This window comes from Manacus vitellinus, unplaced genomic scaffold (genome assembly GCF_001715985.3).
Source record: "Manacus vitellinus isolate BGI_N305 unplaced genomic scaffold, ASM171598v3 scaffold_4_pilon, whole genome shotgun sequence".
Taxonomy (NCBI): domain Eukaryota; kingdom Metazoa; phylum Chordata; class Aves; order Passeriformes; family Pipridae; genus Manacus; species Manacus vitellinus.
The window spans coordinates 33,357,227-33,429,315 of NW_021940604.1; the positions used below are offsets into that span (position 1 = coordinate 33,357,227).

At 37.5% G+C, this 72,089-nt stretch overlaps 2 protein-coding genes across 9 annotated transcripts in view; one reads left to right on the forward strand and one right to left on the reverse strand.

The window, feature by feature from the left end:
- The first annotated feature begins 9,920 nt into the window (after positions 1–9,920).
- Positions 9,921–54,767, forward strand: CEP162 (centrosomal protein 162). Of its 3 annotated transcripts, none has more exons than XM_018078276.3 (28): positions 9,921–10,034; positions 10,641–10,726; positions 11,594–11,697; positions 15,248–15,386; positions 23,577–23,729; positions 23,993–24,179; positions 25,157–25,209; positions 26,857–26,969; positions 27,888–27,918; positions 28,308–28,427; positions 29,121–29,312; positions 29,474–29,555; positions 30,322–30,586; positions 31,701–31,959; positions 33,705–33,838; positions 34,644–34,871; positions 35,517–35,654; positions 36,561–36,673; positions 37,443–37,548; positions 39,096–39,222; positions 40,096–40,259; positions 41,612–41,716; positions 42,770–42,982; positions 44,128–44,798; positions 46,620–46,761; positions 47,355–47,453; positions 50,274–50,408; positions 52,566–54,767. In XM_018078276.3, exons 3-28 carry the CDS (start codon positions 11,638–11,640, stop codon positions 52,782–52,784), a joined length of 4,248 nt encoding a protein of 1,415 aa, XP_017933765.3. In that variant the 5' UTR covers positions 9,921–10,034; positions 10,641–10,726; positions 11,594–11,637; the 3' UTR covers positions 52,785–54,767. The 3 variants fall into 3 exon arrangements, with proteins under 3 accessions (XP_017933765.3, XP_029818662.1, XP_017933766.3); XM_029962802.1 differs by having other exon boundaries at positions 15,248–15,383; XM_018078277.3 differs by lacking the exons at positions 9,921–10,034; positions 10,641–10,726; positions 11,594–11,697; positions 15,248–15,386 and having other exon boundaries at positions 23,682–23,765.
- A 4,556-nt stretch (positions 54,768–59,323) lies between these two features.
- The window catches only part of MRAP2 (melanocortin 2 receptor accessory protein 2), a 22,193-nt gene continuing 9,427 nt past the window's right edge, over positions 59,324–72,089 (reverse strand). The window contains exons 5-8 of one of the 6 annotated variants that reach the window (XM_018078389.2): positions 71,706–71,855; positions 65,682–65,781; positions 60,236–60,543; positions 59,324–59,886 (exon numbers count right to left, since the gene is read on the reverse strand). In XM_018078389.2, the coding sequence (XP_017933878.1) occupies positions 59,864–59,886; positions 60,236–60,543; positions 65,682–65,781; positions 71,706–71,832 (558 nt within the window). In that variant the 5' untranslated portion in view covers positions 71,833–71,855 and the 3' untranslated portion in view covers positions 59,324–59,863. Of the gene's footprint in view, positions 60,544–65,681; positions 65,782–66,063; positions 66,100–66,610; positions 66,682–67,106; positions 67,203–71,705; positions 71,856–72,089 lie in introns of those variants that run through there. The other 5 variants (XM_008920319.3, XM_018078388.2, XM_025895734.2 and 2 more) reach the window with 5 other exon arrangements.

Consider the following 72,089-nt stretch of genomic DNA (forward strand, 5'->3'; position numbering starts at 1 on the left):
TTTTTGGCACCTATATTTCCTGCGGAATAGCTAATACAAATAGGCATCTCTTTAGAAATGCTTCTTAGCTTCTTTTTCTTAGGTGGTTTGCAGCTTTACACAGAGACTATAGATACTGACATTAAACATCTATCCATGTTCAGAATTACAGAAACATCTATCTTTTTTCCTCAAACGCATTCAAGACCTATACTGCATACTTTGTTTCTTCTAGACTGTGTCCATGCTATTGAGGTACAAGTCCATGCTCACCTCTCCCACTTCATTCTCCATGATCCAGGCAGCCATTCACTCCCCGAGATGGGGTGCACTTATACACAGGAGCATGTGTGTGCACACGTGTCCACACGCACGCACTCACATTTTAAATACATGCACAAGTCTGCCTGCCTCTCTCCAGAAGTGAGATGGGAAATACTGATACTATATAAAAACTTGGGGAGCAGAGGCAGAGAAAGGGGGGGTGATAGACACATGTGTGCATATATTTCCTCAAAGGAGAAGAGGAATGGTTAGTGTAATATATACAGGTTTTTAAATGGGAAGTGAGAGGGAAAAGCAAAGGAATGGCAAAGCTTATTTGTTAAAGGCAGAGGACACAGACAAATTACATTTGTGAACACAGGACTAGGGACAGCTTCTGCTGTTCACGTGCAAGTGTTTATACATGTTGGAGTGAGGGAGAATCAAACTGGGAATAGAGGAAAACTTCTCCTTATCCTCTCTGGACACATCCCATGTGGACCTAACAATAGCTGGATGAAGCAACTAACAGAAGGTGAGGTCAAACAAGTTACAGCCTTGGTTCAGTCTTGGTTCAGTGAACACTTCCCAAAGACAGGAATCCAGTGTTAGAAGAGGTGCATTACAGTCCTTCAGAAGTCTAGTAAACAATCTGTCAGAGCCCCTAAACATCACTACTAGAGACTTTCTGAAGCCTCATTCAACATTTCACTAACAAAAGTGTGTGAGATTGCCTCTTCTCCCCTTGTATGCTTCCCCATGCTTCTTCATATGCACCAGCAACATGAGCTTATCAGAAATAGCACAGATTTATGTATATATGGTCAATACCTTTTTCTTGTTTGTCTTTTTCTTGCAACATCTCTTTCTCACCACTTCATTCTTTAATATGTATCTTTTTTGGATTATTAACATTTGCCGCCAGGACAGTTACTTCTTGGCACATCAGTAAGAATGGGTATGTTGAACTGATTAGACTAAAAGTCCCCTAAATAGGCAAAACAGCATCTGTTGAGATTATCAGAAGTTTCTAGGCAATGCAATATCTCATGAAATTAGGCTTTACTCTCCTGGGTGTGGACTGTGGCTTTGTATACGTTTCTGAAATCAGGGGCAGGTGGCTAGGAATGCTACTGCAAAGAAAATATGCAGGGGGTTCTAATTCGTATCACTTTTCTAAATTTGCACCTCTTTCCACATCCAGCTATTGGGTGGGTTTTATCACTCATTATGTTTTGAACTCGACACTATGAAGATCAAATAAGCAGCCAGTCATCAATTAACTTTCCAGAGCAAATACTTCAATATTCACAACACATATGCATTGCAGGCATAAAGGGGGGTGGAAGGGGTAGCGCTGGGGGAGCAGTGAGGCGTGTGTGCACATGTAGAAAGAACCAGGGGAATGGGCTGCTCAGTTAACACATAGTTTCCCAAATACATGGATTATACACGCTTCTTGTACCGCTTTTCCTCACATCTCTTTCACTCCAAAAGTGGGCAGATACATGTACACACACACATGCTCACCTTTGATATAAAATTAGGCCTGGCTCTTGCTGTGAATGCAAATTTCTTCTGCTCAGTGGCTCTTTTAACACTCTTCTGTAAGTGGTCTGATGGGGGCCACCAGGTAAGGAGAATTTTGGCCCACCATGTTTTAAATCTCATCATACATTACAGCCAGAAGCAGCAATAGCTTCTCATTGTAAATTGTGTCTGTTATTGTAATTTATCAGGATCAAACAGTTGCTGGCAGTCCTTTCCATAAGATCCGGTTGCAGTGTCTATAACAGCATTGAATAAAATCAAACATGGCTTGTGAACAGAGATTTAGCAAAATATAAATCACTCAAGGAGCTTTAGAGAAACAAGTCCTCACACACACCAATGTTATGGTATTTGTCTTTATTTCTCTTCCAGCTTTCCTTTCTTTTCTTTTTTTTTTTTTTAATTTGATTCACAGTGTTCAGATGACATGTGTTTTGCCTTATTCAGCCATTTGGAGTACAGGTGCATGACTGTGTTTTTGATGGAGTGTTGCTATTCTGGAGTGCTCCATCCAAAACACAATCCCACACATGTAATCCAAACTGCAGAAGATGAGTCAACCATCTTCCCTTTTCCATGATAATTAGACATTTTTTTTATTCAGAGTTGCATAGTTATTAGTTGCAGATGCCATGCTTGAATAATATTGCTGAATCTTAGAAGGCTTTCACACTGGGTTATTTTATCCCTCAGAGTAGAGGAAATGAACAAAAAGCCCAAGCTTATCCAAACTTTAATAAAATCAAATATTATTGGACTGCAAGAAAACCGTGACACCTAAATACACTTAGTAGACATGTAAAAATCATATCTTAATATTCTATTAAATAAATATAGCAGCTTGCCAAGAAAGGTTTGTCATAATTAAGGGATTCACGGAACAGCAGCTTCCAGTCTTACTAATCCAGGCAGGCCACACATCTAAGTGTCTTTTCTGTGAAAACATTTCAGTTTCTTATCACATTAAGAAAATGACCACTTCCCAGAAGCCTGAAACAACAAAGAACGTCAATAGGTTTTAAATCCTTAAGCTAGGTATTATTTTCCAGACAAATGCTTGCAAAAGGCTGTTTTCACAGGTCTCAATATACGCTGTCTGAACCCTGGGACTGCTGGTGTTTATTTCTGGCACCTTAAGAGCTAATAGGTGATTAGTGGGGTAGATATGGAGAGAAAGAGAAGACATGGGAATGCAGGTGTCATAGTCCTTTGAGGCTAAGCTTTAAGGACTATTTTAGTCCTTCGACAGGTCAATCTCTTGGTGGCATTTTCGGTACTAGGTGGGTGGTAGACAGACACCAAAGGTTCCACTGCTGGAACACTCTAAGTAATGACAGGTGATATCCCTACCTAAAGCACTGTTTATAGAAAAAAAAAAAAAAATCTGCCTGTCCACATTCGAATTCCAGAGTAGTGAGGTTTTCTGTTCCACAGTACCTATCTGCTGGCTTTTGTTCCCTGTACACAGAACACTCGTTTCGATTATCTTTATTCCCAGATATGGAAAAATTAAACCAAAAAGCAGGCCATGTGCTGACTCCAGAAATATTGCTTCACCTGGTGCAGAATGAGATCTCCTTGTCAAGCGCTGCCAGCACAAGGCAACAAAGGCAGCATGCTAGAAATGTGCTGTAGGTGAGGGATCTGCCTCTAATGGAAACATCCCCAAGTAGGTTGCAGAGAAGGAGACCTCAGATTTCCCTGACTTCCCCATCCCCCATCTCTATACTAACAGCATCTGTACAAACAGCGTGGGACTGGGCCCTCTGTCTCCATGAGCAAAAGTATAACAAGTGAGACAGCTACAATAAATTGACAAAATATGTAAACTTGCTTCTCACAGAGAACAGACTTGCAATACTCATCCTGTCTCCCCCATCAGTATTGGGTTTTTGTTATTACACGTGAACCTGGTTCTAAGGGGGTTATTCCTGCACTGGCCAAAGACAAAAAAGGGTATCCATGTGCACTTATCTACCCTCTTCTATTCAGCAGGGAAAAAAGGCTTCCTTTGTGTTCACCTGGGCAGTCCATGGATCAGCCAGTGGAGCAGAACTTGTATAGGCAACAATTCCTGACAAGGATCTGGTTTTGCCCCCTCAGGTTTAAGATCTGATGCTCAGTTCCCTGTATAGAAATGTAAGACTGAACCTCACAGAGAGATTTCAAAGAAAATAAAAAATGTGGAGCAGATTATTTTTTATGAAATTACAGTGAGAAAAAACTTGAGGAAAAAGATAATAGAGATAAATTTAACACTCCAGCTCTCCTGCCTAAATGTACACCGTAAATACCTCTGCCATGCTGAAAATGCCATGGAAATACCACTTATATGTGCTATTTCATAGGCATATGTTTATAGCAGAGATGAAGTCAGGAAAACTGTGGATTACAAAATTGGTTAAAAAGTTGAATAAAATTTTTGGCAAATAAATAAGTGGTCATTCCAAATTTTCTTTCTAAAACTGTAGGCTAGTATATGGCAAAGCAAGCAATCATCAAATAAAGAAATGACGTTTCAAGCCACTAGAAAATCTTGTCCAGTAATTGACTGCTTAATGAAATAAGTATTACCTTAGCAGCATAACTGCAACAAACCTTTTGCCAGAAGATGCAAAAACTCATCCATCAAGCTTGAATTCCAGTGCTTACAGTTCCACTGCTCCATTTCAGTGCAAGGAGCCACGCAAGTGGCTGAACACCCTCAGCCTGGCAGCGGGGGCTGAACCACTGGAGGGATGCAAACTGGTATCCGATTAGCATTAATTACCCTACCTGTATGGACCTACCATTACACACCCAGCCTGTCCCAGGGAAGACAGAGTTACCAGGGAAATGCTGGCAGCTACAGGCAGGGAAAGAGCAGGTTGGAGAGACTGTTCTCATACACCTCTAATAGAAAGAACAAGCAGCATGTTTCTTGGTGGGACACAGTGGTGGGCTTCAAACAGGTAATGCTCCCAGCCTCTAACACAAAGTTCAACATCCTGGATGCACAGCAACTTCAAAAACATTTTGACTGATTTTCCTGAGAAAATGCACAAATCTTTCTTTCAATCTCTTCCAACATAAAATAAGCATCCTACACCGAAAATAGGGAAACATAATCCTTAGCCGAGTGGGTGTTCCAGGGTTCCACCACTCCAATAACATATAATTTTTAAATCAACCCCCCAAAAAACTGAAGACTTCCCAGTTGCACTGAACACAACAGTTTGATCCTTTTTTGGACAGTAGGATGCAATGCAGTGTTATGACTAGCTTTATTTTAGGGAGAAATCTCCTAATGTGGCAACTCTTAAGCTAATTTACTTTCTGAGGAAAATGTTGAAAACTGCAAATCTATCCCTTTAAATCTTATACTGTTTCTGTACTGACAAATGTAATTGCAGTTGCCACACTGTGCTTTTTTGGTTACTTATCCGTAGAGAAATGATGTTCCTCTAAACCAGCTTTTTAATATAAACACACATGCATGTGCTGTTTATTGTACTTTAAAAATGCAAAAAAAAAAAAAAAGTGGAGGCAGAGAAAGTTCTTCAAACTGCATTCGTAGAGTGACCTAAGATGTGGGAAAGTTGTCTATTGCTTATGTTATTTTTTCACCCACTTTTGAGTGCTTTGAGGCTACATTTCCCCTGAGTTATGACAGATATTGCCACCCACCTTAGTTCTTCCTGCCTCTGCCCTAACAGAACCTCTTTGTTGTTTTATCTAATCAGATTCAGAGGCCCTGCTAGAGTTGGCTCTTTCAGACTGTTCAAAGCGGTTATATTTCTTATTTCCCAGGCTTCAGAAGAACTAAAAATAACCAAGTGAAAATCTGAAATGCACAGCTAATATTCCTGCCAGTGTTAAGCAGATATGTTGTCAGGACCAATGAAAGATGTTATGGATCTGCAAAATTTGAATAAATCAAAACACTTAATTTTTCTTTGCAGAATTTTCTGAGTTTAATCTTTCCTAAGCCACCAAGAAATTTTTATAAAAATATTTACCTTAATTTTTTCTAAACCAAACATATGCAGCATGTCTTCACACAAAGAGAAAAATTTATTACAAAACTTTCTATATACAAAGGAGAATATTCATGGCAGAGGGTTTGCAGTTCAAATGACTCTGAGGTGGAAGCAACCCAAGTTGTTTCTCCAGTCCTGTTGAGTGGGATTTGTGATCATGTTGCCTGATGTCAAGAACCAAGAATATTCACTGGCAAAGAAGGACCTGCAGTAGGCATAGGACAACATTAGTCTAGTTCAAAAATGTTACAGTTGGTCAAACCAGCTATGTTTGTATCTTTGTGCAACATTTTCCCAGGATTTGTCAAAAGGGAAAGGCTGCAAACAGGAGGGATCTTGCTCCACTAGCTGGATTACACAGTAGAGCAATGTTTTCGAACGAGTTTATGGAGAATCAGGAAATGAAAGAAAGACTAGTGTTAAACGTTGGCAAATGCAGTTCTTTTAATCTGAGTAAGTGAGAAGCAGCTTTAATTATTGACTGCAAACATTTACCCTCTTGAAGGCACTTTTAAATGCTTACTGTTGATGATAGGAAAGTTTCCTTTATGATGGTGAAGGTTTTATTCCTGCAGCCAGTAATTACAGCAACTTTGCACTCTTCCCGAGGAACTGAAAATTTGGCAGGACAGGGCACAACATTAGGGCAATTAAACATTTACACAAATAAGACATAGGGAAGATCCACTTTCAAAAAGTATGAGAAACAGTGCATGTCTGTTAACTTGCCGAAAACAGGAAATGGCCAGAAATGTGACAGCCCAGCTTCCAAACTCCAGACTTTGCAGCTCCCTTCAAGGGACACAAGCGGAAACAAGATTCGCGACCAATCTGGGTCTCTGGGATAATTTGAAACACAGCACAGAATTCAGTTCTCAGCCCGTGGAGAAACTGCACGATGGAAAAAACCCGTAGGGTGAGAAGCTAAGTTCGGTCTAGCTACTGTAACACAGTCAACCATAAATCCAACCCTTGGGATCCAAGGACTATGGTGATCAGTGGCAGAACAAAATAAGACCTGCAGTGAACCAAAAGTGAAAATATTAAAAACGTGCTTCCAAACTGAAATTATAGTGGGGTGAACTATTTTATAACTAATCCTAATTTAACTACCATTTTCTCTCACACAAAATACATTCCACGTGATTTTCCAATTTTCTGTGCAACTTGTAGTTAGGGAATCCTTTTTCTGATGCGTATACTGGAAAGGGTTTTTATTGCATTGTCATTTAAGGAAGTATTAATCACAGTGGGTATACACAGAGAATGCAGTTTTAACTTCTTAGTTCACCACTGTTTGTTTGCTTTTCATTCAGTAGAAAACTGTTAACCCTTAGAAAAACATAACCAAGAATATGGTTAAATATTTATTATCATAATCTCATATTTCACATATCTGCAAGTTCAGTACTGAAATACTATCTGATGCAAAGCTTCAGCCAAACTGAATGTGGCAGACATTTTTGTTTCTTTTTTATTTGATGTCTTTTTCCCCATTGACATTTATAGATGATACAAAACTGAAATTAGACAACGAAACAAAAGTGTGGATATATTATTCCTTTTAATTTTGCTGTTAATATTTTGAAATTACTATACTAACACATGAAGCCTTATATTTTTGCTGTTTTGGCAAGAAAAACATATGTGCTAAGTGCACACATGCCACACATTTAAATGAGAAGCTAATGACTACAGCAGTGAAATCTGGTTTCATAGAAGTCAACAAAGGCTTCCCACACATGCCAGCAGAGCCACAATGTTACCTTATAATTTGGGGCTCTGTCCAGCAGGATCTATTTCAGAATTCGTGTCCATCCTTCTGCTTTACTAGCATTGCTGCCCAAATTGCCATGTTCCTGGTTGAACTTTGTGGTGAGCCCTGCTCTCCCCTTTTTCAAGCTCCACTGTTAAGAGCTCTTGAGAAAACTGCTCCAACTGGTTGGCATTAGAAGGAAATGAAAATCTTTTTAAGTGGCTATTGTGCATGTTATTTGAATGCACTGGATGACATTTCAACACCAGGCTATGCCTCCTCTCCACCACAGTCATCAAGAGTGGTTTGAATTTTTTTTTCTTTCCCATATGGGCACTGAGGTTTCCAACAGCATTGATTCCTCTGCACATTTTTCTATACTTTGTACAAGGCTCTTTGAACATATTTCTGCAAATAGAAAAGCTTCAATGTGCAACAGTTTTTTAGCAGCTTGAAGGACCAAGCCCTTGATGTGATTATTTGATCATACATGAAGTAACTCTCATGATCAATGAATGATGTCACAGCTATCACTTTGAAGTTAACAGTAAAATTTGCATTGGCTTAAATCTGAGCAAGGATCAAGGCATGCAGCATCAGACTGACATTCTTTTAATTAATTTCCATATTTCTCTTTAAATGCTCATGCCTCACTCCATGCTTTTTCATGCGACAAAAGAGTAAATGTTGGAAACTGATGTTTTCACCATCAGTAGGCTGTCACGTGTAACAAATTGTTCTAGTATATTAGTTCATGTGGGCGTCCTGTCCTTGATCAAATCCCACATTTTCTGTAGAGAGGAGCAGAAGTTGCCCACAAAGATGAAAAATAATACTTTGCAAATAGAAATACAATACTCCATCTGCAGACAATAGGCTTGATTGAAAGAAGTGCTGCAGCACCTTTAGCAAAGTAATTCCTGTAGACTTGTGTGGAAAATACAGAGCCCATATTTCTTTGCTTCTTTGAATTTAAACTATAATTTATACTAGCATAAAAAAATCTGGGATACATAAAGACCATATTGGAAGCACTGTCTTTATCTCTCAAGCTAACAGGAAATGAGACAGTAATAGGACTTTAACTAGTTTCTCACTTGCGATGAGTATCCAACACTTACCAAAGAAAACTTCCTTTCAAAATCTTTTTGTTCCAAGTCTGCTGAAGAGAGAATCAAAATGTGTGTGTGTGTGTGTGTGAACAATGTTCATTTGTATTCTTAAGCGAACTTGTTTTATTTTGCCATTTACTAAATATTGGCATAAAAATTCTTAAAGCAACGTGACTCTCACAACAAACACAACTGACAGTCCCTCACTGGAGAGCACATGCAAGCACAGACTGCAATTGTTCTGTGGTTATTTGAGAGACAGTGGTCAGGGAAACAGGGGTCATTAATTTCTCTGCCTATTTTAAACATTTCCAGAGATGTGCTAAAACGTATTAAAAGCACAAGGGCCGACAACCAAGGCTGAAACATTAGGAAAGCTTTAGGAGGGGATTTCTGTGTAAAAGCGAAAAGGTTTGCTTTGAGTTTGACCTTTGCATTAGGGAAAGCAACACACTTCTAACTTTTTCCTTCTTGCTTTCCCAAAGGATCACTTGAACGACTTCTGGAGAAGCCTGTGCGGTCGAGCCGGAAGAAAACCTTGTCTGACTGCGTGAGTGCGGGGTGTTGTTGCTGTGGAGAGGCTTCGGTCCCAGCTCAGGTGGTGAGAGTGCGACCACCAGAGTGGCTCCTGGATGCTTGGACAGGGAAGTTTACCCAACAAAATCCCGCCGTGGCCGCCCCCGGACCCGCCGGCGCTGCTAGCCCGCCGCCCGCCAGGGGCGCCGCTCCGCACGCCCGGCCACTTCGCGACTCCCTCCGCCAGGCTCTCCCGCGGCGGGAATGGCCAGCAAAGCCCGTCCCCTCCCGCCAGGGCTCTCCCGCGGTGGGAATGGCCAGCGGAGCCCGTCCCCTCCCGCCAGGGCTCTCCCGCGGCGGGAATGGCCAGTGGAGCCGTCCCCTCCCGTCAGGGCTCTCCCGCGCGGGAATGGCCAGTTGGAGCCGTCCCCTCCCGTCAGGCTCTCCCGCGGCGGAATGGCCGCCAGAGCCCGTTCGCTCCTGTCACGTGCGTCCGCGGCGGGCAGAGCCGAGCCGGCAGATTTGGCGGGATCACGTGGCGCGGGTCCCTGCTGGCGGCGGACGGTGGCCGGGAGGGTTCCCAGGCAACCGCGCCGCCGGGAGCGAGGCAGCCGTCGCCGACTGGGCCCGACGCGGTCCAGGTGCGCTGCCGGGCAGCGTCCCGCTCTGAACCGCGTCTCCCCCGTCCTCGCCGCTCCCCGGAGCGGCCCCTCGGGCCGCCGAGCCGAGCCGAGCCTTGCCCGCCCGTGTCCGAGCCCCTGCCCTGCCGTGTGCCAGCCTGCGTGTGCTCCAGGGAAAGCCGCCGGAGGATCAGGTCACGGCTGCAATGATTAAAAGGTTACATGAAATGAGTTGGGCTGTTTTAAGCTTTCCCTCATCCCTGTGGTTTAGCCATGCCTCCTCAAAACTACTACTTCCTGCGCTGCTGTGTTGTAGCATATATCCCAGCAAGTGCCGCCTTTGTTTTGTGCACAAAGCCATTTGTGAGCCTCCAAGTCTAAAGGCATGACTGAAAAATGTATTTGTTAAGGGCAGTGTTTCTGATCTTCTGTTACGGAAATTTTCTGACGTATTTGTTGTCCTTTTGAAAAAGCTTTATAATGTTAGTTTTTATAAAAGCTGTAGTTATAAGGTAGGCAGAAGTACAGATAAATGTCAGAAGAATCACTTTGTTTTTCTGGCAAGGCTAGGATGAAGTATTTCCCACTTGCTGAATTAGTTGGCACAGCTAGTAAACTGCTAAAGCATCTTACATTTAGCGTCAAGTGTTCTTTGATGCAAAAGTATAAAAGGGTACTGGATTATGTGTGTCCTGAGAGGGAGCATTCTTAATCTCCTTACCATGTTTTCAGAGATATTGTCCAAATGCTTACATAAGGATATCTTATTCAATTCAAAGTCTGGGCAGTCTGCTATATAACTTTTTTTTTTTAACTGCCAAAGCCAAAGTGTCGGGTGGTCTATGGATGCTTAAGGAGTGAAAGCAGGAAGCAGTTGTCACAACTCGCCTGTCAAAATCAATTTACTAGGTAGGTAACAGTCCTGTGCACTGAGTGGGCTCCATATTGGGAGAAGTTTTTATTAATGGTAAAAGCATTTCTGCAAATGTTTAGCCCTTTTATGTTTACATAGCACTTCTCAGCCTGGAAGATGCTAGGGTAGTTTAATGCTGCGATACATGTGCAGTTTTGAAGGCAGCCATATGTGTTGAGCAGTGTGATACACAAAAGCTTTGTAGCCTTTTGAGCGTGGGGCTTATTTTGTACCTGAAAAATCAATGCAGACTCTTGGGAATGGGAGGGAGGCACGAGCCACTGGCTTTCTGTGTCACGGTAGATCAAAACAAATCTCATTCTCTAATCTTAAAAGATTTTCATATATTTATTGATAACCAAGTCCTAAGTACAGCAGAGATGATGAAACAAAACCTACAGTGCCAGATGTGTCCAGTCTTGGAGAAAAAAAGAAAGGAATTAAAAGCCCCTAAAATGGATGGGAAATATTACTGCAGAATATTACAAATATTCTTTTTTGATTATTGACAAAATAATCAACTGTGGGTAGCCAAGAGTGCTGTTTTTTGAAGAAAAATGTAAAGTTGCTGAAGAGAATCATATTTTATTTGTCCCTCAAAGTTTAATTGCTGAAGCTGTTGTTTTGGAAATGAGTACTTTGTTTATAAGAAATTTTGGTAATTTAGGTATATCTGCAGTGATTGTCTCATTCAGTAAAAGTTTAATATGTCTCATTCAGTTTAGATTAAGGATGGGAGGAATGATGTTTTATCCCTCAGGATTTTTTTTTTTTTGCTTATAGCTCTCTATTCAAGCAAATCACCAGGTTACATCTAATTTCAGAATGCATTCAATTAAGTTTGTTTTTATTTTAAATTTTAGTTTTTAAACTCAGTTGTGTGGAAGGTAACATCCAGTTGAAGATTATGGCTCATCGATTTTCAAAAGAAGATTTAGATGAGCAGTTTGAAGAGTTTCTGAAAGAGGTATGTTTGAGGGCAAGGTCACATCCCTTTTCTCTGTTAAAATACTGAGAAAATTTGAATCTGGAAGAATATGAAATTGGAGATTCAATGTGCTTTTATCACATAACTTACATAGCGGTCTTATGTGTGGATCTTTGCAAGGTTTTAATTGCTAAACTTAATTCATGCTATTTTGCTGTATTGAAGTCAAGAGAACAGTTTTGTGATTAAATAAATATTTTGTAATTGCTAGGTTGTATCTTCAGAAAGATCCTTTGCTTCTTGATTTTTGCTTTGATTTTATTGCATGTGTTACTTAGTAATAGAAGCTTCAAATTGATATATAATTAAAAATGAGGTTTAAAACTCTTCCTGTGTATAGACACAAGCTATGTTTTAAAAATTTCCTTATTTTTCTATGCAGTACTTACTTTCACTGAAGTCTAGTTGAAAATTCTTGTATAAAATGAAGCACGTTGTAGTGATTAGAAAATTTGAATTAGATTAATTTCCTTCCTCATGGCACTTGATGATTTTGAGTACAGGCAAAATCATGCAAGTCTGTGAGTTATGACTTAAGCTAAGACATGACTGAAATGCCCTGACTAGGGATGTTTTTTCACTGCAACTAGACCTGTAATTTCAGAACTAGCCCTCCAGTCTATCAGACAAACAGTGTTGTAACTCTAAAATATATATACCACGTACATAAGGCCTTTACTAGATTTTGTACCTTATATAAGCATAGCTAGTGATGGCAGAGAATATTCTTGGAGTCTGTTATATATAATGTATGCCTGAAGTTTTTCTGATGTAGAGGCTGAGCTACAATTTAATGACTACTAAAAGTTATTTAATTTGATGATGTAGCTGAGTTAACACTCCTGAATTCACTGAAAATTATTAATATTAGTAGAATTTAAAAATTAGCCTGTGCAGTTCCTTCAAAAGTTCTTTACTTACTGTTGTTATGAAGGGAGTTGCTCTGGGGAAGAGAAAAAAGGTTTATTCTTTTATTTGTTTTGAGCATCTGTCAAAAATCTGCATATGATTGCTTCTTGTATTTGTTCCTCATTTGACATGCTCTTCTTGCTCCTCAGCTATTGCCCACATTGAGAATGCTTAAGTTAGAAAAAAAAATCACAATAGCTGTATTAACTTAGTCTAAGTGGTATTTGGCACATTCCAGATAATGTAACTATTAACAACTCGTATCTTCATTTCAAACTAAAACTATTTTAAACCTACGAAACGAGTCATTAAAAATGTGCATTGTTCTGTGTTTTGCCAGCTGGATACAGACTCACATAACAACCATAGTGTCTACTCTCTGTTACTTTTACACATGCATCCTCTTTTATGTTCCTGTCTTTGCTTTTTTTTTTTTTTAATAAAAAGTGTGTGGCCTTTTAATGTGAGAAAGATGAGAAGCTGATGTGTTCCATTGTTTGAAATCTCTCTGTAGGTGATGTTTGTGTTTAGGGGATAATGGTGGGGAGAGTAATAAAAACTGTTTCTCAGTAGTTTGGGGAAGACTTAATATTGTTTAAGCAAATCTCTCAAAAGTTGATTTATTTTTATTTATTTACTTTTTTTCCGAAGGAAGGGGAAAAATCTGGAAGTTTCACTATCAAGATAACTGACATGTTGAGAAAAATGCGCCAATATTTTTGTGTCAGCATTTCTTTCCCAACTGTCTGCAGTTGACAAGATGGGTGGACACAGAAAGTTTCCAGAACTTAAGACCAACCTGTGGGGGTTTCAGGTTCTTCAGTTACAATACACTAAGGCGTATGAGCATCACTGAAGTTCTGCTTGCAGAGCAGAGGATACTGTTAGTTGTAAAAGAAAGAGCGAGTGATAACAGAGCTTGCTGCAAGCACCTGTCAGTGCTTCTAGTGCAGGAGGCATTCTGACCTTCAGAGACACTGGCATTAGTACTTGTGGGGTGACTAGTATAAGGAAGTTGTTATTTATAGGATATACGTCAGGAATGTAAAGCTGTTTTGTTCTATGTCACTGAGCCAACTTAAAGAAATTGCAATATATCCGGTTGTCTAGCAGTTTCATAATTTATTAAAATTGTGTTTTATTAAAATGCAAGGCTCAGAGCACTTTTTTCTTTCTTAGTCTGTATGACAAGCATTTATTTTTCTCAAATGAAACCATAAGCTCTAAAGATGTTCTTGGTCAGAGATATTAATAAGAATAGAATGTACCACCTAAGGAGTTCTTCTGCTGTGCCTTTTGCAATCAGACGTGTCTATCTCGTATTGGCCTTAATAGTCACCAGCGTGCCTGTAACAAATGTGGATAGAGCCTTTCCCAAATCTTCGTTCGTGAAGCCTAGCAGTGATGATGATGATGATGATGATATTATAATTTTTCTTAAATCATTGTTTTATGTAATTGTCATTTGATTTATGGATGTTCTTGTTAGGCACATATAGGTTGAAGCATTAATCATATAGTAAAGGTAGGCTTTTATGGTAGTGCTTTTATGTAATAGGAATCAGGCAGTGGACTGCAGAGGCTTGTTTTAATAAAATATACCCTTATGTTTTACATATTAAGTACCCACAATCCTATTGCCTCTAACATTCTGTTTATACTGTCACATTTTCTTATTTGTGACTGTTACAAAAGTGAAGCTTTTGAAACTTTGCCATATGATACATTTAATTTGTGAATTTGTTGTTTCTTACTGTTTACGGCTTATGCTAACTATTCACTGTGTTCTTTCAGACACTATAGGACAATTGGTTTCAGCAGTTATAGCTAAAAATTTAGATAAAAAATATTCCACTCTCCTTAACCCCAGTTTACTGCTCAAGCTTAATGAGTGTATTTCCTTGTTCAGTGTCTGGACATATAATTGTGATGCTGAACCTGCTGTAGGCCACAAAGTGCCTTTATTAAATAAAGGAAAAGAGCAGAGGTTAGTTGTGTTTTCCTTCCTGTTACTCTTCAGTAACTTAAATTCATAGGATGTTCATACTCATAGACCTTCTCTGCGTTGATTTAAGCCATCAGTCAAAATCAGTGTGGATGACTAACACATAGAAAGCTTAATACACAGTTGGGTAGGAATGGCTCTGGCATTTCTATTATATTCCATGAATACAAAGTATAAAATTAATTTCTGAAATATGATTTGCTGGGAGCTAGAATGTTTATTTTTCGAATATTAATAATGTTCATGTACAAAACAAGGCAAAACTGTTTCTGATTTACTTTATTATCTTCAGGGATGTAGTCAGGATTTTGGGGTTTATGTGTTGTAACTAATTGAAAAAGAGCTGATTATGCTATTCATTTGAACATATACTCTCTATTAGCTTTTAACATATTCAGACTCTGGCAGTGGGGTTATTATAATACTCAGTATTTATGCCACATGAATATAGTTATTCTTTCTTAATCAGCTTTGTCATGCATATACAGCAAAGGCAGACAGTGGGGAGTAAAGAAAGGCATCTGGACTCAAAAGTCCAGAATCGAGTGGCTGAAAAACAGTTAAACAATGTGAAAATATAAAAGCTCTCTTTAACCTTGTATGCAATTGATTCAGTCTCTTTCAGATGATTCACTTGGAAATTCAAAGAAAAAGTCCAGCATCCTTGAGACACTGGGACAACCCAGGAAAAAAGGAAGGAAGAAAAAGAATTCAATGCCATGGTGGATATCTGAGGAAGATTTGGATGATGGTGGTAATACATAGTTTTGTGATATTTTGGCCACAGGGGGTCAGGCTAGTTCTTTCTCATACTGCATATTAGGCCTGGTTTCAGATCAAGCTGATGCCAGTCAAGTGTTTTAGAACATTACAATGCAAGTTTGTAAAGTATACAACTCAAATAGAATTGTATTTTTTAAAAGAGTTCATATTCAAGCTGTGAGCTGCTGTTTTTTTCTGTAGCTTTTGAGTTACTGAAACTTTTAAAGAATAAGCACATTATAATAGTAAAATAATTAGAAAACGTTACTTATGAATTCTGCTAAAATATTGGTAGATATGTTTTGTAGCCAACCTGTTCTTTATACTGCCTTTTTATATATTTCTGTTTTCAAAACTATAGAGGAAAAAGACCAATTTGTATAGACTTATGCTGACTGCAACATTTGTAATAGGTTGGAAAACCATAGAAAAACTTTTCAACATCAGCTTGATGTATATGTCAGTATCCTCAACATTTGCCTTGCCAAGAGCCATGGCTTAAGGTGAAATGGGCTGTGGTGGCGTGATTGTTCAGTACTGACATGGTCATATAGTTCTGGAAGAAAATATATTATTGTTTGCAAGGTCTCTGCCTCTATTTTTTCATTTCTCCATTGTTTTCTTCTTGGATAGTAAAGTGCACGAGTAGTGAGTTTCCACAGGGTGATTGCCTCTTGTTCTTGTAGTAACTGGGGGCTTAATTTTCATGACTTGTATTTCTTATAACAGAAAGTTACAAAAATCAGTTTTTCATATGACAGAGTTAAAATACTGTAGGTAGTCTCTAATTTTTAGCATAGCTCTGTCCTGTCGGTGTTGTCCTAGTTAGGAATCAAATCCTAGTCAACGCTTGTGCCATTTAGGCATAACCCTAATAGGTGGTGCCTGGACTTCTTATCTGTCTCTGGCCTTTTAAGATGTTGCTGTAAAACTCAGATGGATATGAGCAAGTTCTTATCAGGTAGTTATGAGCTTTTCAAAAAATGGAAGGACAGAGTGTTCTTGCTGGGCAGTGTGAGAATTAAGAGGTTAGCATGACCTCGTCTGGTGATGTTAGAATTTCAGCATGTTTCCATGGTTTTTCTGAGATGCTTGAGGCAACCCGACTTTGATGCTTCTCATGGTACAAAACACACTGGAATGGGTTCTTAAAAGGCAGGGTGATTACAAGTTTTAGAGAACAGTGCTTGTGTGGCTTAAGAAAAATTAAAAGCAGAATCAGAAGCAGCAAAGTGATTATATCAAGTTGTTCCATGCAAATTTCACCACTTTCATTTTTTAAATTAAGAGTATCTTATCAGCTATGTAGTTTACCTAGAGGTAAAGCCATTAGAACTGAAACAAGTTTGATCTGCAGTTTATTGATGTATGGAAATATCTGGTAAGCTTTTTAAGGTCTCTCTTAAGAAAACCTCCTTTAACAGAAAAACATTCAAATGGTGAGCCTACCCAGTTTTGCCAGTATGGAATCAATTTACATGCAAAAGAAGCTAGCCTGTTCATATTCACAGTCTTGGTGAGGGGCTGGATTTTTTGGGAGGAAGTTGAAAGTAATCTGTGTAATGCTTTTTGAATCAAAGGTCCAACACGTCTTGGCAGTTGGACATAATAAAAGTGAGAATATAGGAACGTACACCAAATATGCTAGATCTGTGCATTGAGTTCTTATCCAAGCACCACTTTTGCCAGCCAGATTATTAGTTTTATTTCATTTACCCCTCTGTCACCACTCAGCATAGAATTCCACGCTCGTGGGGCATATGCAGTAAACCATGTCCGAGCTAGGACTTTAATATTGCCAGGCAGAGAGGCCTTTAATTCCTACTGGAAGGCTTTCCATTTTCTATCTTGGCAAGACGAGGATAGTCTGTGGCATGAAGCGGATGTCCTGGCTGTATCATCCCAAGAGGAAAGGGCTGTATTTGTCATACTGGACACTTGCAAATGGTAACAATTGCGTAATGTGTACTATGATGAATGCCATTCTGCTAACCAGGGACTTAGTTGGAGGGCAGTTAGCTTAGAGTAAAAAGAGAGACGTTTGCAGACACGAACTTGGCCACCTTTGGGATAAACTGAGTTTTCCTTGGCAGTTTCATCTGGCTATAACTGAAAATTATGAATCCCATACATAGAGGAGGATTTAGACGTCTGTACGCACCACAAACTGTGCTATGATTTTAGTTATAAATGTAGATACATTTATGGGTGTTTTAAATTGACAGGTCAGGTGACAATAAGAAATTCAGCGTGGATAGGCTTATAGAGCTGCTGCTATTTTGCTCTGTGTGTCTCTCTGTTTGTCTTTAATGCTTCCAAGTACTTTATCAAATACAGTTTTGCCAGATCTGATATTCCTCAGCAGGTGTCTGTTGTGTAGTGTGTTGCTCAGATGTATTAATAGTGGATGAAGTGCATGGGATGACTGAGATGACAATTTAGATTTGTAGTTCTTCATAAGGTTATTAAATGTCCCCTAAATAGCAAAACAATTGTCCTGTGGGAAAAAATAAAAATACTGATGTGATGGTAACAAATATGAAAATAAGCTGAATTTAATTTCTGAAAAGTGTAATGTTGGCATACTTTGAAATTTTGTGGAGATCCGTCTGTATTCTCCTAGGCTTGAACCTCCGTGTTGGTTGCAGATAGGACATTATCAAAAATTAGTATAGAATTAGTATTTTTAAAGAGTTTTAGAATTAGTATTTTCGAAGAGTTTTATCATGGTGAATCAAACTTATGTAAATGTATAAATCCCAGCTCCACCCACAGTGTGGCACTGCATTACAAATACATGCTCCATATCTATCAGTTGGTGTGTTTGGGTGTCACTGTATAGAGATATATTGTTATCCTAACAAAGTCTGTCTAATTAGCTTGTGCAGTACACCAAGCTGATAGGTTGTTTCCAGTTTGAGGTTTTAATTTTGAGTTGCTTTGGTATGTATATCATGCTTTCTTGAAAGGCAAAGAGAATAAGACTAAGTATGTGCTGTACATTTATTTTTGTCTTTTTTTTCCCCAACGCATCTTGTGCCAGGTTTTGTAGATTAATGGTAACAGTGTAGGTTACTTCTATTCATTTGGCTGAGAACTATAAAGTTCTTTTAAAACAATTCCATTTTAAAATAATTCCACTAGTTATTCTAGGCACATTTAAACTCTGTTCTTCAGCTTTAAACTGAAATGTGCAAATTATGATTCAAGACACTGTCTTCCATATTGGGCACATTAAAGACCTACCTCTAACTAATGTCCTTTCTACTTGCTTTTGTTGTTTAAATGATAAAAAAGAAATTGGATAATAAGAATTCCTGTCCTGTCTTGCTTGCCTGTCTGTTCCTGCTGTTTGTCTTTTCAAGATTTTCAAACAAAATTTGTTAAAGTGAGAAAAGAGAAGAAACTGACAGAAAACCATGCTGAAATAGTGGAAAATAGTGGACAAAAGAGTCCCCATTCAGATTCCCAGTCTGGTATTTGATTAAATATGTTTTGATATATTTATTTAGTATTAACCTTGTATTACTACTGTGTTTCCTATAGAAAACCCTTAGCAAATTGTCCATTTGACCATTGTGTTCTCACTGAAAACAAGCTGCCACTTACTTCATTTGTCATTTCCAGAAGAAACTAATAACTGCGTGAACTTTTGCTCAATTGTTGTAACATCCTATATCACTACCTATACTGATGCAGTAGGACAGTCAGTGTTGAATGTAAGCCTGGGGAAGAGAGGGGGGTAACTTTGAAAGTCTAAACAAAAATCTCTCACCTCTAGTAAATACCTGCTTACTAAACTTTCTGTATTATATACTCAAGAAATATTAATATTCATTGTTTTACTTGTTTAATTTCAAAGACCACAGTCAGATAAGCATTTTACTCATTTTCTATTGATGTGGTTCTTTTTGCTCTGCTGACCAGTGTGCTGCTCTGTGCATGCTGCCCCTGCAATGGAAACAGTGATTGGTGTAATAATGACAAACTTGAATTGTTTAATCTGTAGGATTATTTTAGTCAGTGTAACTTCAGATTCTGCCTTTCATATGAAGTCACTTCTTATGCTGTCCAAAGAGAAACTCCAAAAAATAATTAAAAATTATAAGCATTGATCCATTAAATACTTTTCTCTAAAAGACACAATCAATTAACTTGTACTAGTTTAAACGTGGCGTTGGTGTTAAATTCAAGCAGATCAATAATGCTTTGGAGAGCCATGGCAATGAAATATTTGGCACTTGGTCTCTAGATCATGTTGGTGAGCTAGTATATAGCCTGTAAAATATTTCCCTGTGTTAGCTTTCTAGAATGTATGTGCTGCCCTGTTTTCATAAGCCTCACTTTCATAGAATAGCTATAAAGCATCTCGGTCTGGGAGATAAACACTAAAAATTAATTTATTTCTCAAATTAGGATTAATATTTGAAATATGAGCGATGGTAAGACTTTGGTAGTTATTTTAAATTACTTTTAAATTTCAAATTACTTTTAAAAGGTATCAGATGTTTGCATTATGTACAACCGAAGGCATGCTGTCAACACTTTGTTTCCCAGTAAATGTTTAGTCATCTTCGATGTTGGAGTTGTGTTAGTTTCTGGTCACATATCCCCATGCTCCTGTTTCTAGGTGGCAGAGGTATGTAGCCTAATCTCCTAGACTACTCTGTCTCTTGTGCCAAGGTAAATTCAAAAGACCTGTAACTATGAGTTTTCTCTGAATTAGTCAGTTTAGAAGCCTCTTCCACCCTGACAATTTAAACAAGGAAAAAATACTTCATACGAATCATCTGGCTAGCCTAAGGTATATAAAGGAGGTAGTGAGACTATCATCTGAGTTTCGTGAGAGCACAGTTTTCAGCATAGGTACTGTTATCTAAAACTTAATTCTGCTAATGTGAATGGAAGGAGCTTGATTGTATTTGCTGCTCAGCAAGTCCCCACAAGGATTTGAGCAAACAGCATGCAGTTCTATACCTGACAATGATAATTTACACTTATGTACCTATGTTTTTCCACTTTCCTTTGAGCTGATCTAGATGCTTGCTTCAAAACATGTTGAAGTAGTTTTACTGATTTCTTTTTCCTTCAGGTAAAATATTGAGCTCCTCGAACAGTATATTTGAATGCAAAGTATACATGGAGCAAGAAGGAATTTCTCTCTTTTTAAAAATTAAAGAGAGAGAAAAGAATTTATATTCTCAGAAGTTATAAGTATTAACTTTAATTTTTAGTTATAGATAGAAAAATTAGACACAATTCAATCTACAAGAAACTAAACTGTATTACTTTTTCAGAAGTGTTAATTTGAAGTCTCACATCTTATTTTCTCTTTATTCCCTGTCCATTGTGCATAAAAATGTTTAAATGTACACTTAGAAGTAGTTCCCTCTAAACCTTCTTCTAGTGCATCTCGCAGCAAGGCTTTGTCTAAATTCAAAATGTTGGAAAAATTTCATAAGGACAAGAAGGATCCATACTTAAACAAAGAAGAAGGAACCCTTGCTTCTGACAGTCCAGACAATTCTGAGGGTAACAAATCTACTGCATTCTATATGATATTAAAAAAATAAAATGATTTAGTTCTGACAGTCTTGGTCAAATTGGGAAAAAAGTTACTTTTTAAGTAGATATTTGTCATTGTCTGTTTGAGTCCTTTTTATTTGTTTTTCAACTTTTCAAATGTGGTGGTTAGAAATACTTTTCTATGTGAAACTCAGGTTCTTATTTTAATTAATTACAAGTGGCAGGACTTTAAAAAAAGAATACTGTATATCACTAGCCTTACAAAATGTTGCATTTGAAGTAACAGGTAGGAATCTTTAGAGTTCAAGAAAACTGCTGCTCTAAGAAGTCTTTACAAAAAATAACAAATACCCTTCTCCTCCAAAAAAAAAAATCACTCTTGCTAGCCCCCCAGAAACAAGTAGAACTGTTCAAACAGCCAAAACACAGTGAAATTACTTCAAAATCCATACAAGTTGATATTTTTTTCCAAGTTTGATAGGTTTCTCAAAGTTCAGATTGTGTAGGGTGAAGGAAAACAAACAGTCTTACCTTTATTAGCAACAGTAGGTCCCCTGTACTCTGGGGTGTGTGTCTGGGTGTTGAGAGTGGCTAAATTGCAAAGTTTAATGGCTACAAAAACAGTATTTGTTTTTCAGATTATTATGGGAGGTGCTTTTTTAAAAAAAACTGCTTTGACTCAAACACTGTCTGGAAAAATACTTAAAAATTTTTAGATAGCTTACATAAATCCAAGGAATCCTTCAAGATCAATGTACATCTGTTCAGAAATGTCATTGAATTTGAGATTATTTAAATAAAACAACACGGGAAAATGTGGGGGGGTTTAATATTTTATTCTATTAAACATTCTAATTGGGTTTTTACTGACTTATATTCACTTCTCCTTTCTTGCAAATCTCTACGTAGGACGTCAGTCACAGTTTATCATTTGATTCTGCTAACATATTCTCATTCAAAAATCAGGTGTTTGGGGTCTGGTGAGATTATGGCTAATCTAAAGCTCTGCAAAAAACTTGTGACCCCGCTGCAAACAGACTCCTATTTGCTGCCTTGATAACTAGAATAGAGTTCCATCTGGGTAAATCGCTTTGAATTACTGCATTTGGCTACCTGAGAAATGGGCTATTTGCAGTTTTTTGCCTCTGTTCAGCACTTTGAGCTTTCCATTTTATACTTTTCAGTGTAGTAGCAATATGTATTTATTTAGGCATTAACTTGTATGCGTGTGGAGCATCAGATAATGTCTCTGACATTTATTTGTTGCTTGCAAGGGAAATCAGTCAGAGCTCTGTAGTGAGGACAGAGCTGAAGTTACATAAAGTAATGTGGATTTCTAAGATGTAGAATCTTAGACTCCCAATAAAATATGCAAGGGGACTTTGTCATTGAAATAAAGGAAATAAACCTATTCTACTTCTTAGAATAAACATGCTGAGGGCTGCCCAGTAGAGATGAAAAAGGTGTTGAGACTCTTGCTTTCCCCACATTTTCAGTACCAAAGGGAAAGGGCTCTCTCCATTGTCATGATATAGGCAAGTATGGCATTTTTTAAAAGGGACTTGTATGAACCTTTATAGAGGACAGAGGAAGAGCCCAGAGCCAAAGCACTTGGTCAGCACGTGGAAGACTGGTTTAGTGTTATTGATGCACGTGTCTCCTCCAGTCTCCTGCAGCAGGAAATGAGCTGTTGTCAATCTCTTTACCATTCCTGGTATTTTCAGTACAAGGACACAGTCTGAACATCATGTGGCCAGGCAGAACAACAAATTCTGAGTCTTTTACCAACTGAAGATTCATATTGGAAAAGACTGACTTAGATTCTGTTCCCTTCTGTGAGAACTGTTAAATAATTTCATATGTTATTCGATAAAATGCATAAGTAGCTTTTCTCCTACCTGTCCTCCAACAGGAACTTATACAGAATCTAAGTATAAACATGTGTGTTTTACGGGTAAGCAGAAGGGAGTTTTTGAATTAGTAATATCCTGCAATATCTGGCTTTTAATCTTCCTTAAGGAAGTAAATAAGGCAGTGTTGTGCCTGAGACCCAGCATAAAGTTGGTAAAGTGATGTTGAACGCTCACAAGAATGAAATTACAATAAGGAGAGCAACTGCAAGTTGTAGTTGCATAAACATGGAAGAACTGGGTGTTCATCAGTGACCTTTAAGTAAATGTGAGTACTATTTTTTTCCTTAAAGCATTCAAGCAACAAATGAAATGTAGCTGCTAAGGCAATGGCTACCATTTTAAAAAACCTGTGGGGATCTGAGGTAGTAGATCAAATAAAATTAACAGGCTTTTAACAAAGAAATGTAATTTTTGTATAGGGACCTGTGTGTGTGATTGTCTTCAATGAGTAATGTGACAGTAAGTCAGTTTTTACAGTTTCTACATTTGCTTCATGCTGAGCTTTAGGTTTGTGTGCAGATGTGAAGGATAGGAAGACAATATATATAATAGCTTAATTAATTAAACAAGATTTACATATAGAATTATAGCAGTGGAAATAAGGTGAATGTGATTTGTGAGCCTGCATATCTTTGCAGTTGCAACATGACATTTAAACTGGTTCTGGAAGGTGACGGAAAGACCGAAGTGTCGTACAAATAGCTTTTGGATGGTAGTCTAGAATATTGCAACTTTTTTCCTAGGAATTCTTGGAGCCAATGGAAACTTTGCCAAGATACAGAACACTTCGCAGCCTATGGGAGAAAGCTATGAGAATATGCATGTGGAAAAGATGCAGCTTCAGAAAAGTAATGGGGTTGCTGTCTCCTTGAGTAGCGACAGCCTGGAAAAAAATGGTGAGAACTGAATGCCCAACCATTTCATGAAGTTAGGTATATCTAAATAAATTACTCTTAAAAGCAGTTTACCATAATTCATTGCAAGATGGGATTCTTCACTTCCCTCAGCTGCATCTCGTGAAGTCTCCTAGTACTAGTTTGTGATTATTTGATACTGTTAATATTTTATAAAAGTCTGTCTGTAATTGTTGCTAACTGTTATGGCTATTCTATGTGGACATTGAGCATAGACAGAGTTTATTCTTTGTTTTGAAATTTAGATTCAGTTTTAGCTTCTGGGCCTAATCAAAGTATTATGGGAGTTGGATTGGATACCTTGGAAGAAAAAGAAGAAAAAGAGATCTTCTTTGCCAAACTTGAACAGGAAGCTTCCTCTACTATTGATTATTCAAGATTAAATAAAGAGCTGGATTCTAATGATTCTTTCATGCTAGCACCATTTGTACGGTAATGTCAAGGGACTAAAAGTTGTGGGCTGTATTAGTGGGCATGTGTGACTTGGGTATGGCCACTGAACTTTTGTGGGGACAACATCCTGTACGATTTCCATCATTTTTTTGTTTGTTTATGGAGGTTTGGCATCTTTTTTTTTTTTAAGACAGGGGCAGAAATGAGCTTAATAAATAGAAGAAAGGAGTAAGGTGGAAGCACAACTTGGTGATGAGTCAACATAGCTGCACAGTTTGTGCCTAATTTGATAGTAACAAGTCAGTTTAACATTCTTAATTGTAAGGTGTAACTAAATGAAGAGGAAACAACTGATAGCAACAAGGAAATAGATCAGGAAAGATTCTATGTCCCTTCAGACATAATATTACAAATGAATCTAGAGGAAGGATATAAATTCACAGACTGGGTCACTCCATTTATAATCAGTTATGTGAAAATAATGTCCAAACATCTGTGAGAGAAATGGATGAAAGGGAAGTTCAGGCTGCTGTTGCTGAAAATGCTGAGCTCAAAGGCAACTTCTGATATGAAAACAGTTGAGGGGCAGAATTCTGGAGAGTTTTAGGTAAGGGAAAAACTTTAATTTTATGGGAAAAGGGGAAAGAAAGGAGAGGGTTTATTTTTTATTTATTTTGTTAACACAGAATAAGAAGGTCAGAACAGGAGGCAAACCAGATGGTAAAATATTTTTTGAGAAGCTGATGTAGATTGTTGAAGAGAATGCAGAAAGAGAGTGATTTTAAGAGATAGATTGAGAACTTTAACTATGGGTAGTTTTAAAATCTGAAATACTATATTTTAATAATTGCTGACATTTTTCCACCTTTCTTACGTATGATTTGCCATGTTGGACAAATTCAGTTTTTTTTATTTTATTAATAATTGTAAAAAGTATCAGAGTGTAGAGTTCCAAGAAAAAAAGTATATTTATTTGCTGTTCAAAATGAGAGTAGAATTTTCATTTTGTTTCTCAGAAATGAAAAAACTGAAAAAGGAGAAGAAGAACCTGCATATGAAGAGAAATCTGGTAATACAATCATTTTTCTTATCAGTAGTTTTTTTTACATCAGCCTCTTAGGCTACCTTTACATCATGACTGTGCAGCTGTTAATCAGACACAGGGGCTTGGGTGTTAACTTCTGCTTTTGTCCTTTTTTTTTTAAGTGGATTTTTAATCTGTTGTAACCCAAAACACAAACAAAAAAGAAAAGGAAAAAAAAATTGTAAAAAACCTCTATCAATCATAAATGAAAAAAAATACTCTGAATGTTTTAATGTTTACTCCAGTGTCTTAACAGTCATCTGTATTTTTGTGCCATCTTCTCATGCCTGAGTTTAATCTCTGTCATCTGCAATATTACTCTTATTTTTTTCCTCAAAATTTCCAGGCTAGAGTCCTTCCATCTTGCTTATTTGCCTTTCCCTTGTCATCTCCCTTTGTTTCATGCTTCATTGGTAGCATATCATAGAATGTATTTCTGTAATTTAACAGATTGTATTTTCAAATTCATACATTTAGCTGAACTTTTGAGATGTCCTGTTGTCAGGCTTGTATTTCCCAAACATATTTGTAAACCGTAATCACAGGAAGTCTCCTCTTCTTGAAAACTTGATTACTCTGTCGACTGCAAGAAATCATGATAGTTGTAGCCTTCTTCCTAACAAAACAGTTGAAATTACTTGATTGTTAAGGTTACTTTTGTGAAATTGACACTTCTGATTTTTAGGAAAAAGTTGCCATGGAATACCTGGAATTACCAGTCTGTGTGCTGTGCATGGTTTGGTTTAGTCTTTGTCAAACTGGTATTTCATGAAATAGCAAGCAAAATAGTGGGTAATAGATGTGCAGGAATAGTATAAGCACTGTGTTTGCCTTAAGTCAGTATGAGAGCTGTTTTCAGCTGATCAGACTTATTGTGGTCCAAAACCAAAGAGAATGCTGAAATAGTGATTCTTCATAGAGCAGTTTTTGCATACAAATTAAACTGTGTGTCAGTTGTATTGGTGACAAAACACAGAAAGGACACGTTATGAACCAGTTTTTTTGCAATGCTTCTAGATTTAAGTGTTACAGATAATGCAGACACTGAAGCCTGTGATCACAGGAGCTGAGTGGGAGAGATACAGTAAAAGGGAACTGAAACTTGTGGAAGGATCTAGATAACTGAAGGAAAAGCCTTTGGCTTGCTTCTAAAGTTCATTCCCTGACACACTTGCCTTTTTAAATAATGGTCACCCTTGAGGGTGGCTGTTTGCCCACCACAGCAGGTCAGAAGAAGCCAAATTACAGATTCTGAGCCTAAAAACTGCTGGAGTTGTCAAAGTGGATGTACAGAGTACTTCATCTACCGGGTAGGAATTGCATCATTTTACCCCTAGGTGAGAGAAAGTGATTGAGTAAAAGGGGTCAATTCAAGTACACCTTGAAGAGACAGAGGTAAACCATATCTGATTGTAAAACAAACTTCATTTGAATTTAGAGAGATTATGTGTGACTTCCACTGTAGTTTTAGTATCACACCCAGTTCTGGAACCTTTCTGTTGCCCTTGTAAAAGGATTAATATTAACAGTAGCTGTTCTTAGATGGGGTATTGAGGAAAAGGAAACAGCTTGCTCTTACTGCTTTATCTTCAGTGAATATTCATTCTCTTTGATGTTTATTTTACTCTTCAGGTAGCTACAGTGAAGATTTTGAAGAAACAGATGATAATCCTGCCCTTAAAGCTGAGGGAAATGAAGTGAATCAAAACATCACGTCAGAAGTTGATTTAAGTCCTCAAGAACAGGTATATCTTACCAAATGTTTCTATTACTTGCATGAATTTTAAAAGCTCTGCAATGTATAACTGTAAATATAGTAAACCTTTATATAATATGTACTGTCTGAAAGAGTATCATTCTATTAAGGATATACTTTTTCTTGTGAGATATCACTGAAAGAGTTAAGTTCTTCATGGGGTTTCCTGCTTACTCCTTTGAATTAAGAAATGTGGATGGGATGGCGTAAATGATGAGCTCAGGTTGGAGACTCAGCCTCAGAATGGGTAGTGAATTATCTCTCTGAGCTGTTAAGGTGGTGTCTATACCAGTGGTAGACAGATGAAAGTAGTTCTGTACAGAGAAGCACTTTGGGCAGAGGACCCAAAAATCCACCCTGTATGAGATTGCTGTCCACTGGCTTAGTCAGGTCTTTTGATGTATAGCACATGGGCTGAAGCACATAGATGGATCCCTCAAGCACACATTCAGATTTGGGTTTTTTACAAGAGAAGTCTATAGAGTACCATGTATTCCTCTTCACTAGGTAAACTTTTTTTTTCTTTTTTTTTAGTTCTTTTTAAGTAAATTTATTAGAGTGCTATTTCTAATAAATGTTTGAAAAGAAAAAGTAGAATGGATGTGTAATGTACTTACTGCTACTTTCTTTTCTCAAACTATGATAAAAGAAAACCAGGAAGGTGCAAAAATGTTCAATTTATGCAGAGTAGCATTTAATTCTTATTCACTTGTGAGAGGGTTTACAGAGTACAGGAACCTTTTGGCATCCCAAGAAGGGTTTTAGAGAAGTTCATATTCTTGGAGCATGAAGAACTGCTTAGTTCTGAGATCTAAAAACTGGTTTTAGGTTTTGAAACAACTTCTAAAGTTTGTCCATTTTTTTCCCCTGATATTCAAAAAGAGGTTTTTTTCTTTATTTTTGTTAGGAAGAAGCAAACACTGGCATGCTGGCTAAAGGTAAAATATAAACTTTGATCAGTGGGAGAAGACTAAATGCAACTTTTGAAAGTTGCTTATCTGATTTTTACTATTTGATATTTTTCACCTGATTTTATTGTGTTCTGTGTACTGGAAATCCGTTGGATTGAAGTAATTAAAAAATAATCTACATGTTGACACTTCAGAGTGATCATCAATGTATTTTTATGCTTATTATATCTAGTCAGAACTCAGATTTGCAATCAGAGTTCATCAGTTTACCATTAATGGCATTGGAATAATCTGTATAGAATTTTTTTGTATGTTTAGGACATCAAGATAAGTTTTGGTATACTTCTAATTCCAGTACAGAGAGAGTATAAATAGGAGAATTGTGCTTTCTTTAACATTTATCTTCTTGCTCTTAGTTGTGTTACTTGATTCACAAGATTCAACAGAACTTCAGAAGGCCATTGAAACATCAGATGTAGCTCCAGGCGAACATGATCACCCTGAAGAAGTCAGTGGAATTGAAATGAATGATGCAGGTAAGGGGTGCTTAAAAAAAAAAGGAAAAACAAGAAAAAAATCCACCACACAACAAAACTCAAACCTAAAACCTTACTTTATTAGAACAGGTAACTGATGTCTTCATTTGTTCTTAAGTTATTGGGGAACATGAAACCCTTTTAGCAACAAATCTTGAAAGCAGGAGGACATATCTCAGGAAAAAGTCATGTTTCTGCTAAAAAGATACCTTTTTACACTTCATTATTGCAAAGTAGTTTTTGACATTGCAGTTTTGTATTTAAATAGCATCTCCTCTGGTTGTTCATCATAGCTAAAATTCTTCTTTGACTGCATTGAACACAATTATTAAATACATTCTCTTATCAAAATTTGCACAACAGTGTAGGCCACTTACATCCAGAGTATGGCTCTGATGGCAGCTGTTAAAATAGTTATATGACATACACTGTTAGCTTTAGCACTGATAAAATATTGATGTGAGGGAGGATGGTGGAGAGGCATGCAAACTGTAGATGGGACTATTCAGTAGGTACTGATTAACTTGGCAACTGTTTATAGTAACATTGAGATTTTCAGGGGATTTTTTAAGTAACTGAAATCACTGTTTTCACTATGATAGACCAAGCCAGTTACTGAAACACAGGTTCCAGTGGGATGTTCCCCAAAACAGCAAATCCAGTAGTGTCTCTTATGAGCCTGCATTTTTACAGGTACTTCCTATGGACAAACCACCAGTGACATCGAAGCATTACACCAAGCATATCAGCATGTTGATCAGTCCTTGGGAGACACTGATGAGCAGAAGTTGCACAATTCTGCACTGCCAGTCTCAGAAGGCTTAGGGCAAAGCATTTCACAAAACAATGACATCTACTCAAAAAATATGTCAACTATTGATTCAGGTAAATAGCTGAAAGGAAGGCATGTATTGTACAAGCATGTAGAATGAGTGAGCTAGTAATATCTTTAACACTACATTTATGAAACATTTTTAAGTGTTGTCCTTTTAACAAGTATTTTTCCTAAGTTTCTTTGTATTTATTTTATATTTATCACTAATTAGATTTACCTACTGTGGAAGAATTGATGAAAACAATTAAAGGACATTCATGTAATATCAGAAGTTTTGATGTGGAGCCTGAAAGGTATTTATTTCAAGAAGCATTTTAAGAATTGTAGTAACTTAAATCCACTGTTTGTGGAAAACAGCTTACTATATAACTCATCTGTCTTTTTTCCTAATTAAGTACTGAAATTTTGTTATGTCTTGCACTGTCATTATGGCATTTGTAGGGAACTGTAAAATGAATATACAGTGTTAGACCAGGGATTCCCAAACTTACTTGAGTGATAAGTGGCGATGTTTGCCAGATCATTTGGAGGAGTGTTCCTTACTCTCACAGCTAGGATCTCTGCTTTCCCAGTCTTCTACTCTTTACCCTTCTCCATACATGTATTTCAGTCCACATCCTACCCTAGCTCTCCAACCTTCATAATCTTAAGATCAAATCCTCTTATTTTGCCTACTTTTGTGATTCTTACTGACCTATACTCCATACCTCCTCCTTGTTTGTTGCAACTGTTGTGTCTAGAGCAGAAAGCACAGGCCTTGGATCTGTTGAAATACAGGTTATACTTAGCAAATAAATTTTGGGAACTTGTCGTGGAGCTGCACCCAGCAGAAACACAGTCACTGCTGGGAAATGGCTCTTTTTCCACAGTGTGGGAGCAAATCTGTATGACTGAATCTGCAGGACTGTTCTTAAAAGAAGCCTAGTAGCTCCTTGAAGTTCAGGCAGTCTTTACAGCTGATACCTAAAAAAAAAAAAAAAGCCCTGTTTTTTCCAGAGTAATAGAAAAACAAACGGCAAAAGTCTTATTATATATGACTTTTATTCCTTTCTCTTATAGTCCTGTGAAACTGATAGGCAGCACAGAAAATGACCTTGTCAGCCACTCACCCTTTGAAGACCCCCAGAGTGATACAGTTTGGGAGACAAACTTAGTTGAGAAGTTCAACAGAGAAAAAAGCATCTTTCTACAGACAAGTGTGAATGATGATAACTTTCAGAGGGTGACTGAGAAAGAAACTCAGACCAGTAAAGTACAGCCTGGCATGCCAAGAGAAAAGGTAGTACAAGACTCTCTGCTTTCACAAGGCAGCAAAACTAAACAAGTAAGTATTATCAGCCAGATTTTTGTTTTGTGGAAGTCAATTTTAAATGTATAGATTTTTAGACTTTGTGTCATTTGATTATGCTCTGATGTTTAGAAATGAGACACTGTTACTCTTTTTCTTGAAACTCTTATGTTGCCATTGCTCTTGTTAGAGATAGCCAAATCCAGTGGACTTCAGGACCAGTGGGATCCTTCCTGTCCCAGCCTAACATGTGCAAGGCTGCTGCAGTGCCATGTTCCCAACTTAAGCTAATAATGGGTCTGATCATGTGAACATTGGAGGGGCATGTATAAACACACAACAGGCTCAGAATAGGGAGCATATGTACATAAATAAAGTTCAATAAGAATATAGGAGAGACTGCAATGATCAGTGTTGAGCTCAGTCAGAAAAGTGTACTGACCAACACCTCGGTCATGTCATCAGCTTTTTTTGTCAGATTTTTCCTTTTATTTCCCAAACTTGCTTCTTTACCTATTTTTTGTTCTTTCCCTAAACTTTCTGCAAGTTTTGCACATTCTTACAATCCTCTCAGACATTCCATAACAAGATTTACACAATCTCAGATCTTCTTCCTGCACCCACAAATTCTTTTCTCTTTGCATCCCCTAAACTAGCTTCACACTTCTTTAGACAATCACCTTTTCTGTCTGCAAGGCATTGCAGGGAGAGAGGTTTGGCTGATTTATCCTGATGGATTTCCCACCAGGGCAAACAGGCTTGGGAGCTGTGTGCTCTGTTTTTGATGATCAAGTTTAGCAGGGTTCCTCTGCCTGCCACTGTTTCTCTCTTCATTGCCAGGTTTCTGTGTTCACTGTCTTTATTCATGACCTACCTGCTTTTTTAAGCAAAAGATCCTGTAATGTAATACAATTTCCCAAAACAATTAAACTGTCAGCACAAAATACTTGCCCTATGTGTACTTTTGAAGTAATGCAATTCTGCAAATTTACATACTGCTAATTTGGTTAAAAATAATGCTTCCCATCATCCTGAGTCTTACAGCTGTGTAGTTTTGGTAAATGGTTCTATGGGTTTTTTATTAGTGAAGGCTACCTTGAGATTACAGTAGAACCTAAAGCTTGTTTTAAACAAATGTGTTCTATCACAGGCTCTTCGGTCTTGTTCCTTGAAGAATGAAAGATCAGAATCAACTAAACCAATGTCATACAATATCAGAACTCCAGCACCCTTACATAGAAAGAAACCTTCATATGGTCCTCATGGGCTGGTTAGAAGTTCTGCCTATGGGAAACCCAGTTCTCTCTCAAAACAGTCTTTTCCAGTCAGTGAGAAGAAAACACCAAAAGAAACTTTCAGAAAGACGTGTATGAAAGCCAAAAGTCCTGCAGATAGAGCAAAGTCTAAAGGTAATTCTATGGTAAGAAGTCTTGAGTTTTAAGAGACAGAGATCTTTGCTGGTCATGCTTCACATTAAAAAAAAAAAAAAAAAAGGAAAAAATCCAAATTCCAAATGTTGTAGAAGAAATCTAAACCCTGATGCAGGTAAGTACTGATTTTTTTTTTTCTTGTCTTAGTGTGAAGTTGCTGGGAGAGAGATTTTCAAATAAATCTTTGCATTGTAGTCTTGTTTCATTTCCACTTACATATACCACCACTATGTTTGAAACTTCTCTACTATTCACTAGTAGGACCAAAACAATAGAAAAAACTGATGTTTAAAAATTAATACCTACAAGTGGCATTTTTCATTACAGTAAAGATTTGCTGACACACTAACTTCTGCGTTTGAAGCCAAATTTCTGTTCTCAGCTTCTTTTGATCTTTGCTATTCTAGAGCACAAAGAAAATACTAAAAAGGAAGTCCTATTTTTTGTTCATGTCTCTTGTAACACTATGGAAGGGAGAATACCAATACAGTCCTGTGAAAACTGAGTTGCAAGTCTGAACCTTTTTATTTTGGGATAAAGTTTGAAGAGTTTCAAGATGAGATAATTCATCTTAGCGTCTTTGCAGACGCTGCTTGCTATCTCTGAGGAATGGGAAAGTAACTCTACAGATACTCAGGTTTTAGTGCATTTTGAACATGCAATGCTTTTAAAAACCCTGAAAATAGTGTTGGGAAAAGCAGTTTAGGATTATGTTACCTGTCTTAGGGAGATGCCTCGGTGGCAGCAGTCAAACTGAGGTCCTCAGTGTATTGTTGTGTCATTCCCTGGGGACAGAAGGTTGTACATCCTGGTGAAATTGGTGAAGTGAATGATGAGTACCAAGAAAATCACAGAATCATAGAATGAGGCCACTAGCCTCATTCAAACATGCTCTTCCCTCTCTAGCTGTAACCATTCACCATAGCAATTTCAGGTGATTTCAGAAGTTAATCTCACTTGGCTGCATTCTGCAGGGGCCTCTGTAGCTAAGAAGAGAATGGCATTGAATCAAACAATCCTCATTATCAGCACTAAGGGAGCACCTTTGGGAGGGGATAGTGTGAGAGATGTAAAAAGTATTAAATTTGAAAAGGGATCGTTGTCTGGTTTTTTTCAGGTATAGCATTCCTAAGCAGGAGCTCTTTGCTTAAATTAATAGGCAGAAATGAAATGGTAGTTGTAGTTACTATCTGTATTTCAGAGAACTGAGAAGTAAATATTTCATTTATGTTAGTTACTCTAGGGTGAACTTTCCTGATTTTTAACTCCATTCAAGTTGCTATTTGATGCAGAAAGTAAATGTTGCATTTCTTTGTATGCTGTCTGCACTCCAAAGTCCATTTTGAAAATTGCTGTGCCTTATCTTCACCATAGCTTGAAATATGTTGTGTTTATGTATACTTAGAGAATTGGCCACTTCTCAAGCAGAGAAGTTAACCTTGTTTCATGAAGTATTTATTATCCAGATACTTTTTTCAGTTGTTCCATTTGGTTTTATTTTATCTTGTCATCAGTACAAGTCATTCCTTACTTAAAAAAAAAAAACACTCCAGTTTTTCCATAGTATCTCATTGCTCTCAAGTTTTTATATTTAATTAAAAATTGAGGTTGTAGAATACTTAATTTATATACCTACAGGGTGGATCACATGAACAGATTTTTTCTTAAAGGACATTAAATTCTGTATTTAATTTTGTTCTATTTTACTTTCTGCCTAAATGAAGAAGCCTTATTTGCTACTAGGACAATCAGATCTGCAACGAATGAACCAACTTTGGAGAGAAGTATTAACAGAGTTTTGTCTGGCCAGTCAGTTGTTAGTAGTCTTGGACACCAGGCTGTGGATTATAAGAGGCATGTAAGTAAAAACCAGCGATGCTCCTAATTATAGTACGTACAGATTCATTTGCAAGCTATTTTGACAAGACTTTTACCAATTATCAAAAGATTGACTAAAGGGAAGTCTTTATTCAGTATTTCAGTATTTGCCAAACACCAGTTTTTGCCTTTAAAATATGCAAGTATAATCATACTGCTTTTCAATTGCTTGCATAATTCTGTTGCTTGGGTGGTTCTGTATAATTAAAGTTGCTTATTAAATTCTAAAAATTACTATTTTGGGGTAAAATAAGGTTAAATAAAACTCCTACTTAAAATACTCTGTTATGAGTGTCAAACAGTACTACTGTTTGGGGTTTTTTCCTATTTGCATTGCATTAAATATTTAATACTATCTTCTGACTTCTCCAAGATGACTGAATTTTTGGCACCGTGATGGAGTTTCATTCTCCCTTATCAAATGTGTAAAAAAAAAATTATTCATTGAATACCTAAAGCATTAGTGCTTTTCAAAAAGTAAGATGCATAATAAAGTAATTCTGGTAGCAATGTAGTGGCCCTCATATGCAAGGTATTTTTCTTGTTGGTTTTTTGATTTGTTTTCCTCATATATAATTTGGAAATGAGAAAGTAGCTCAGTAAAGTAAATGCAGGATGTTTTGCTATTAGAATGTTGGGGAGTTTGTGTTTTGTTTTCTGGGGTTTTTTTTCGAGTGCTTTATGTAGGTGCTGAGAGCCAGACAAACAAGTTAAGTGAACTTGATGAGCGGAGTTCTGGTAAACAGTCAGCTGAGTGTAACATTTCCCTGAATTCTCTTCACTAGGAGTTATCATTTTCTCCTATCAAAAGTTGTGATAGAGAACTGTATTTGTTAAAACGATTACAAGCTGCAGAGGAGGACCTGAACACAGCTCGTGATTTGATTCAACAACTGTCCAGCAAGGTTTCACAAAAAGAGAAGGAAATGGAGACAAAGATAGTAGAATTGAAAACACAGCATGAAAAAGAACTTTCTCATCTGGGTCAGGAAAATTATGTTCTTCAGAGTAAGGTACTTTATCAGCTTGTATCCTGTCCCTATAGAAGAGGAGGAACATTGCTTCTGAAAATTAAATTATTGTTACTTTACATGAGTCGTTCATGAGCAGAAAATCGAGATTTGCACAGACACTGCTACTTTATAAATGCATACCTGCAGTTATATTTATTGCCTTGTTTTTTTTTCTTCAGAGATAAACTAGGTTATCCTCAGTTCCTTTACTTTGCTATTTTCAGAGTTCTACAGCAAGGTTTTTTGCAAATATTTATCTCTCTCTCACAGAGATTACCAGATACAACTTGTTATAGATAAGTACAATATAATTTGAGATACTGTTTTTAGCTTTCAATACATTTTTCAGTGTTGTCTTTTGTCTGTATGAAATATTCCCAGAGTTATTCCACTATACCCTCCTGTCTAGATACATGAGAACAAAAGAGGGAATGTAACACTTTAACTTTTCCAAACATTTTACACCTTGTTTCTGTTTCGTAATGCATCTGTAAAACTCCAGTAATAAGAGTGGCTCATGGGTCTGCTGTCATACCTTAATGAAGAGATTGAACTATTAATATTATAAAAGTGTAGTCTTGTAGAGAATTCCATATCACTAACAAAAATTTTTTATTGCTTGTGTGTTCCTTTTCTTTCTGAAAGTTAAGAAGCATGGAAGAGATGGCTCAAGAAAAGAGATGGTCCCACCATACAGCAGCAATTCCTGTAACTCAAGAAAAACTAACACAAATACAAAAAGAAATTGAAGACCAAGAGGTCATTATTCAAGGTTATCAACAGGTATACCACACTGCATGTTGAGCTGTGTTCTAGCCAGTGTCAGAAACAAATTGTTTAATGGTTATTACTTTCACATGAAAACAGTTGTCTTGCTGCCTAAAAAGTAGATGAAATTTGGGTGTGATGGGCAAACATATTGCATGTTTAAAAAGTATTTTACATGTGTCTAGTTTGGGCTCAGTTTTTCCACAGTTCTATGTAAAAATCCATTGTAAAAATCACTGACTTGTCAGTTGAGAACTGGGAAAATACTTTATGGCCAATAAATAGCCACAAGCTCTTTTCCCCAAATGTAGAGGAAAAGTAGTATTTTTAAGCAATATTAGAAATCCAGAGAGTTCTGTTTTTAAGATGTTTTTCTCAAAATCTGAGCAGCTGATTTCAAGGTAACTTTATTAAGGTGTCTGATTCTTATTACTTAGTCAAGTGGAGAATAGACGACGCACGCTTAATAATCCTTTCGAATGCTTGCAAATCCAGTAGGTAGTTTAACCACCTTCCAGCTGGTGCTCAACGGAGTTTCTTGGTGTAGAAACAAAGTCTTATCAGTATGGCTGTGAGCATCCCAAATTGGTGATGGTTTGTGTCCACGGGATTGGAGAATGGGCAGGCTGAGCTCTGATCTATCAGCACCCACTCATGAACGTGGGTTTTAGAATATAGTTTAGAATATAGTTGGCATAGCTTTGGAGAGGAACTGGCTTAGATCCTCCAGAGTGAGCACATGTTTGGACGAAACTGTAGATAATGAAAGTAGGTATCCATTTTAGAAGGTTAGTAACAAAATATTTAGTGTTTGCTTCCAGTGTTTCAGTAGGCAAACTATGCAAGTCATAGACAATTGTTTTAGAACTGGAGAAAACGGTAATTTATTACCATTCTTTACCTTTGTCTGTTTCAACTTAGGAAAATGAGAGGTTATACAAACAAATGAAAGATCTACAAATCCAAAACAAAAAAAATGAGGAACGAATGTTTAAGGAGAATCAGTGTTTAATGTCTGAATTAAGAGACCTAAGGTAGGCTCTTTTACACATCTGACCTAAAATCTCTGGAGTTTTCAGCTATTTATTATTTTATATATGAAGAACCATTGCTGAGTCTGTCAAGTGCATATTTTCAAGTTTTTCTTGGGTTTGTGGCTTGTTTCTTCTTTTGAGAAATTATTTATGTTGATTATTGGCTCTTAATTCTTAGTTTTCTTGATGATGTTGCAAACCTGTGGGAAGACTAGAGTCTCCCACCTGGGGAATATTTAAATTCATACTCATATCAGAATGTGTGACACATACACTACATTTGTTCTGGTATTATGACTCTGCTGATGTGTCAAAATGTTTTGATACTGCTGTAAGATACACAGTAGATTAGGAGACACAAGTGATCCTGGTAGTGGAGGAACCATTCAATTCACTGCACTGTAGGTCCTGTAAGATTTTCATCCTGTGAGGAAAATGAGGAAAAATGACCTAGCAATCGTGTACTCCTAATCTACAAATCTTTGCTCTGGAGAGGCCCACAGATGAGTTCCACTGATGCAGGGTAGATTTTTATTTCCCTCCCTTGTGTTGTCCCAACAAACAAGTTTGTGTGAGGTGAGAAGATTTCACCTTATAGGTGAATTTTTTTGTATAAAAATGTTGTGCACCTTTGCTTCTTTCTTTCTTTTGAAGCTGTACGGACTGACTTTGTGGTACCATTTGGGGGGATTGTGTTTGTTTTTCAGTATGCCAGTGTTAGTATGCCGAGTCACCACACTGCATAACTGTTTTTGCTGTTGCTGTTTAGAGAAAAGATAGAGAAGACTAATAACCAGTCACGAATTGTACAGGATTCTGAACCAGCCAGCAATCGGAGTTTCACAGAATTGATTTCAGAGCTTCGAGCAGCACAGGTAGTTACATACCAAGCCTTATTTTCATTAAAAAAACCTGCATGACCATCCATAATGTAGACTAATAGTGTAAATTAAGTAGTGGAGCATGCTACTCTTCTACAGCGTTAATTATTTTCCACACATCACAAATATCAAACAAACTTTCAGAAGTAATGCTCTAAGACACAGATTCACTGAAAGAAGTTCAGTGTTTCCATGTTTACTGGCATTTCTGAAAGACCTTGTGAGAGCTTGCAGAAACTAGTGATATACCTCTATAGCTTTCCTGCATAAGACAAAGCCAGAAGATTGCTTATCCTTGCTGTGTACTAAGTATGTTCTAGAAAAGAACATTGGAGTAAAAAGAATCTTTTGTTATTCTCTCATGTAACTTTTTTTGTAGTCCTACAGATGCTTCTGGTTATGAAGGGAGTATGTTACATAAGCTTCATGCTAAAATTAAAGGTTTTCTGGAATTTCTATTGCTCTGCTTACTGCAAGTGAGGGGACTGTTCTGGTACACACTTCCTTTGATAGTTAGACCAGAAAATTAAAATCTGCTTCTTCCATTTTTTGTTGTTGTTTGTTGTTGTTATAAACAATAATTGGTTAAGCAAGTGAAAAGATGTTCTGGATCCTGTGAGTTGCAGGACCAGTGGAGACATTCCTGCTCTGGCAAAGCTGGCTTTGAGCTCTTAAGGCACGAGGGGCTACTCTAGTCATGACCTCAGAGGTGATGCTGTTACACTTCCCTGTTCCTTAGGTCCAGCCTGTAATGAGACTGAACAAAAGATCCAAAGATGGAGAGAGACACACGGACAACACTAACGTGGTCAGGCACACAGATAACAGAGTAGTGCCTTTGCTTGCACCACAGAAATACAAATAATACTGTTGGAAACATGAGGAGCTCATGCAGCCTGATATTGTTCAGCAGATCAGGATGGGAGTTCAGTAGCAGTATCACACATTACATGCACATGCTGGTCCTAGATATTGCTCTGTTTACTGGCTGGCCCCAAAATCTCAGCCCCCCAGTTGCTGGTTGCTGTACCTGTGGATCCCTTGGACCAAGGGGCTCCATCTCCAGATGTGACACTGGCACTGAGACCTTTCATCCCATTTTGTCCTGAAGTTTGCTAGTGATCATGTGTAGACAAACAGAAGAGAGAGTGTGTGCAGAAAATGGCAAGAAATAGAATGTAATGAGGTGAACCATTGGACAATACCTCTGTCCATTTAACCAACAGTCTTAAGTCTTAGAAATAAGTTAAGCCATTTTCTTTATTGACCCACTCAAAAGGCAGAGGTTTTCTACTTCTACAACAGTTATGTAAGACTTAAAAAATCTGTTTGGGGGGTTTTTTAATGTTTAGCTTAAGTTTTCCCATGCTCTGCTATAGCAAGGCTGAGAATAATACCAAAATTAGAAGACCTTATGGTTACTGTGGTCTGACACAACTGTTGTGATTTAATCATTTTATGCTGAAGAGGCATGTTCAGGTTTCTTTGTGTGATATTGTGTGTTTAGTTTTTCTTGTTTTACTGTTTTCTCTAAAATCCAGAAAGAAGAAACTAAATTACAAGAAGAGATAAGACATCTCAAACAAGATAAGCAAGCTCTTGAGGTAGACTTGGTACAAGCAAAGAAGGAGAGAGACTTAGCAAAAATCCAGATTACATCTGCATCAAGTAAAGCACCTTGATTTTGCTGAATAATTTTATCTACTTTGCATATATAAAAAAACTTGTTTCTTATTAAAATATTTCTTAGTGAAAGGCATCTAGACCATTTCCAAATATTGTCTAAACTTCTAATAAAAGCATACAGTGAAGGACATGTTACAATACTTTTGAAACTCTATTAGAAAGTGTTTTCCTGTATGGAACCAAACTCTTTGTTGTTGCCTATTAAGTTTGATTTCTTGCCCATCTTTCACTGGACATGGAAAACAGAAGATTCCAGTTGTATGACAGCTCTGTTCAAAAGAAAATATTCATTATGTTGCATCTTAGTCTCCCGTTTAGGTCTTGCCCATTTTTTTACCTATAGTTTATGTCTTGGGACTTTTTTCAGCATTCTTATCAGAGCTTTTTCCAGTTTGAAATAATGAGAAAGGGCCAGAAACTTGACTCTCTCATTTCCAATATCAGGCATCACTAATGCTAAGAGTAGATATTTACCTCGATGCCTCTTCTCAAAGTATGATCTGCTAAATGGGAGGAGTATGATCAATACACATCTAAGAATATATTCTATGTTGTCATTCATCTTGTGGCTGAAAATTTGTTTACTGGAGTCTGATCAAGAATATCCCTGAGATTCTGTTTTAAATACTTTCCATGGCGAACTGTAAGCCATTGACTACTATGTATGAGAGAAGAAAAGGGTTTTTTTCTAATATAGTTGCTTTTAAAATTCTAATTAGGATCTGGTTTAAAAATTTTACTGCACTAACAGGATTGTTAAAATAGGAAATGTGCTGAGGAGGATAGTGTTGACTAATTACTCCTTCAATACATAATTACTAATAAAACAATTCTAAGGATTTTTTATTCTTGTAGGTGATAAATCTTACGAATTTAAAGTTATGGAAGAATCATACAAACAGGAAATTACTCATTTAAAAAAAAGACTTCAGTGGTATGCAGAAAATCAAGATCTTCTGGATAAAGATGCAGCCCGTCTTAAAGATGCAAGACAAGAAATTGAGAAACTAAGACTAGAGGTGATAATATTTGGTTTTATCTAAGAAGTTGGAACCTGAAATTGTGTCTTTTACTAGTGATGAGTATAATGTAATTCTGTCCTTCATAATAATCCCTTTTTTTCATGCATTAATTTTGTTTTATTGGACATCTTGATGATGCTTCTGGAAACAAAAGTAATGTGGTTCCCTAAAACCTGCAAATTTCTTGACCTAAGGAAAAGAAGTATATTATTACATTAAGAACTAGGGACATTCTCTTTTTCTCTCTTTTTGCTCCATGGTAGCATAGGCAACACTTATTTTTTTCTCTCAAGTACTAGTTCTAAATTCTTTCTTAGAAAAAATCTCTGGTTCCTATAGTAGGAAGGAAAAAGCCAAAACATTCAAAATATAAACAAAACTAATACATGAATCTTGAATACTGCTGAGATTTGCATTGCTGACCTGTCAGTACATTGGATTTAGGATTCACAGAAATGAAGAATTTTACCAGTGATAAAATATATAACTGATCTTGGAATTTTTTCATGATGTTTTATTAGAGAGATCACAGATGAAAGGAGGTGCTTCTGAAGGAGCAACCAGGAAAGGAGATCCCTTAAACACCACTGTACCAAACTTTGATCAGCATATCACTGCTGTGAAAAAAATATTTTTATTTGCATTTTCTCCAGGATGGACCAGTGCCTAAAAACAGTGAAGAGCTTTGACTTCATAGACACAATCAAATTAGTTAAACTATGCTGGCATAAAAGCATTACTTATGCTAATATTGCCAGTGTGGGAGAGAAATCAAGATAGGAATACTTCCAAATATTCAGGATGTAATATTGCTGTACAGAGATCATAGTGGCTGCTAAGGGTAGGAAATTCAGTTATAGGTTATAGCTTTGAGACTTCATGGCCAGACTTCATGGGAGTGCAGGAGCATTAAAGTTCCTTCCCCTGATTCTGGGAGTCGGCATTTATTTAGGCACAGCATAATGTTGCCTTTTGGCTGTTTCTGTATCTCATCACAGAGCATAGCCTTGGAAATCATGAACTATCTCATAAGCTCCCCCTGAATTCATGAAATGCACTGTAGTACTTTATATTATAGCTTATTAACCAAGCCAGCATACTGAAAGTATGAGAGAAAGAAACAGTTCTACTGGTATGAAGACAGGAATGTCCCAGAGCTGATTTCCATAGCTAGTTTCAGCTGTCACTTAGGTTAAGAACCTGAAGAATGAGTTAGTACAGAAATTACTGTTACCAGTTTTTAAGTGGCAGAATACTTCCATTATATTGTGCATGTTTGAAATGCTTTTGTACTATAAAACAATGTCTCTGAATATATATTGCAATTTATCTTCTCATAAATTGAATAGGTTGAGAAGCTGAGAGCTGAAGCAGGAGATCAGTGTGTGCAACAGAAGAAACGTTTGCAAGACAGAGCAGCAGATGCTAAAAGAATTCAGGATCTTGAGCGACAGGTATGCAGTAATATAACTGTGTTTCATTTAACCTTTATTTTAGATAAGGTCTCTTAAAACACCAGTGCTTTCACAGGATAAAACATTGCATGAAGTCCTATGATAAGGTAACTTGTGTTGTTGAACACTCATAAACACAAAAAGCTGCAATTATTTACTTAGAAAGACCTCTTCTTGCTACTGTCTTCTATCAACCTGATATCCCCTTTAAAATCCTTTAAAATACTGTTTAGAATTTCTTGGAAAGGGGAAACAGGGCAAAAGCCAAAACTTGCTATTTATCATCTAAGACTCCTTCTGTCCATGTTCAGTAATCCCTTAACATTATGACCAATTTCAAACAAGTTGATTCAAGAGTAGGATTGGATTCCTACAAGATTCATGAAAACTAGGGGAGTGGAGACCTTAAAATTCATGTTTCTGCTGAGGAAGTGTCAGGTGGAAGTGGGTCTTCCTGAGTTTTAAAAGGTGGCAGCTGCATTAGTTAGGGATGTGGGACTCATGGGAAAGAGCCTCTGCAGAATTTTAAAGCAAAGAATATCTTATCCATATATAAGAGAGGAGTGTGTTATTAATCTTGTATGCAAGGTGTTAGTCTTACTTTATTGCAGACTCCAAAATAAAAGGCATATAATCTGTTATTGGGAGAATAATTTCAATACTGCTATGAAGTATCTGTAACAGCTGAAAAAGTACAATGTGAATGCAAATCCAGAGGAAAAGCAAACATATTCACAGCATTGAGTCATATTCAACTTAAAGCTCTTTTATTTACTTTCTTAGTACTTCTGACATAAGGCACTCTAAAGGCCAGAGCAATATTTTGTTTTAAGATTATGCATAAGTCAATCAGTAAGAGATGATGAGTCTTACTTTTCTATAAACAGTAGCATAAATGTAAAGAATGTAAAATAATTCTCAATATATTAATCTCTAGTTTTCTTTCTTCACCGAGCCAACATGGATGGAATTTGTTAACATTCTATCACTTCTGTTCACTTTTCTTTAGAACTTTATTCTTTTTGACTTCTGACTTAATTTTCTAATTGATAGATCAGAGAAATGGAAGGAATTCTAAAAAGAAGGTATCCAAATTCTTTGCCTGCTTTGATTTATGCTGCTGCTGCTGCTGAGAAAACGGCTAAAACAAACACAGTTGAATTTTTGGAGAGAAGAATAAAGAAATTAGAAACAGAACTTGAAGGTAAAGATGATGAAGCTAAGAAAAGTCTCCGTGCCATGGAACAACAGTTTCAAAAAATTAAGGTAAAAGTTGGAGCCTTGTAGAATAGTCCACTTTGCAAGTAACAGTCACAAGGTAACGGGGGTCTAACACAGGGCAGTGGTTAAAACTAAAGGCAGAGACATTCAAGGGAAAACAAAAATATTCAAAGAATTTATAACCAGAATTTCAGTACCTTCAGCATCTAAGATAAAAATAGCATTGAAATCATTAGGGTAGTATTGAGACTGAGAGGACAGGTTCTTGAGGCCTAATAATTTAATTCTTACAATTAAGAGAGGTGGTTTTCACTCTGTGGGTCAGAGTAGCTGCTTACCTAATTCCTTGCTGTACCAAAGGCTGTGCTTTCAAAGGTCTGCTGACAGAGCATTTCTGCAGGGAATGTCTGGGAACACTAAACATTCTATCAAAAAATTACCTGATCGTGAGCCTAAAGACTTGAGTTAGCAAGCATGGAAATCTGGCATTTTACTTCAAGGAAAAAGTGAACTGCACAGGTTCTTAATGAGCAAGAAAGGAAAGCACTGGCCAGTTGTTCCACATCTTCTGCATATGAATCACTCATCATACTTTCCTCAAAGGCCATCCAGGCTATTAAGAAGGGTCAGGTTTTCCTCAGTGCATTAGGAAAAAAGATTCTGTGTCTCTCTGAATTCATACTTCTATATTCATACTTACAAATAAATAAAAATGAAGACCTGTTCTGTTAAAATTTAAGATGTTTTGAAATACGTACAATTTTGAGTGTGTGACAGGAATGTTTGCAAACTGACACATGGCAAATACATAATGACAAAATTAACTACTTCTTGCTATACTAAATAAGATGTTACTTTGCCTTTCTGAGTTGGAAACATCTGAAGAGAACTCAGTTATATAAAAATGAAATAGTTTCTTGTCAATACAATTTTTGTCCCATGGTTACTGCATCCATTGTGATAAGATGACTTTGTAGTAAATATTTTGAGAAAGTCTGTTTTACCACAGACTTTTTTCACTCACTAATTTCTGAACTGATTGAGTAGTGTTGTTAGTAATATTGATGTGTATCCTATTTTGAAATCTTGCTTCAGATGTGCAGTAACTTTAAAGAATAATAGGAAGAGCTAATAATAAAAGTACACTTACAAAACTGCTTTTTGTTCCCCTCTTTCTACTCCTCTCCTAGATACAGTATGAGCAAAGACTTTCAGAGCTTGAGCAACTGCTTGCCTATGAATTTATGAGCGAAACACCAAAACTGAATGGCAATAAAGCTGGTTCTACAGAACTTCAGCAGGAGCTTCAGAATCTAAAGAAGACCCATCAAATCACTGTTAGAAACCTCCAGACAGAAATTGAAAAACTTAAAAGTCAAAATTCCCAATTAAAACTCAGAAGTAAAAATGATAATAAAGACTTAGAGTGCACAGACTCTAAAATGAAACAAGGTAACGCAAAAGACAGATTGTTAAAACTAAATGAAGAACTGGTCACCAAAAATAAAGAAATACAAGACCTTACAAAAACTGTAGAGAAACTTCAAAAAGAAAGGATGGTGATGCTATCTGATAATAATTTGAGAAACATAAGCAATAATAAGGAAAACTGTACAGAAGTCATGAAAAAGAATACCTCAGCAACAGATGAAAGGAATTCCCACTACAGTGAACCCTTTCTAAGCATTTTCAATGATGACAAAATATACCAACCACATACCTTTTCTGATTCTCATCTCTCAGAAGTTCTGAAAGAAAATGCACAGCTGAAAGAGGAGCTAGAGAGATTGTCTCTAGAAATGAGCCAGCAGCGGGTGAAGTCTCAAGCAGCACTGGCTTATTCTGAAAATAACATACGAAGGTAAATGCTCAACATGTTCCTTTAAAACCTTGTTGAAGTGTTGGCTGATGCACAGTTGAAGTGGCACATTAACATGTCAGCCATGTGTGAAGCTAGCTTATAGTTCTATTAGTACTGTTTATTTTGAGAGTGTTTCAGAGGGTTTTTTGATGTTTTGTTTTGGGTTTTGTTTTAAGCAGTGCACTGTCACAGTTCTTTCTACAGGCAAACCTATATTAATGCTTTTATTAATACTACAATTTGTTATGCTTTTAAGTAAAAATATCTCAATGTAAATCATCTGCTGGAGCTCCCCTGGGAGGGTAGTTGTAGTAGGTGACTCCCTTCTGAGGGGAACTGAGGGCCGTATATGTCAACCAGACCCATCCCACAGGGAGGTCTGCTGCCTTCCAGGGCCCAGGTGAGGGATATTAGTAGGAGACTCCCTCAGCTAATTCAGCCCTCAGGTTATTATCCAGTGTTGGTATCCCAGGCTGGCAGTGATGACATTAATGGAAGAAGTACCAGGGCGATTAAAAAGGACTTCAAGGCGCTGGGTGGATTAGTTAATGGGACAGGAGCACAGGTGATGTTCACCTCAATTCCTGCAGTAGCAGGGATGAATAAGGAGAGGAGTAGGAAAGCCCATCTTATCAATAGGTGACTAAAGGATTGGTGCCACCGGCAGAATTTTGGTTTTTTTGACCATGGGGCAAATTCCAGCAGGTCCAGGGAGGTGATTCTTCCCCTGTACTCAGCACTGGTGAAGCCACTACCTGGAATACTGTGTCCAGCTCTGGGCCCCTCAGTTCAGGAAGGATATTGAGGTGCTGCAGCAGGTCCAGAGAAGAGTAACAAGGCTGGTGAAGGAACTCGAACACAAGTCTTATGAGGAGAGGCTGAGGGAGCTGGGGCTGTTCAGCCCTGGAGAAGAGAAGGCTCAGGGGAGACCTCATCACTCTCTACAACTACCTGAGATTCTGCCAGGTGGGGGTTGGTCTCTTCTCCCAGGCAGCTATCTGTAAGACAAGAGGGCATGGTCTTAAGCTCTGCCAGGGGAGGTTTAGGTTGGATATTAGGAAGAAATTCTTTACAAAGAGGGGTAATCAGGCATTGGAACGGGCTGCCCAGGGAAGTGGTGGATTCTCTGTCCCTGGAGGTTTTTAAGATGAGACTGGATGTAGCACTTAGTGCCATGGTTTAGTAACCACAGCGGTGTTGGATCAGGGGTTGGACTTGATGATCTCAGAGGTCTTTTCCAACCCAGCTGATTCTGTGATTCTGTGATTATATCTTAGATGCTTTGTGTTGTATAGCATTAATACTTGGTACCCATACTTTCCTTCAAACTGAGATATGCTTTCAGCAGTATTTACTTGGCCAACTGTAGATACCTTATATTTATACTTCACCTGGTCTCTCTTAGGTCTGTTCATAGTCAAAGTAGAAGTAAATTGGCATATTTGTATTGCAAAACATTCTTTTCTAAAATAGATACTTAAAAGAGAAAGTGGTGTTATGATTTAAAAGCACATATTTTCTCTCCTTTTTTTTTATAAAAGCAGCTAAAAAAGGTAATTGACTGAATTTTCTGTATCCTAGCTGCCTCTAGTTAAATGAGGCACATATACAACATTTTTGGCTTCCCACTCTGTCATCCCTCCAGAGCAAGTAATGAAGTGATGGTGCTGGTATGTTGCAAGGTTTTGTTATGAAATATCAAAGACCTGCTGCCTTTACCATTTTTGATATTTTGTATATTCAAGTGAGAACTGTACTGCATTTTTGAAGAACTATCTGTAGCTGTTTTATTACATATTATTTTCGCCTTGCTCTGTCCAGAATACAGGAGGACACAGCAGAATACATTGCATCTCTGAAAGCTTCCCATCAGAGGGAAGTGGAGAAGATTGTTTGCCAGCATGCAAAGGAGCACTCTACTTCTAAAGTAGCTGAACTAAACAACAGAATTTCAACACAAGAGGTAAGATACAGTAGACGCATTGATTACATACAGATATATCCTGAAGTTATTTCTTTCTATAGTACTGTAAACTTTATCTTTCTTTGAAGCAGGACCTACTGTTTTAAAAATCAGCTTGTGCCACTGTATTCACAGAATCACAGAATGGCTGAGGTTGGAAGGAACCTCTAAAGTTCATCTTGTCCAACCCCCCTGCTCAGGAGGGTCATCCAGAGGCAGTTGCTCAGGACCATGTCCAGATGGCTTTTGAGTATCCCCACAGGCTTTCTGGGCTTAGTTTTACACACAATATGAAGGTAGAAGGAGCTACTGCATTTAGATTATTTAAGAACTTTTTTAACTGAGGAAAGTTACTCGAAGACTGAGACTTGTTTTCATATACTACATATGTAGCTGTGTGCTATTTCACAGTCCATGCAGAGGACTATTATCTAGCATGCACACATGTTAGAGGCTGTATCGTTAACACACACATCACTTACACCTGCAGTACTACAATACTGTTTATATTTGTGCTTCTCCTGCATAGGTTTTCAGATGTCATCATGGGTATTTATGTTAATGACCAACTATTTTTAATCTTTTTTGTGTAGGTGTTAATAAAACATCTTCAAGAACAAATCAGTGAACAACAGAGACATCAGGAAGCTCTTTTAGTTTCACAGATACGAGAGCAACTCCTACAAAAAGAGGTATATTTAAATTTGGATTGGAAGTACCTTACTCTAGTAAGAGTTTTCACTTTCATCCTTAAAAAGCCTCAAATAATATATAGTAAAATAAGTCTTAGAAACCATCTTTGTCAGTTGCTTCTACATCAATTATACCTGAGAATGCAATATGTTATTTTAATGTAAGTGAGAGAACAACGTAGAACAGAAGTAGCACCTTGACCTTTTTTGAATTTTTTTTTTGTTATAATCCTTAATTTGTTAGAAAAGTCTGATATATCTATGAAAGTTGATCAGCAGGTTAATCCAAGCTTTCATAGCCTCTACCTTGAGAGTTATGATGGGTAGTAAATAGACCACAGGACTTTTTCCTTATTGAGAGGATTTTTTTTATTATTGTTTTCAAGTTCTGTGTTCAGATTAAACCTTCCTTTTTCAATTCCTTCATTGCCATAAAGCTCACTTAGGCAATTATATTCTTGTTTTTCTCCTCTGCTATCTATGAAAGTTAAGGTCTCTTAGGAAGGAAAAGTTAGTTGCAATAGTTCTGAAATTCACTGGGTTTTTTTCTGATCTTCTATTTCTATTAATAGCATATAACCTAAAAATTACATTTGTTCTTATTTTTGCTTTTGGGTTAATGTTGTGTCAAATTGCTGTCTATCTTTTAGCTCAAGTGTTTTTTTAATGTATGCTTTTGTTATTCTTGAAGTACTGCCAGTCTTTTTGTTACCACCTCCTGTTCAGGAAGAGGATATAGCCTGTCTGAGCATTGTGCCTATACTTAAGTCACCATCTCCTTGATGTAAGAACATTACTAAGTTTAACTTAATTTTAATAATACTCCAATCTGCAAGGGCTATTAAAAGCAATTGATCTTAATCTCACTAAAGCCACTCAGTATTTATTTTACCCATGCAAAATTCCACCTCTGCTGTGACATATTTATATAAAAGTGAGGATTTGTAGGGGGACAGAAAAGGTGTTGTATTAACTAAGTTCTGTATTTGCAGCATAAAGGCTGAGACTTCGGGTTCATATTAAGAATCTAATGATAGATGTTTCCCTTCCATATAAAGTTTGTTTCAGTCCAGTGATCTCAGTATATATAATAGCTCTTCCTGGGAAAACAGGGCAAGAGTGCAGTGAAACAAATATTATAAATTTGTTTCCTCTGTGACTGCTTTACAGATTATTAATGACAGTAATGATTTAAGAGAGTGGTCATCCAATATGACCCCCATTTTACAGGCCAAATTCAAAGTGCTGGCATTTAAGGAAACGTAAATGAGTGTCTTTGTTACAGAAATCATTGCATGACTATACAGACAGAAATGTCTACATTAAGCCTTGCTTTTGCCCTCTAGTGTGATTGCTGTGCTGCTTATAAAATACATTTTAAGCATTAAATGGTTAAATAAGTTGAGCTGAAAAAAGAAGACAACAAAACCTGCAAATTGAGTTAGTAATGATAGGGAAAAGCACCATTATTGGTAACAGGATGAAGTCCTCTATCTAAAATGATGGTACCTCAAAAAAGGCATATTTTTTCCTGAGGCTTCCTGGAAGATTGTTATTTGAATAGTAATTTCAGAAATGCTGTTTATGGATGTTTTCCATTTACTATGTCCTTCTCTTCCATAACAGCTTGCACGCAGCACAGCGTTGTATTTGACAAGGTTCTGTTGTTGGCAAAATACACGGAGCCCATTTTTCCTGGGGCTTTTTTGCCTCATAACATCTTTCCAGCATAATTTTTAAATTATATTTAATTATATATGTGAGATCATGCATCTCACATATATATCTCATATATCACATATCTTCCTTTCAGTGGGGCAACTTAGCAGTCAAGCAGCAGACACTCACTTTCATGGACCTTATGAAATGAAGACTTCTGCTCCCAAATGTGGCTGAACTTGGCCCACAGGTTCAAAGCTGCTGGAATAATGGACAGGCAAAAATGCACTAACATAGGCCATGTTATTTTAGAAAGCTACCTTAAAAAATGGAAATAATAGAAGCCAACTTAGAGTCACTTATCAGTAAGAGTGACAACATCTTATGAAGACACAATGCTTCCAGCTACTTGAATTCAGCAGCAGAGAGCCAAGGATGGCTGAGTGCTTGAAGAGGGTTAGAAGTTCTCAAATGTAATGGTTAAGGGGAGCAAAGGGCTCTCATTAAGGATAAAGACTTCAGTGTTTTCATTTGAGTTTACTTTTATACATATTAAAAGTGACCAAAAAATACCTAGGATGTTAAATGAAGAAATATCATGTTACTTAAAATAGGCAAAGAATGAGAATAAACCAGTAGGGCTTTATAAGAAAACTTACCTTATCTTCTGGAGGATGAGGAAATCAGTTTTAAGTCATTGGTTGAGTTGATTTGACCTGGTAATTGTTAGACCAAACGAGGCTTGTAATCATGTCTGTTAGCAGCGTGTCTTTCCTCAATTAAGTCCTTAGAAATACACTGGTACATTTTATATTTGGTCTTTATCCAGGGTGTAAGAAGATCTAATTATAATATTCTCTTTTTTTAATGAAGTATAAAAATTGACTGAATACAATCACTTCATAACATTATGAACAAGATTGGATTTATCAAAGAGGACTAGACTTTCATATTCTCAGGCTACTCTTAGATGTGAAAAATCTTAATCTAAGTCCCTGAACCCCTGTAAAAGCTTTTGAATAAAGAAGATTTCTCTTTTATGTCTTCTGTTCTGCAGCTTATGAATGGAATGATTAAACAATGCAAATACATTTTGAAAGGAATCTGTTTTATACACTGCATAACACAATAGCAATTTTCATAATTTCTCTTTAACTGTAGGTGACAAAGTTGTTGGAAGAACTGAGAGAGGCTAAGGAGAGCCAGAGTCCTGAAATGAAACATTTCTTGTGCCTGGAAAACAAAATCAAGCATATAGAGACCAGACATGCAGAAAGAGAGCAAGAAATTCAAAAGGTACACCAGAGTATAACTGCATTTATTTCCAAGAGCAATTTATTGGTTTAACTGTAATTTTATGGTATTTGCACAGGCTCATTTAGCTCACACTGCAGGGAGGGCAAGTACTTTTTCTACAGCTGTGGTTTTGTCTTTGCTGCCTGATGATGCAAGTGAATGTAGATGCAGTCCTGGTCAGCCCATCCTTGGTGTGGTAATTAAAATTACTTGTGCATGACTTGCATATCAGGTGTGTAACTTCCTTGCAACCTGATCTGAAAAGGCCTTGATATTATTGTAGAGGTCTAGATTACATGACCTCTGGAAGCCCCTTGTATCATTTGGTTATCTCATATTTCAGTTACACAAGGAAAGCAAGGTATTGAAAAACTGATAAGAGTTTATAATGCAGAGTTTGTTAAGCTATGATATATTCCTTAATTGAACTGTCATTTTATTTTCTAGTCCCAGCAATGCTATTCAGAAAAGCTGCATTAAAAGTGTAGACACATCTTACAGCAGTCTAGCTCATACTAGTTTTAATACCCAAAACAATGAAAAAAGGCCTTTATCTTCCAAAAACTAAAAGTTTGTGATTTTGAAGGTTGGATCTTTGTGATACAGTTTTTTGTAGCTTGAATGGGTAAAACAATTTTTCATTGCTTTTTTTCATCTTTATTCTGTGTCATGATCTCCATCCTGATTTTTTATCTTTCGGGGGAGTTTTATCATCTGGAAGAAGTTTTCTTGTTCACATAGATTTTTTTTTCAACGCTTGTATCACTTAAATATATTACTGTCTTTTGTTAGTATTTTAACTTAGGTTTTATTAAATATACGAAGTCAAAATAGGGAAGTTGGACAGGAAGATTGTCAAACCTGTAGTATTTAGTTTGGGGGGGTTGTTCTACAATTCTGTAACCAGATCTCAAGGAATACACTTTTATGTACACAATTTTTTGTGGTAAAGGTTTTACTCTTACACATTTCTACATCAGATATTTCATTTTCTTTCCAAAAAGACCTCTGCATAAAACAAGTCATTGGATTAAGAACAAACCCTGTTGCTACTAAAGATTTTATTATTTTTGTTCATGTTATGTCCTGCTAAAGGCAACTGTAATACAGTTCATTTTTATGCTATTCATTTGCTTTTGTATAATGTGAGGATTTCTTTACCATTTCTGTTAAGTGTTTCCTGCTGCCTATTCTGAGATCTAACTCCATTGAATACCTATAGTACTTACTAAGATATTTTATAATGTATTGTTTTAAAAAATAGAAATAATAGTATACATAATTACTACTAAGTAATTTCATCTTTCCTCCTGCTGCTGCCCTTATTATGTATTAAGCTTTGGGTTTTGTTTATCCTAGTTTTGCGCCTTTAACCATCTCTACTGGGGCATCGAACAGTCCCCCAAATGAATGATATAAAAATGAACAATGTAGAAAAGGTAATTGCTGAGCAAGGAATTAACAGGCTATCCTTAGTATCAAACTGCAAATATAATTATGGCCTTTAAGTGGTACAGCTTTCCTTGAAGAATCTATTACAATTAATAGCAGTATGGAGATTTTGATACCTTATGACACTTCTTATTTTGTGTAATTTAATAGGATTATGTCAGGGATTCATGTCAAAGTTAATTCAGACTTTTATCTGCAGCAGCATCAGATCTTTGTGACTACAGGACATTTTCTAATAATCCATAGGACTTTTGTTTTTTAAAAGTACAGTAGTAGCCTACAATATGTCATCAGATTTCATTTGTTTGTCTTGCAGAGCATTCTTTTAATTAGCACTTTAATTTAAATAGAAATTTAAAAAGTTAATTTTTATTATAGGGGATTGATTTTATGTTATATGCTCAGCTTTGTCTTAAATATTCAAACTTTTATTTGCCACTTTGGAGAGGATAAGTTAAATTCTCCTGAGGCTCACTAGTCAATAATCAGTTCTCCCCTTCTGTCATTAATGGAACTATTTAAAGGAATTTATTGCTATCAGAATGATTTTTGCAGTATTCAGAACAAATTGTTTCCACATGATGTCAGCCTTTCACTGTGAGACTCAGCATCAAATATGACGAAGTGGTGTATTTTTGCAAAGGGGCAGTGGTGGCTGAGTACTGGACTAGGAAGTGGCAACACTGGCTTGCTTCTAATTTACAGGCAACCCAACTAACACATCATGTTACTGAAGCAAGGCAAACCCATGAGGCTCAGAAGTGGCGAAGGCTGGCACAGCAGAAGAATCAAGAACTGGAGAAATTTCGAGTGGAACTGGATTCAATATTAGATGTTTTACGTGAACTGCAGAAACAAGGGGTTGTTATTCCTGCACCTGATTCCAGTGGATTCAGAGTGACAGACAGCTGCTGGAAGACATGATTAGGTAGTAGTTGATTAGAGAAGTAGAATTTTAATATTCAAAGTTCTGTGTAGAAAATGTTATTGAAAATCATTAATGTAACACACATAAATTGAATTGCATTCTGATCTTATCTGTAATCTTGCGTGTCCAAAGGCAGATTTGCATCGAGCAATACTCCAGTCATTTTGTATGTCTTATATTTTGTTAGTAATAAAGTTATATACAAATTTTTTAAAATAATAGGAATGTTGAGGTTATTCCATAAATTCAGTTACCACTGAAAAATTCCCTTTTTCAGATACTGTACTGCATGCCTGAATATTTTTAACTTTTGTTTATAACTTGTGTTACTGTGATTCCTTTGTGAACAATTTGAGTAACTAGCTCAACTACTGAGTAACTATTTGTATGTTTAATATATAATGAATTTCATTCTGTAGGGCAGAAAAATCATCTTTTTCCAGCATTTTGCTTCTCTCCCTCCAATTCATATAATATTCCTTCCCTTCTCTTTAAAATCCCTTCCAACTTAGTGAATGAATGATTGGAGGGCTGGAGCAGACCAGACATTCCCTGGTGATGCTCAGATTCAAACTGTTCTTTGTTTACTTCTCTGGTATTTCCAACTGTGCTGGTCAGAATGATGGCAGAGTGGGTCTAGCTGAATTGTTATGGGGCAGATTTAAAACAGGCTATAAAATACAGTGTGAGAGTAGTCACTGGTATCCCTTTTAAAAGGGAAGGCCATATTGATAAGGTTTTTACAATGGGCTGTTCAGAATCTGACATAGCAATATCTTTATAGACAATCTTGACAGACCAAAGAGGCCAGTCAGATGTGAAGACAGTGTGCTAAAGCTCAGACTGCAGGGATGTGTCAGTGGGCAAATTTAGAGTTAAAATACTGAGCAACTTACAAAAGGGGCCAGAGAAAAAAATCCAGTGAACTACTATTGTCCTTGAGAGTGACAAAAGAGACAAGTATGCTTAAGCAGGAGTAATCCACTACCCAAATACCAAATGTGGATGTAACTTTCTGCTGAACTGACAGGCATCATGGCAGGTAACAAGCAATGTTAGAGACTACTGCCTTCTCCCTCTCCTCAGGCCCTGCTGGAGTTACACACCTGTGCTGTAGAGCAAGCAATTCCTACTGCATCACCAACGTGTACCTTCGTGTGCTAAGCTTTTGGTCTCCTATTTCAAGAAATGGACCCAGTGGAGGGAAAAGAAAAATCATCCCACTAAAAAATGTAGCCTTAGGAATCTCTGAAGCCACAGGGGCTACCCTGTTCCAGAGAGGAGACTGGGGAGGGAATATGAGCATGGCTATTATACTTGATATATATGAAAAACCTGCTGCTAAAAGGAAGAAGCAGTAAGTTAAAATAAAGAAAATTCAAGATAGCTATTTGGTGGTTGGAAGGAATGGGTGTCCAATAAATCAGTAAATTATTAGTCTGAAGTTTCGGTGCTGCAAGTCCTTAAGAATCCCATAGCACATATCTTGAGGTTGTAGCTCAATCAGCTATACTCATTTAGGGCAAAGAGAAGATAAAAGCTAGAATGTACTCTTCAGGTCCCTGTGGTATTGGTTGAAGCTATCATTTAAATCAAATGTGAAATAGTTCAGGCCTGTGCATGTGTATTTATGTGTCATGTTCTTCAGGGACCAGCAGTAAATATGCACTTTCTCTCATACAAGCATGGGACTGAGCATGCATAAGAACAGCAGAGTGTAACAAATTATACCCAAGTGCAAGGTTTATTATTTTTTCTGGCCCATACACAAACATGAGACTGTATACACACATATCTATATATATTAAAAAAGTTTGGCCAGTTGCCAATTAATATAGTAATCTTGTTTTTTTCCTATTCAGCTACTTTCAGTATTTCTACCATGGATATTTTGATCCTATCTAAAAAATACTAGTGTATGTTCATAAAATGTGTAAATATAATAATGCTTTGTATATAAAATATCAGCTCTGTGTAAATATGCTGTATTTTATTGATTTGAGTCTGTTTTGCAAATGAAAAGGATAAAATTGAATAATATTGCAACTTACCATTTACTTCCTGTACAATTTGCTATACATGTAAGACTATATTAAAGTGTGTGACATGAAGTGTGAACTTTTTAAAAATTAGAGCAACCCTTGTGTTCCCAGAGAGGTCAGTTCCTGGATGGGGGTACTCTAGGGCACTGCCTAGGACAGGAATCCGAGGGGGAATATTTCTGCTTATTGGAAATTCTCTCAAATGTTTAATGCTTAGGTCATCAAAAGAGTGCCTTAGTATAAACCACATTATATCTTACAGTAATGACAAATAATACTGTCCCTGCTCAGTAAAATAGACAGAGAATTTAATTCAAACTATGTAAGATAACAGCATTTGCTGAGAACTGACTATAAGAATTTTTTAAGAAGTGTTTGAATGCCATGAACACTGTGTTCTTACATGTATTTATGTAGTTGTACACTCACTGAAGTTTTTAAGGCATTTAGCATGAAGTGGGCACTCCACACAGTAACAGACTCTGGGCTTGGATGACTGTAGTTGGGGTGTTCCTTTTGGAGAACTAAGGTGCAAGCTTTAAGTTCTTTGCTAAAGTTATTAGTTACTTACTCTCCAGCAGTCTTCACAGTACAGAAAGGGGAAAATACCCTGAAATTGTGCAAAGGCTGACAAAACAAGTGATTAGCTTTTACTAATTGTTTCAGTGAGATCATTCCAGGAGTTACATAATTCTATACTCCTTATGTATGTTTTTCCTCTTCTTGTGCTGTCCTATTTCATCATGCGTTTCCAGGAGGCAGCATGATGGATGGATTAAAAGAATCAAACATAATGTCTTTAAATCATTGTCTAATGCTTAGCTGGAATTCGCCTGTTTATAGCAAAGCAGGTGGAGTATAATAATTTGAATTCTCATGTTTGAAGCTTTTAAGAAATCGAGTGAGCAGCTGGCTAGGTGACTCAGGGACCCAGATTACAGAGAATGCATTGCTTCAAGAGAGGTAAACAGGATGTGCAGAAAAGGATCAGATCTCATCATGGCACTCGGGGCAGAGACAGCAGCAATGTGTTCCATTTCAGGTTCTCTGAAATACATGTCAGAATTGTTCATGTAGCAAATTAAATAGGTTAGCAGGTGTGAAGACTTTATTTGATAGCACATAATACATTTTGAAGTCAGCCACTCTATCCCATATTTCACCTATTTTGGAAAATATAAGGATAAATAATGAGTATACTAGCACTAGCTGTGCAAATCCACTTCTGCAGGGAGGGGAGGACCTTGCATCAAGTGCTGCCCTGACTCTTTTGAACAGAAAGTTCCATGATAACTTTGAATTATAATTAGCCTTTCATAAAGCTAACCACATACCTCTTGTCCAAAAGCAAGAAAGCACATGCCTCCAACTCTTGGTCTTGTTGGAGAATGTGTGGTAGAAGGTTCTGCCTTCTGCTGTCCTTGCTACCTGTCACTACCCAATGTGGGAACAAGCTGAGTCAGATGCATCTTCATTCAGATAATTGGAATCAAAAGGGAGTGTTTCAGCCTTGGAGCTGAGAGGGAGTGTGTGAATCAAAACACTGAGTTTGCAAAAAGTCCTGGGAATTCTAGTTAACTGAATGGCAACAGCAGGCTCTGTTTACCTGAAGAGGTTAATAAAAGGGGAATGCAGAGATTTGTGGAGAAATTCCGAAATCGAATTCTCTGTGTGTGTGTGCAGCCTCATTGCTTCAGCACCCTTATCTGCCATACCTGAGGCTAAGAAGTGGCAAAAAATGTGTTACAGTATTCAAGATCTAGAGCTCAGGTGAATAAATACTTAACTGCATGACAAACATATATCATTTACTTCACCTTTTAGTCTCAACTACTGTATAGCACTAAGATTTTAGTAGAGAAGTTCACAGTTTTACCTTTCCCTTTCTTTTCTATATTGAGCAGGCATTTTCTGATTTTGCATTTTAGGTTTTGGGTTTTTTTTTTTAAAAAAAGGTACACAGCTAAAACTTGTTTACATAGAAGAACATTTTGCAAGTATTCACCTTTGAAAAGTGGAATAAATAACTCAACCTAGTAAGTTCTTACAGAATACAAGACATGTTTATGCATGTAGTTATCTTAGAGGAGCTGTCTATCTCTGCAGTTAAATCTACTCACTCATTTATAGTGAGTTTTGAGAAGAGGCTTGAGGCCAAACAATACAAAAACTCACAAAAATTCCATTTTCAAACACCATTAAATTCCAACTATTCATTTTGAAGGATTACTCTGGTCAGAACACTTTCTATTCACTTCATAATGAATGCACTTATTGGTTTTCTGGATAACGATGAATTTTTTTAAACATGTTATATATTGCCCTTTCCCCTGAGGCAAAGTATCTCTGTTAGTTCCTAAAAAGGAAAAAGAAAGGAAAGAAACCTTTAAAATAACTGTTTTTGAAGACTGCAGAACGTTTCTGCATTTGCCTTTGACTCTAATGCAGAGGTAGAACGAAAAACTGAATCAGACTGTGTTGCTGCCACTGTGTCTCTGAAGTGGTGTGAGAGCTTTGCAGTGGGGACTGCCAGGTTATTTTTCTGTAAAAAGTAGCATGAAGGACTTTAAAAATAGAAGAATAGAAGGAAAATAAGGTGAAAAAAGTATAACCATCATCGGGGAATAACAGAGGCAGGAACCAAACACTTAAATAGCTTTACAGGATTAATACATGCTTCAGAAGGACACTTAGAATACAATTCAAATGTGGTGTTAGTTGACATTATCTCTTTGTCATTTTATTAAATACCTTTCATCTAGGCATTGTCACCATCATCCGTACACAAAATGCTTCCCCCTTTTCTCCCCAAAGTAGCACTTACTTATACACCCAAAGAAAAGCCACAAAGGTTTAAGGTAGCAGCAGAAAAAGGCTAGCCTATTGGGAATGGCAGCATTTTCTTTTTCTAAAATCAGACCTGCATTTTTTGAAACATCTGAAACTTTTGAGATTTCTTCCCCAAAAGGCTTGTCAAGCACTGGAACAGGCTTGCTTGGGGAAGTGGTGGAGTCACCACCCCTGGAGGATTTAAAAAGACACATAGATGTGGCACCTGGGGACATGGTTTAGTTGAGGCAGTGCTGAGTTAATGGCTGGACTCAGAAAGATCTTTTTCCAACCTAAATGGTTCTAGGAAGCAGAGTTTTAAATGCTTTTAAAAAACCCTTCATTTCTTGATTGCAGAAGAGAGGGATTCTACAAAGATTTTTCTCTCCTTTAAGCAGCATTTCTGTTTTGAAGCATTGCAATGGAAGAAAAAAAATAAGAAGAATGGCTCAATCATTACTGAAGGCAGCTCACTAATTCAGAAATAGGCTATAAAAGCCACGCTTAGTAAAAGTCCCAGAACTTGTTAGCAAGAACAATGTTGAGCTTCAGTTCAGATAGCTAGCAGTTATTTGAAATGCCTCAGCAGGAAGTAGTTGCCACATTCGGAGACAGGTTTCCCAAATTTCTTAATTTGGGAAGAGAACAGTCCACAGCTACAGCCTTCAAACTTGTAGTTAATTACTTCCTGTGAAAGAAGGCCTTTTCTGCACTTGAAATGTTTTACTGGAGATCTGCAGCCCATGGAGCCATGCTCATTTAGAACAGGGTTCACTTCACTCTTTTCCTGGAATATTTTCAACAAAAATCTGCTAGTTTAAAACAGTCTCTGCTTTGTTTTAACTGTAATCCCATTACTTTAAACAACCAGCAAGTAGTGTAAGAATTACATTTGAAAACAGGAAATTTAGCAATAACTGGTTTATAACAAGGGCACAGAAGATAAAAACCAAATATGTTTCCTGCACGTTTTTAATTCTTTAAATATTCAACCCATTCTCTGCTTTTTCCTATCTGTAAGGTGAAGGAAGAATTAATTAATCAGCATTTAAGTGTCTGGAGAATGTATCAGCAGGCCACTACTACATTTTCCCTCCGACACAGACATGTTGTGTACAAAGTAGGTCAGTTTCAGAAAAAAAAAATAAAAAACAGGCACAGTATCTGGCATCCACTTATTTTCATTTCAATTAAGAATTTCCTGCAGAGCATACTCCAAATCAAGCAAAAGATTTGAACCTGGTGCCTCTGTATCTTCTGTGCTTGCTCTAAAACCATTTGGTCATCAATTACCATCTTTTGAGGAAAGCTGAAATATAATTTAAGTACTCTCTAAGGTTCAGAACCTTATTCTGTCTCTAAAAAATAAAGGTTGAAACTACACTTATTCAATTTGTTGACAAACCTTTAATTGGGAGAGTAGCTGAGGTTGCAACACCATCCCAATTGAGTACAAAAAGATGGAGCAAGCAGAGCTTAGCTTCACATTTGGAGCTGGTGTTCTCAACAATTCAAAGCCTGCTAGCCCTTCCATGGCCCATGAATAAAGAAAGGGCTGTTTATAAAGCCAAAAAGTGTAGGAAGGTTCAGCCTATAAGCAACACCAGCTTAATGTTACATTTGCATGTAGTAACTGCACTGGCAAAAGAAAAATAGTTTTTTTCTTATTTCCTGTGATTTAGCTACTGAATCCTACACTTGCTGAACTGGAAGTTCACATCAGCAATTAAAACAACCAAAAAAAAAAAGAGTCAAATCACGGTCTGTGTTTGTGTGTAGAATACTAATTCCTCATCATCACTGGGCAGCTGTTGGAATGTCACTCTGAAGTACTGTAAGTACAGGCACCAATTTGCTTTTAGTCAGCAGCATGTGGTGATGGCATTTTGTAAACACTGTAGCCAAACAATTTAATTTCCAAGGTATTCCCTCTGGAAGCTTTGTAAATTGGCTTTAACCTACACCAAAAACAGTTAGGAATCAGAAACTGAAGCTAATCCCAAGCAGATATTTATTGTGCTGCTTAGTTTCAGGCATCGTTACTGGAAGTAGCAGAAGCTACAGAACCTCCCCAGAGGCTGCCTGTTTATTCCTTACTTCAGTCTCACTTTGAGATTTACACTTTTCTTGGCCAAGGAATTTTCACACACTTCCCAGTACCAGGCTCCAGCCCTCACAGTCCTCATAAATTGTTACGGGATCCTTCAGAAGCTGGTCATAAGCAGTCCTTTAAAATCAAAGAACAAAACAAGAAACAAAAAAAAAAATCACGAAGCAAAAATAACGCTGGCTGGGCAAAAAGTTTAGACCACAGAAAACATCATAATAAAGCATTTAGTGTTTTACTTCTTGTTTAAACTGAGTTCTAGTAGCACAGCCAGTCTTACATACAATAAAAAGCACAGGTCTGAAATACCTTCTGTCAGAATAGCAGAAGGCCAAGAAAGGGTCCAAACTGGACAATCTTTTACCTTAACATAAAAGATTTTTTCAGTCAAGGATCCGATGGGAAGATTGCATGACCAGTTTGCTTTCTAAAATGATTGGTGGCTCTGAGATGAGGAGATCATCCTCACCTAATGAAGAGTTCTGCTCAGTGTTCACAAAGTTAGGAATGTTAAATTTTGGAAGACAATGTAGGTCTTCCTCGAACACTCCACTGCTTCTGGGAACCTCCTGGAAGTGGATATTACTCTCCAGACCTGGACCTTTCTGACTCTCTTTTGCTTTGTTCGTATGTTCCACTTCATTAATACAGAAATGGAAAAGTGACTGGGATTCTTCAGCCATTTGACGAGAAAAGACCCTCTCAGACTCCAGAGGTCTTCCAAAATCTGCCACAAAGCTATTCATGCGAAATCTTTTTTCAGAAGGCTCTGCATTGCTAGGGAGGAAAAAGAAAAATACAGTAAACATGAAAGTAGAACTATTTGAGTCCTTATCAGCAAATTTGGTGGTTTCAACAACCACTATGATCAGGAAGAAAGGAAACCCTATGGTTTATCTACCACAAACTTTTAAAGCCAGCAATATTGATTATTTTCTGCTGAAGCTATTTCAAGTCTTGATTTGTCATGATAATTTTCCATGGGAATAAGTTAATGCCAGCACTCTTAAATGGCACTTCCAGTAAATATACTGTAATAATCACCTCACTGAATGAGCTTAGAAATACTCTTCAGGATTTCCTCTTGATATCAAGTAGTATCAAGTAATAACATTTTTTTAAATGGCTTATAAGAACACTTTGAGAAAAAAATCTTGATAGATAAAATCTTTCTGAGGCACAGGCAGCACTGCTCTCACTAAGGCATAGCTTGAGTACTTGGTTGTCCAGACATCAAACCATCTTTTCTCCTGACTTCGATTGATGACATTCAGATTTACAAATTAGAAGGGCAGGAACTAAAGACTGCTTCAAAGACAATTCAGGCACACAGCCCAGGAAGGACAGTGAAACATATTTCTTTGGAGTTTTCTGTATAAATCTTAGCTCAAATCAGCACCAATCTGCATGGACTTTGCAGGAGCCATAAACACGTGGGGGTGAGAAAAGCTCAAGCTAGATGGAAGTCATACAGATAGCAATACATTCTTTTTCAGGCTGATTTTATATGCTATCATCACAAAGTGCAAGTTATTTGCATCTGAAATGCAGTAGAGGTATTCAGAGGATGAGCAATGAAAATCTAAACATATTCTCAGAATACAGAATTTGTTAAAAAATCATACTGTTTACATCTGAACATGCAGCAAATGACACTGGAGTCAGATAATTGGACACCTAAAGGTGCACCCAGCACTTAAGAGTTTTTCAGAAAAATGCTGTAATTTAATTCTCTCAAGCCTGCAGTAAGAGATAAGTGCCTACATGCTTTTGAAAGCCTCAGATGACACCTTCAGAAATCTACCCTTAAAACCTTCGAGTTCACAGAATGCCTACCATTAGTCTTTCAGGCATAGTTAACCTTAAAGATCTCTGCTTCTTAAATGCTAATTTACTTCCATTAGATGATAGAATCCTGTCCTAACAAAATCACTTCCACTAGCCTTCAAATCAAAGCAGTTCTCTAGTTTGTCAAAACTGTATTGGCTCATTCTGCATGTCAAAGTGAAGCATGTAGAAAAATAACATTTAAACTGATGCAAGACAGACCAGTAACTAATAATCTACTGTATACACACCAGGATGCAAACAGACTGGAATAATTTTGCAGTAGCCTTCAGAACTGACAACTGACATTTATATCTTTGTAATGCAATAAAAAGCACCACTATATAAGTCTCCTACATAGTTTTGCAAATCTGCCCCACGAGTTTCTATGCAGTACTGTGGCACAAACAGGGGAGGTGGCAAATAAGCACAGAAAGAAGAACAAGCACTGTAAGCCTAGGAAGAGGTGACTGCAGAAGAAAGCTTAAAATGCATCCACTAGAGAAGTAAAATTTCTTCATAGGTGTAGAAAGTGCTTTATAATCCAGTGAGCTATAAAGGAGCAAAGGCTGACAGTGCAGAGGGGCACACAAGACTGGCAACAGCAACCTAATCTAAATGGAAGAATAGAAGATGTCAACACATTTTACAATGACCCAGAATGCTGAGGACGTACTATAAGGAATAATCCTGTATTCATGAGCAGGGAACACGTGGTCTAATATACAGTGATATTTTTGGATTCTGAAATTCAAAAACACCATCTCGGTATTTTGGAGAGGAATTTTTTTTAACTAGACTAGAAACTTGCATAGTCTTGCTCATTACAATATGCAAGAACACTTCAGCAGATACCTTTTCAGAACACTTAAAATAAGAAAAGCAGCCTCAGAAATCCTAGTTTTACTGTGTAAGGGAGCACAGCCACCTGGACAATCAAATTCTTTTTGCAATATTTGAGCCAACACAACCCTCTGAGTTCCAAAAGTTGCCAACAAGAAAGCAGAAAGGTGAATGACTTATTCAGGGAGACACCTTGAGCAACATACATACTGAAAACCACTCAAAACAAGTAGCTGCCATTGAACTTACCCAACCTCCCTTTTATGGGAATCTTCCAGCCTATGGGTTCTGGTCTGCTGGACTCAGCACTAAGCTCTCGACTCTGCCCACTGGACTTGAGTGCACTGTCAGGGTACAGACCATTTTACCTAGTATATCATTCTAACAGAACCATACTAGATTGAGACTGACATTTGAGATTCTTCTATAGCTTAAATATCCCTTCTCTCAACAGCCTCTGAAGTGAGGTACTTGGGGTACAAGGGGTACTTGGCAAACAATGGAAAGGAATAAGGAGCCAATCCTCCAAAACAGTAGGGTTTGGTAACCTAAGGGGAACTTGGGCATCTGAACATATCCTTAGTAGCAATCCTGAAGTGCTACCCTGAACCTGAGAAATCTCCCTGAATAAGTATTCAGCAAAAACACACATATATCTTTAGAAGTTTCTGTTTCAATGAGTCTGCATTTCTCTGACTGGGTTTCACCTTAGAATCCTTAACCAAAACCAACTGATTTCTTGGGGAAAAAAAAAATTCTCTGTCATTTTTTTACTGCAAGTAGTGGTACAACTTGCCTAAATTGCTGCACGAAGCTTTGACATTACACCAGCCAATATTTTTTACAGATAGGTTACACAAACTCTTGCATTTATTGCAAAAATGTATTTTTAAGGACATTTTCACATGCAGAAACAAAGAAAGCATACTAGCTACTCCTGAGTGATGAATGAGAGCATTTCTCAGATAGAAATTCAGTAAGATTTTCAACAAAAATTTTTTGTCACACAAGCAAATCTTCTACACATCCTAATATGCAGGCAAACAAAAGAGAAATGCAACAGACAAAATTTCCATAACTGATTAAATTTCTGCCTCTCCCCATCAAAATCCTGACCCTTCTGGTCTGAGAATGTATCCAATTCTGAACATCTTTTATAATTCTGGAAAATACATCCTATCATGCCCCTTTATATTAAGCCAAGAAAAGCATATTACTAGAAAAATCAGAGTATTCTACCTTGGATCCATCCATCTGAGACCAGTTACACTTATCTCTCACATTAATGGTACTTTAAAGAACAGCCAAATAGCCTTGCTGAAGTCAGAGACACATCCATCAATCAAGCTGGCTTTCTCCCAAGACCTAGGAATCCCATTAATATCTATCTAAAGGAGGGCTGCAAGACAGCCCGCTAATGAAACACCAGGTCATGAAGAATCCAGTCAGGTGTGAAAACAGAAGATGCAGGCAAACTAAAATCACACTCTGCACTGGTTTTACAGGTAGGTGTTCTCCAGTTTTTATATACATGTATCAGAAATAAGAGGACACAGGATTCCCTGTACTTAGTGTATTCCTGGATGATCCATGTTCAATACCACACACATTTGATTATCAAACGTCAAAAAAATAGTGCTCAGATTTGTTGAGTGCCAACTCAGTGTACCTAGTAAATGGGTGAACACTCAAGCACACAGATCCCAAAGCTGCAAAGAGGTTTAAAGCAAATACAGGAAGGAATAATTGGGCTCGCTTCAGAAACTGAAGAAAAATTATATTAAGGTTTAGAAAGGAAGGGACTTCTGGAGGTCTTTAGCCTGATGATAAAGGCAAGGCCTGAGTTCAGATCAGTTTATCTGGATGTAGAAGCTGACCAGAGATGGAGGTTTCACAAACTCTCTAGACAACCTGTTCAAGAAAATTGATGAAAAACAGAAAAACAGTGGGAGACACTAAGCAGGCCTCTGCTACCTAGAAGTACATTTTTACAAGTGTAAAAACTTTTGACAAATATTCATATTAAATTCTCTGTGTTGTATATTTGACTTAATTACTTCTTCCCCTCTCAAATTATTCACCTGGGATACAGATTCAGATGCTCAACTAGGTCTAACAAGGTCTTTAGGGGAAAGGGGCAGCACATCAACACTTAGAAGGACTTTGAATTTGTTTGGGAGCAAGGTTTGTCTGCTTTATAACAGTCTCTAAGGGAAACAAAAATACCAACAAGTCGGATCTGGTAAGCTCAATTCTTCTGCCTCTATTTTCTTCTCACAGAAACAAAACTTCAGGAGCACAGAAGAAGCTCACAATATACATATGCCCTCTCTAATGTGGCCCTGTCTTTAGAGATGTGCTATTATGTGAAGTTTCAGAGCCAGTCTACATATGATTAAATAGCAAAGGGCCTCCAGTAGGCAGAGACAGGCTGCTTTAGGAAGCAGTAAGCACTAACAATTGCCTTTCACAATCAGCTTCTCATCATTGCTACCTGTCTGCAAGTGTTCTCACCTCCAGAGAGGCTTTTTATTTCTACTTTATGGCACACAAGTCTGAGAGGAGATGTAGCTTCAAACTTTCTCATACAAAGGAACAATGGCAGCCTGGGTGCTGTGCAAATGCAGATAAATCATTGAGGCAAGGCACAGTCTACACATAATTATCAGCCAGAAAGAATAAGAAATAAAGGACTTTCATCTTTATTTATTATTATAAAGGCACCCTGGCTTTAAACAAACATGGAGCTGATCTGTACTTCAGCATCTACTGGAATTTCTCAGCAGAAACTAAGACACTCCGAGACCTCGGGGGTTAAGGGAAGATTTTGTACAGACTACTGATATCTACCCTTTGGATTTGAACACACAAATGTGGAAACCTGCCAGATTTCAGCTTCCTTCCTTTAGCATCCGCACTATCTTTTATTTGCATATACTACATCAATATTCACACTTCCACTCCAAGATAAATTGAGTTCACCTAGAGCTCGCCATTTATGTGCAGAACAGTAATCTAAAAGCACCTGTACCTGTTTGGCAGCCTACCCACAAACTTCCTTTTAGCATGAGTATGCTCAGATTGTTTGAAATGAAGATAGACTGCACTGATTCATAAGAACGGACTAGAACAAGACCGTGCTGAGCCAGTACAATGTCAGCTTTGTCACTGCTTGTTTGGGGGCTGCAAGAGACCAGATGTGCCACTTAGTAGGCTGGATTTCTTATTCCCATTTTCAAACTCACTCTTGATGAGGTGCTCCTGTCTTCGTCAGCAGGGTCAGGACAAAAAACATGAAGATGACAAAAACTGCAAGACCAACCCAAAATCCAATCACAATGGAATCTGGTGAAAAAAGAGAAAACAGGATGATCAGTATTTTACCTGCACTTGCAGAAAGCTGCCTTCCACATACACCATGACTGCAAATCCAAAATAATTTGCAGCTTATTCCTGGGCAGCAAAGAGGAAGAATGATCAAATTTATCATTATCTATGTTTAAACAGAAAGTTGCCATTGAAATTCTCATTTCTAGCCTGAATTTTACTGATATCTAGACAAACTAGAAAGAAAATTAAAGAGGGAAGATACTTATTTCCCTTGGTTAGTAAAATAAGAGCAGCTACCTTTGTGATGCCTGGCCCATTTCCAAGCATTGTGCTTTGGAAACAACTTCAGTCCTAGAACTCAGAAGAGAGGTTTATCTGATTTGCAGCAAAATCCTTTGTCTTTGTAGAACTGAACTCCTGCTATTTTAAATTATTTCTTCCCCAGACCATTAGGTTTCTGACCTTTAATGGATTTCTTTGACACAATATGTTTAGGAAGACCTAGCTTTCTTTTAGCGGCAAGACAGAGGGTTTTGAAATATACAGAACCACAGATGAAACTATTTGCTACTTCAACAAATATGAATAATCAACATATAAACGATAATTTTGGATAATTTTTGAGTTTCCAACTCGAGTAAAGAAAACTGCAGTACAACGTCAGAGGAGCCAAGCGGATTTGGACAAAAAAGTCAGACCACCAGTTAATCAAAAGGAAAACACCAATGCAATAGCCAAATACAGAAGTCATCGGGAAGAGCATAGCTTTTTACCTGTGTGCATAAAATGTACCTACTGTTCTCATTCGTACCAAATGGACCATAGAAAAATTTGCCAGTCCTACTTAAAACAAATCTATGTCCACTTACGACTTCAAAGTTGTCTCAGTTTAAGGACACGAAAGTGTTTGCTAAGGAGGGGGGGACAGGCGAAGGGAGGGCCAGGGGAGCGGGGCCGAGCTCCACGAGCCCCGCGTGGCCAATGGCGGATCTCAGCGGCGGGAGCTGCTCCGAGACTCCAAAACGAGCCCCTCCACCCGCCCTCCACGGACTATCTTGCTGCATCCCAGAGGGGGGGTGGTCGGAAGCTCCTCCGCGGATGGTGCCGGCTACAGGCAAGCCGTCTCCGAAAAAATGCTCGCTCCAGGCACTCCACGCCGGGCCCGGGCCCGGCCCCCAGCCCTCAGCCATGGACGCGGCGGCTGGCGAGAGACGGAGCTGCTGGTCCGTCCAACGAAGAGCAGGGAGACCCTAAAAAAAACCGCACAAGGGAGTGGCAGCCCCTGTGACAAGAGTGGTGTGCGAGCCCCTCTACAGCAAGCACCGCAAGGACTCTCTCACCGGGGGACGAACAGGAGCTCCTCTGGGCCTCGGCAGCTCCCAAGGGCACCCAGGCAGTGCTGGCAGTCCGCAGAGGAAAAAAAATAAACAAAAACTCCGGTCTCCCTCTCCCCCAGTCTAAAAAGCTCAATGCCTAATGTTCCCCTCCGCCCCCACCCCGCAACTGTGACTGCAGAGGGGATGGAGTTTCTCTTACGCAATTTATGTGGTGTGCCGAGGTTATTTAGCATTAAGGCCCGAGCTAGACAATGTAGTCTAAGCCTACTAGCAAGAGACTTGGTATGGGAAATTTCACTAGGAAAAATAAAAAAGTATAAAACTACAACAAAAGCTGATCCACAATTGCTCCTGAGGGAAGTTCAAAGTTTCCAGAAGCTTGATTTAGAGAGGTCCAAGTGGGACAAACATATCTCCAGACAACAATCAACTGATAATCAAGGACCAAAGATGCAGAACACCAACACAAAATATGACCTGGTCCAGCTACTTTTTCAACTATCAGTTAGTTATTTTTTGTTTATGCAAGTTTTCAAAACTTCCACAGTAGAAGTTCAAAAAAAATAACACACAAACATGCAAGAAGGAAGTCTTGGTCAGGACTGGAATCCTTTCTACCCTTAACCCCTCATTACACAGCCACTACCAAACCTCAGAGATCCTCACTGGCTGTAAAGCTACACGATGATCTGTCTGACCCAGTGCAGCAGGCACAGCACAGAACTGTTAAATTTCCTACAGCACTAACTAAAGAGAACAAAAACGCAAAGAATCAGCTATCCTGCCTGGTACTTGACCCCAGCTGTTAATCACACTCTCACTGTGAAATATCTTCCATGCTAAAAGGCATATGTGAAAATTGGAAATCAACTCAAATCATTTGTTCTTTCCCTGCAAAGTCAAAATGCCTGCTGCAACCTGAGATTTTCTCCCTGTGAAAATCAAGTCGCTCCTTAATTCCTTTCTCTAGTAAAGTAAGGAGGTTAAGTTTCAAGTCTCCCACTGCAATATTTATTCCATCTCTCCTATGCCACATCTTTCCCTCTCAACACCCTGTGTAAAATAACTAGAGGGCGGTGCAAGTATAGGTCTCCGTGATGGGGGAGTTGAGTTTGTAATACCCCTTTTTACTTAAAGTATACTGGAATGAGTTTATTTCTGTTAATTGTGTGTCCTACTTTCCTTTCAGAACCATTCTGTAAGTATAGCCTGTATGCAGTGGTTCAAGATGCACCTTGTGTTGGACCTTACTAATAGAAAATAATTCATGATTATCTACCATCCTGCTGGACTTTGTAATACCCAAAAATTTCATCTAAAAAGAAATACTCCCATTAAAAAATTTACCACTTAACCAGCTACTAGTAATGACCAGTTAGTCAGACATGCTTGAATTATATGCAACTGCATTGATAACCAGAATGTAAAGTGTGACCAAGATGACTAAAAATTATGCATATAGATTATATTGATCGAGCTGCAAAACTTAATCCATTAACTAAGGTGGCAGGGGGAATTTAAAAAAAAATATAATTCTGATAAACTACTACTCCCCACAAAACTCACACCCACCAGCATTATGTGATGAATAACAAGCCTGTCTTGTGTTTTTTTTGTTGTTCCTCCCCCACAAAGGAATTCCTAAATTTACTGAGCATAAAGCTACATCTGCCTTGCTTAACTGTGCCTCCTGCCACACTTCCAACCCTCTGCTGTGTCAGTTACATTATTTGGATTTGTTTAAAATACAAGATGATGACCTGAGTTCTCTTCAGTATTTCATTTAGGTCTCACTCAAGTGCAAATTATCCAAATCTACTAACTTCTGAACACTTACTCAAAATAAACAGTACATAACACAACTTCTGTTCAAAAAATATGGCATGAAGCACTTACGTTTATAATACTGCCCTAAGTTATGAATAGATTGTAAAAGTATACCATGACTTTCTCAAGTTGCAGTTTCAACCTTCCTTTTCTTCGTAATAGACTCATAACATCCTGACAGCAGATCTGACTGCCCTGATCATTCCTACCTATCTTACCTCTCCAATGTTTCTGAGGTTGTCTCTGTTTCAAAGGCACAAAAAAGGATTTTGTTCTTTTCTCTGCCAGTCACAAGTATCTCTTAATATATTTGTCTATTTACTTTCTAAAGCTTTAATTTATAAAACATCTGGTCTCTACTCTTGTAGATTTTCAGATTTCTAGTTCCTGCTTTCAATCCTCCTCAGACAGAACATCCTTTTTGGTTTGTTTGGGTTTTTTTTCCAGTCATATATTTGAAAAGTCACTGTGGCATTTGAATACCTCATCTTCTCCCCACCTCCACTTTTTTTAAGAAATGTATTTTTGTGTATTAGATTATTTTGTCAATCCTTTTCTTCACAGGTCACTTTGAATAATTTTTCTCTGCTTTCAGAAACAGTCTTCTGAGTTCCTTTATATATACATCAAATATTAGCAATCTCCCCTTGCTTACAGTTAATTAAATCAACGTTAATCCAAAAGTGTCCTCCAGCTCTCTCTTGTAGAATTCCTCCTATGTTATGGTTGAAAACAGTGCCCTCTCATTTTGGGTTGAATACAGTGTATATCAAATAAATAAGTAATAATAAGAAAAAATCGTACACCTCTATCTTTAAGAAGAGCCAGTGATGTTTTACAGCTGGTCAAGTGTTACTGCCAGCCTGCCTCACCTAGACTGGAGTCCATTCCCCATTGAGATCTCCCACATAAAAGTTACAGGCGTTCATTAACATCTCTTATTTGTAAATATCCAAGGTGTCCCTCCTAATACAACCCCGTGTAATCTCCTCCCCTCCTTCCTCCTCATCTTAGGATTTCAGAGAACTTCATGTCTGATCATATCACCTCCATATTTCACAACAGTCTCAACCCAGCTGCTAATAGCCAGAACAAGACACATTCCAAGAACACACTGTGTCAAGAAATATCATCACATACACAACACAGACACAGACTGTTCCTTTACTAGATTAAACTCTGCCCTCAGAGGAATGCATGCAGTAACACTGAAGGTAACAGAGCCAACTCCATTCTATCAGTTAAAACAAACACACAAACAAAACTAAAAAACAGAAACAAAAGAAAACCACCAAAAAAACAACCAGAAGGGATTTCCTAGGTCACTGATTCAGTGCTACTAACAACATCTTTCATCAAGCTCCACCTGAAAAGCAGTTGTTACTTCTGTCATGTTTTCTAGTAAGAGCTGTCCAGAATGTTCCTGCTCTGTGAACGACACAGCCGGACAGGAAAGCTCAGCTGCCACACTTAGCATGGCAATCACTTCAATGGCAATCCAAGATCTGATTTGCAGCTATGCCTTCCACAATCCAGAGACAACTATCATTTATATTTTTTCTCCCATCATGCTGGTTGACACACCGAGCTAAAAAGAAGGTATGTACATAACACTGCAGCTAATCTTTGCAATTGGTGATATTTGCAATCAGGTTTGGCCTCTGATTAAGTGGAAGTATGAAAGATAATTTAGAAACATGACAAAAGCTAACCTAAGTTTTTCAGGTACTGCTCATTTGTAAAAATACAGACACTAACCAGCAGACTTTTCTTCAGAAAGAAAAAAAAAGGTTAAGTACAATTCAGACTAAAAACCAAATTCTACTTTTTTTCTTTTTTTTTCTTTTTTTTTTAGCATTAATAACTTTAACAAGTATGTATCCCACCCTGGACCAGTGCTCCAGCGCTGAAGAGACCCTTTCCCAGTACTTTGACGACTGATGCTCAAACCCTCTCACAGTGTATCCAGATCAGAAACAAAGAAACAAGATTGTTTGTTTCTCTTTGACAAAGCGCTTGCAAACCATCCGGTAATTCTGAGTTGGTCTCTGTTACTTTTTCCCCCCTCTTTATTTGTTTCCCCCCCCCCACAACCATCTCCTCTAAAAAAATAAATCATAAAATCCAAAGCCATTGCCTAGATTTTAGATAAATGTTGGTCTAGCTCTACTAGCTTGTCCTAGCTAAATTTTCTCCCAATTCCAACCCATATTTTTCATCTCTCTGGTCCCTATTGTCCACTTATTACTTCTACTGTAAAACAGTATTATTAGAACACTGAATTTAGCACACTCCTCCCATGAGGAAATTCCCAATAATAAAAGTTTGCTCAGAAGGAGAAAATTCTTCTTTTATTTTAGATCTTACAAAAGCCTTACATTTATTTTCCATGAAGAAAAACAAAAGCAGTAAGGCTGTCCACCACTGTCTTTTTACCATTAAAAGGAGCAAGAGCAAAGCAACACAGATCATACCGAGTAGTCGCCAGAAGCAGCAGTGGCTGTGTCTGCTGTTGTAAACTTTTCTGACAGTATTAGTATTGACAAATTTCTACCACAGCCTTGGTTCTTTCATGCACAAGAAAAACAGTCAACAAAAGGACACAGAATAATAAACAATTATAATAATCTAATAAATAGAGTAATACCTCTAATTGCAGAAAATCTTAAGAATTAGGAGAGAGATATTTTTGTGCAATAATCAGTCACGAATGAAGAGTAGGAACATTAAGACGGGAAGCTCAGTTGCAATAAAATATGTCTCTACTGAACTTACATTTATGAGCCTTCAGGCCTTCAAATGACACTGGTCCGTACTCATAGTACTCGTAGTCCCAGGTGTAATCAGAGTTAGACGAGGCCTGCTGGGAAGTTCTATTAGAAGTCAGCCTCAGGGCAGACATCTTGCATCTCAATAAATATGTATCTGTGGATATGAACTGTGTTAATAGAGACTACATACTTCTAGCACATCTTTTGGTTTTATAAAGAATGTTTTCTTATCTATTGGAGCAGCCACTGCCTCATCCAGACAAGGCTATCACATCCCCTCCCATTCCTTCACCCGTCTTGGCTGGCTAACCAACAGTTAACACAGATCTTCTCTTCAGTGGAAAGAAGAAAACTTATTTTCACCTCCACAGAGATGTGTGTAAGTGTG

Excerpts from the sequence above, each read along its gene's own strand:
- CEP162 (XM_018078276.3), top strand. The coding sequence starts at position 11,638 with ATGGCTCATCGATTTTCAAAAGAAGATTTAGATGAGCAGTTTGAAGAG. Across the intron at positions 31,960-33,704 it reads AGATAGAGCAAAGTCTAAAG|AAGCCTTATTTGCTACTAGG; the intron begins GTAATTCTATGG and ends GCCTAAATGAAG. Across the intron at positions 50,409-52,565 it reads GAGAGCAAGAAATTCAAAAG|GCAACCCAACTAACACATCA; the intron begins GTACACCAGAGT and ends TCTAATTTACAG.